The 61,262-nt window shown below is 42.6% G+C and overlaps 3 protein-coding genes across 4 annotated transcripts; all 3 read right to left on the minus strand.

Annotated features, from left to right (window-relative positions):
* Window positions 1-3,318: 3,318 nt before the first annotated feature.
* DDX46 (DEAD-box helicase 46) lies at window positions 3,319-22,157 on the minus strand. The gene is made up of 23 exons (XM_062638078.1): window positions 22,022-22,157; window positions 19,538-19,720; window positions 19,129-19,269; window positions 18,621-18,738; window positions 17,553-17,718; window positions 17,124-17,275; window positions 16,706-16,819; window positions 15,895-16,060; window positions 15,422-15,542; window positions 14,900-15,075; window positions 14,355-14,476; window positions 13,568-13,646; window positions 11,688-11,770; window positions 10,809-10,973; window positions 10,297-10,459; window positions 9,304-9,497; window positions 8,594-8,731; window positions 7,774-7,923; window positions 6,932-7,126; window positions 6,379-6,597; window positions 5,029-5,173; window positions 4,384-4,457; window positions 3,319-3,650 (listed from the first exon to the last, which is right to left on the minus strand). Exons 1-23 carry the CDS (start codon window positions 22,036-22,038, stop codon window positions 3,603-3,605), a joined length of 3,129 nt encoding a protein of 1,042 aa, XP_062494062.1. The 5' UTR covers window positions 22,039-22,157; the 3' UTR covers window positions 3,319-3,602.
* A 2,275-nt stretch (window positions 22,158-24,432) lies between these two features.
* Window positions 24,433-29,010, minus strand: CAMLG (calcium modulating ligand). The gene is made up of 4 exons (XM_062638079.1): window positions 28,784-29,010; window positions 27,085-27,527; window positions 26,309-26,374; window positions 24,433-24,742 (listed from the first exon to the last, which is right to left on the minus strand). The coding sequence occupies exons 1-4, from the start codon at window positions 28,938-28,940 to the stop codon at window positions 24,551-24,553; spliced, it is 858 nt and encodes a 285-aa protein (XP_062494063.1). The 5' UTR covers window positions 28,941-29,010; the 3' UTR covers window positions 24,433-24,550.
* A 2,974-nt stretch (window positions 29,011-31,984) lies between these two features.
* SEC24A (SEC24 homolog A, COPII coat complex component) lies at window positions 31,985-57,618 on the minus strand. Of its 2 annotated transcripts, none has more exons than XM_062638082.1 (23): window positions 57,429-57,618; window positions 51,762-52,283; window positions 49,369-49,536; window positions 47,869-47,946; window positions 47,373-47,539; window positions 46,119-46,291; window positions 45,094-45,196; window positions 44,195-44,321; window positions 43,741-43,850; window positions 43,249-43,361; window positions 42,493-42,611; window positions 41,809-41,864; window positions 41,295-41,501; window positions 40,865-40,985; window positions 40,130-40,288; window positions 39,495-39,668; window positions 38,981-39,091; window positions 38,444-38,619; window positions 36,939-37,076; window positions 36,298-36,402; window positions 36,059-36,151; window positions 35,423-35,526; window positions 31,985-35,017 (listed from the first exon to the last, which is right to left on the minus strand). In XM_062638082.1, exons 1-23 carry the CDS (start codon window positions 57,499-57,501, stop codon window positions 34,903-34,905), a joined length of 3,312 nt encoding a protein of 1,103 aa, XP_062494066.1. In that variant the 5' UTR covers window positions 57,502-57,618; the 3' UTR covers window positions 31,985-34,902. The 2 variants fall into 2 exon arrangements, with proteins under 2 accessions (XP_062494066.1, XP_062494065.1); XM_062638081.1 differs by having other exon boundaries at window positions 51,762-52,298.
* Window positions 57,619-61,262: the final 3,644 nt, after the last annotated feature.

A 61,262-nucleotide genomic window follows, 5' to 3' on the forward strand; every position in this document is an offset into this window, starting at 1 on the left:
TACGAGTGACTCGCTGCGAGGAGGCTCATGGCAAGGGCAGGCTTTACACCAACACTACCTCACTCACCTATCTGGGCAGACTGGGGAAAGGTTCTAATAGAGGTGTTCAGCAGCACATCATTGATAATGGGTGTCCATGGCAGAAAATGGAAAACTAATCCTGCAAGCTCCACAGTATCCTTCCTCAGACATACACTTACCTGTCTCTAACCCTGCCACTAGCTTCACAAAGTAACACTGCTTCTTATGAACATAAACACATCTGAAGGACTGAAATACCAACATGCACTCACTCTCCCTGAGACTCTCTCATTCTTTTTCTTACTTTACAAAGATCCCAAATCCAGCCTTTGGTGTTCTATATTCAGCTATTACAATTCAGAATTTTAGCAAAGCTTTGCTTAAGAATCATTATTTTTTTGTCTTCCACTTGGAAGCCTTGAGAAGAATTCCTACAGATGGCATGCTGAGCCTCAGAATCTTTTATTCAATCAGCAGCCAAATGCACAGTAAATAGTCTGGACTGCTTTAATTGTACAAGTAAAATCGCAAGCAGCCAAGGCAGGGAACAGCTACAGAACATGCCAGGCTGTGACCTACTCATTACATTGTGGTTACAACTTTCACAGCATAAAAGACTAACAGGTTGTGTAGGCCTTAAGCTATTTAACAGAATGAAGGGTGGTGGTGATGTGCAGTGTGGTTGGGGTAGTATAAAATTCTGAACTGTGACTGCACACAGTTTTCATCTTGCTGTGATTCCCCCCCCCCCGCCGCCCTCAGAACGCTGGCTGTGGTCCTCCTTTTGTGTTTTCTTGGCTAGGGCACAGAGCAAACCTCTGCCTGTTCACCCACTCATTTGTGTAGAGAGGAGCCTCATGTGCTGTATCAGATCGAATACACAAACCAATGCAGCAGAGGGGCTGTCCTTAACCTTCACAGTGTGGTGAGGAATATTGCTGTATGAGTCTCTGGAGGGTTGCTTGCAAGGAGAACGATGGAGCCAGCACAGCTGCGAGCAAGAACCTTGATCTATCCTTCTCCTGACACAGACTAACTTCCTTCCTAACTGATGTGGACCTGCTGAGGCTGGATCTCAGGCTATGGTGGAGGCTGCCATAGAAAATGCTAGCCCAAGGCTCCCCTTTGCTGCTTCGAGTGATCACCACTGCCTCCAGATTCACACACTTTCACCTACCTACACCTGAAAGTGCCAGCATCCTGTTCCCTGAGAACAGCAATCACCCTGCCATCACTGCTGCATGATGACAACATCACATTACTGTGACAGGCACAAGCAAAAACTTATTCATGATCTAGTACCAAATACCTGTATCACCTACCCACCCAAACCACCACTGTTGACTCAAACACTGAAAACATAAGGCAACCTAGAAAGCTGGTAGCACATCACCTTGGGCAAATAACAGAACAAGCTGTGCTTTTATGTATTAAAAATAATAATAAAGAAGAAATACAACATTCCTGTGCTCTTCCAACAACTGGCAACAGGAATCTGCCTTGGGCAGATTCCCTGGAAAGCAGCCAAACTGTGATGTTTATAAAGATCTCGCCTATATCCATGGATACCTCTGGAAAGAGCTAAATATAACATTTTTCATGACTATAACATCTCTTCAATGTAAGTGCAGCAAACAGATGAGCTATTCAGAAAGACAGTTTCTGAAAAACATACATTGAAAGTATTTTTATTTTCGCTGGAATTTTAAAAAAACATAGGAATATTGACATTGCATTTAAAAACCCCAGGAAGTGAAAGATTATACATGGTTGCGTCTCTGAAATCCAACAGTGCAAAGCTGGAAGTCACAAAAACGTCTCCATCATGCCTTTTTTAGGATACCAGCATATATATATGAACATCTTGAAACAAGGTTTTTAAGGAAGTCTCCTCTGTCCAAACTTGAGAGTGCTCTTCATTAAACACACCCAAATCTGTCACTCTTCTGGGGACACACTGTCAAGAAGTCAGACAGTTCAACAAACAGGTTGCATGAAACATACCAAACCCCAGTTGTTAAGGGAAGGAATCCCGATGTATTTAAAGGGAACCACAGGGCTTTAGTTTGAGATTTTGACAGGATTTAGTTTGAGAAGTCTTCCCGTGTGTGCTGCTTCTCTTTGTTTTACTCACTGTATTAACATGGGCAAGTGCTACATTATGGGTGTTCTTATCCTAAATGCATCCTGTTAAGCTGATATAATCATTCCTTTCCTATGTTGCAGATAAGAGACACTGACGTTCAAGTAACAGACAGTTGTATGCAAACAGAAAGAGTCATTTAAATTACCTGAAGCTTCGAAAGAGAAGTTGTGAATTTATACATGATGCAGACTGTATGATTTGTCTTCCCCACGGTTAAAGCAGTATATACACAGCTGGTTTAAAATGACACATCCCTTCTCAACATGTCAGGTAAGAAAAGCTTTCTATAAAAGCCCTTTTGAAACTCATCATCTTGAAAGTCTTTCAGCTGCTACAATGATACAATTCAAATTGTGACCATTTAGGCTCCAGGTAAATAGACAGGAAAGTTAATTGCTTAAGAGTAGTAAGTGTCCATCATGAATACTAATGGTTATGGGGATGAGACCTCAAGAAGAAAGGTCCTGCCTGTCCCTGACTGCAGTGATAGTCAATATTTGTGGAATTCACTCATAAACATCATTATTAATTTTTACTTAGAGCCATGTCCTAACAGTAATAAAGATGACAACCCTGGGGGGAAAATCACATTGAATGTCTATATAAGAACACTATAAAAAAGTGACAAAGTCATATATCATTACAAAAGAGGTTCCTCCTTTTTTTCCTGACAAATTATTTTTAAACCAAGCAGGCTTTCATTCCTATGTCAGAGAATGAGGGAAAAAAATCAAATCCTGTAATTCTGATGTTTAGAAAAAAACAGGAAAAGTCTTTTCATACTACAAAACATTCCACTTTACAAAAACCCCACAGAGGTGTATATTCTGTTACCTGGATGATAAAGACAAAATGGGACGTTTCAAGGATAAGAAGATCTTAAAACTAGACCTCAAGTATTTCTGGGTAAAATTCACTTCTCTGATCACTGCAAGACTCTCTGACCTTGGGGGACGTTTGTACAGGGAGCAAATGTGTGTGAAGCAGCCAGAGAGATGCTATGGATCAGGAGAAAATCCTGCCTTTATTCTGGTGGTATATTATATTCCCAGTGTAAACTGATGTGATGTGACCCATCCCCACAATATGAAGCAGGTACAATTTCCAACATGAATCCTAACACTGTTTCATTCACTGAACAGTACAGTCTGTCAGAAAAATCAAAATCTGGTTTATTTTATATTCTTTATGATGAAAAGTATATAAACTGCACCTTTAAATTAAATCATGCTCCGCCCAGACTGCTCTGCATTAAGACTGATAACTTTAGTGGAGAGAATTCAGATGGTTCAGCAAATATCCATTTTCTGTTAAAAAACGTCCGCAAGACAAAATAAAAAAGTCCTTAATTTACAATAAGCAGTGTAAACAGCAAAAACAACAGAAGCCACAAGTGTCACGCACCAGCCACTGGCACACAGGTAACTCCAAATGCTCATAGAACTTTGTATCTTCCTTTGTTGGTTGGTTGGTACGAATTTTGCTGCAAATAAAGGAGAGCAAAATCACAGTTAAAAGTGAAAACAGAGAAAGGAATTGCAATGAACCCCCCACTAATAAATCCATATTATATATGCATAAGCAGTTCCTTAGCTTTGGAAAATACTTTCATGGGGAGGTTTATGATTTTGCAAAAGAAACAAAACTCAGTAATGGCTCAGCAGGACCAGTGGAACTGAGTGCTGATCTCAATAGCTACCTGAAGTGAAAAAGCCAAAGGCACTGTGTTGTGTAGTAGCATTGAATGTTATTCTAGAGAAAGCCAAGAATGTGATTTCTTAAGACGTATCTCATTTCAAAAAAGGAGGATGTTGAACACAGCCATTATTTGTTGGGTATGCTGTAAAGCTAAGGCAAAACAAATCCTTCAATGAATATAAAGGATCAAAATCAGGGGAGTAGTCCTCTCCTCTCCTTTCCTCTGCCTGATGGTGCTGAAATAAGGAAATGTATTGGGACTTAACTCTTTGAGGGGTTTTTCACTCAAAAAGCTCTGTTAATGTGTTATCTCCATCTGCTGGCTGGATAACAGCTGTGTGTTTGCCTGACTAAGCACAGTAATGTATTTTCTAAGCTGTTCAGCAAAACAGTCTTTGAGATCTATAGGTCCCTGATATTAATAAAAATGTAAGCCTGAGTGCCACCATTTGTGGAAATGGATCTCATAAAGCATAAATTAAGGCACTTTCCCTCTGCATTCTGGATATTTCACTCACCAATCTGATGAGCTCCTCTTTTATAAGTCGCGTGATTTCTGCCTTTGCTTTCTGTACAGCCAGTTCGTTGGCACCTGAAGACAAAAACATACCTTAAGCATTTTCTGTGTGTGAAGCCTACAGAATACCCACTGCTGGCTATTTTCAGAAACATCGTAAAGCTTGCTGAGTATCCTCAACTATTTGCTGAAGGACACTCTAGTACTGAACAGACTGCCACAGCTAGGCTGTGTTCTAAGGAAGATACTGAAACCAGACAATCATAAATTGCACTATTCAAAAATATCTTGGACAAGAGGTTTCTACTCTACTCAACCACTGTAAGATTTGCAAGATTTTTGTTGCCACTGATGTAATTCTTTATACCTTTAACAGCCAAAACCCACACAATTCTATTTTCTTCCTTACTTCACAATGGCACAGATTATCTTTGTGCTTATTCTGAGGAGAAGCATCTCTGTCATCCCCACAGATTATTTGACAAAGCATATTAAGATAAGCAAGTGTTTCTTCAGTAACTGCAAAGTAACTACAGTGGGTCTCTTAAATGAGCAACCACAGACATTATGACTAGAGTGACTCCATGTCCAATCACAAAACTAAACTCCTATCTTTAATGATAATATTTATAAAAAGAATACATACTCTCTATAGCCAAATAAATCTTTCGCTCTCCTTCCTTGGGTTCTTTGCCCGGAGGGAAGTAAGTTCCTCTGATTGTAATAGCAGCTTCAGAATATTCACTGATTCTCTGTAGCGCTTCTTTGGAGGTAACTTTCCACCTGGCAGTCTGCAAGGTAAAGGATATGGGAGGATCAACATGGAGAAAGGCACCACACAGTTGACATTACAGACAAAGAGGAGCACTGTGTTGTAGCAATCAGTCACAGCACTCTATTGCAAAAACACACACTGAAATTTCATCCACTTGTTTTCATGCAGGTATAGGTAGAAAGACCTTCATCTTGTGTCAGCAAGATAAAATTATAGAAGGAGGAGAAAAGAAAAGGGATGCGTAGTACTATTGAAGCAGGAACTCTAAGGACCTTCCACTTGGCTACACTGGAAGTTTAAAACTTGTATTTTTTTTCTTGTGATTTTCTGAAACAGCACTCGAGTATTTTATTTAGCACTTTTTGTACAGGATTAGACTTCAAGGGCAAACATATACTCTTAACGGCGGCAAGTACTTCCCTTTATCAAAATAAATGCCATTTATTCCTACCCAGTTCACCAGTTAAAGACAAAAATAAGTAAACCTTCAAATCTCCATAAATAAAGCCTAAGGAATAAACAGTGCCAGTTACATATTCTCTAAGAGGTACCTTATAAAATGACTCGCCCATCATCAAGAGGCTGCCCTATGTGTAACTTACACGTGATGGTACTGAATGGTTGCGTAGTACTTCTATAAAAACCAGCTTACACAGTCAGCTGACTTTTTGCTTTAGGCACCAATTTTATCTTACTTTATCATCTTGGATCTGCACTGTGTTCAGTGTTAACACATGTATGCAGTACAAGATGAGTCCCTCTCCCTTTAGAGGTTTCCCAGGGAAAGTGATGATTCTCAGTGATGAATTTGTGCTTGATAATGCGGAATACAAATGGTCAAAATAACAAATGAGGTAGATCAAGGCAGCAATACTCTGACTGGCAAAAATACACAGGTCATTAAAAAAGCAAAGAGCAGCATCAGCAGTAGTATGGCCTTTGAAATAAGAAGCTAAATAGTGACAAAGATTTAGATGTAAGAGAAGTCATTGGAAAGATTTCTGTACGATAAGAAACACTTGGGTTTTTTTGTGATATTCTCTGGAATATGTCCAAAGCATTGTGCTAGGAAGTGACAACAGATAGTGCAGTAATTCCAATTAGGCATAATAGGAAATAGAGACAAGATATTGTATTGGCATAATCATAGTCTAAGCTATGAGGATAGCCTTTGTTAAATAATTGTCCCTTACACTTGATTATAGCAAAGTGGTTACTTACCTGTGGGAAGTCATTGATCTCTAATTCTTCTTCGTATCTCTTAAAGGATTCGTTTTGTCCTCCATCCTGTTTCTCTTCCTCCTGCTTCTCTATGGGCACGTAATTGAGCTTAGCATTGATTTTTTCAGCCAGTTGCTCTGCAATGGTCTTGGCAGATACAGTAGGAGCTTGAATTGTGCCTCCTCTCAGGATAGCGTTTGTAGCCTGCTGCATCACATCCTGTAAAAAAACAGGTCCACGTTGGGAACGAGATAGCTTAAAGAAGTCCTTTATAACCCAATTGCGTAATCTTATTAGTAATGAACTAACCCTTTTCCAGGGCAGACACAGTATTTCCAGTTCTGTATTAAATGTTATTATCATATTAGCTCAATTACAAGTCCTGCAACTTGTAACTGGAGTAAGCGCAGCATAGAGGAGCTAAATAATGTAGTACTGTTAGCGGTGTGCAGAAGCACTAAATGAAATGGCAGCCACAGGACAAAGAACTGAACAGCAGTGACAACAACAATAACAACAACAGTAATAGGAAATGTTCTGTAAAGAGCCTGACCTTGAAGTGGAAGGGGACCAATACTTGTGCCTCTGCTCCAAGATTCTTCTGGGCATTGATTCTCAAAGCCAGTCTTTTAGCAATTTCCAACTTCTCTGCATTCCCAGCGGATGGTGTAGGAGCTGACGTTCCTGGGGCTGCCATGTCCTTTACTCTCTTCTTTGAATTGAACATGCTTTCAATTTGTTCATCGATCTAAAGAAAGTAACAGTTGTTATATCACTGCATTTACCATTAGGTAATCTCACCAGCCTGAAGAAAACACAAAGGTGCATTTAGTTTATATGCTTTTAAAGAAATTAATCTCATAATAAATGGTAGAAGCTGGTCCAGAACCACAACTCAGCAAAAGGAACAAACGATCTACTAATCAGGAAAAGGCTTGAACACAGTGTTTACTCCCGAGGTCATAAACCAGGAGTCTAATATAAGGATTAAGACATAGAAAAGGCTACAATGAATTTCTTTAAAACACTGCAAGTAAAAAGAAAATTACTGTAATTGACAGCAATCGTTCTCATTTCATTCTTATTTCATTTATACAAGATTCTTATAATAAAAAATGTATGTGACATTTACATAAGCACACATATTAAGTATAAAGTACAAGTAAGTCAGAAAGAGACTTTGTAGATCTTCAGAGATCTTGATCTTCAAAGCTATTTACACCTTATACCAAAGAGTACATCCAGACCTACTAATGGAATTTAACTAAGTCAGTAGCAAAGGACACAGAGTAACAAAAATCCATGTGTTCTGCAAAGTGTCATGTAACCTACTGGGAGGCAAACAAGTACACTGAAAATCTTTAAGCAATGTAAATCTTATTTTCAGGTGCTTACATCCACAGCTGTATCTTCATCATCTGAGTCTTGCAAGCCAAGAGCTGCTTTTTGTAGCTTCTTCCTTTCGTTAGCCAAAGCCTGTTCAGTTTCATCAAACTTAAAACCTTTCCCAGAGAATCCACTGCTTTTTTTAATCAGCTTTCCTTCCTGAAAGCAAAAACAGCACTTTTGTACTTGGAAGTTTAAAATCCCAATTGAGAGTCACAAAATAACTACAGAAATGTATAAATACTTATTCTAAATTTTACTTTAAATTATTTATTTAAAAAAGCAAATCCAAGAAAATTCAGAAAGCTCTTCAAATTTAACAATGGTATTTTACAATGAAGTGTAATAAAAGAGCAGTGTTCGTTCAGCTGACAGAAACAATACACTACTGGGATTTTCTGGAAGTACACATTTAAATGCTTTTCAAGTGCAGTCAAAAAGAACCCTTCAGTTTTTCTATTGGAAAAACTCTGAAGTCACTCTTCTCAGCATAAGATCCTCTGATGGCGAGAGCTCTAGAAATAACAATACAAATTCTGTGAAAAGAACTTCATTATCTTTTACGTGGACTTTGATAAAAGCCAAAGCACCCCATACACAGTGTTTCCCTATCACATACCAGATGACAGTATTTAACTTCTCAAGAACAGTCCTGTAAATGACGTTCAAGATCCCAATCCCAAAACCATTTCCACACCTACCTAAGCATACACATGTGGGCTCAGTGATGTCAGTGAGATGACTTACGTATATAAACTGCACAACTACACCCACGTTCACACACATTAAACTCAGCCCAAAGCCCACTACAGAAGAAAGAATTACTTACGGCTTTCTGCTGGTCTTTGAAGTCAGCCCAGAGCTTCTCCAAATCAGTAGGAATTGGATTCCCGGACAATTCCAAAGCCTTAATGATATCACCAGCATACCGTGCCTGATCCTCAGTAATGAATGTGTATGCATACCCCTAGTCAAAGTGAATATAAAAGATAATAAAGAAAAGCCTCTAAAGGCACTTTATCTCTAAATTTATGGAAGCACCCTGCACAGATGCTGTTGTTCTGGTCAATAAAAGCAGACGTGATATTCCTGCTTGAACTCTTTTATCAGGAACACAGAATGAATAATGTGATTCCCCAGAAAGCTGACCCAGAGGTAATCAACCACAGAGGATAGAAACGGAAGTTTTTCCTTTCAATCTTGTCAAGGTTAAAAGTTTGGAAAATAAAATCTTACAAATTTAGTAGGGCACATTTCCAACAGTGAAAACCACCCAAACTCTCAGGCAACAGATAGGATTTAAAAGAACATTCAAGACATCAGAAGAACAAATACGTTCCAACTTTTGTAGTACTGAAATTCAGAACATACCTTACGCATGATCACTCAAAACCCTTATATGCACTCTAAAGGAAAACCCTCTTCCCACCAGTAACATAAACTACTCCCTCTGTAGCTATCCCTTAGGAACAGCTTGATCAAGCAATCAGTAAGGAAAAATGTTCAGTAAAACCAAACCAGGCAAGTGATGATACATACTTTATTGCCAGCTCGTCCAGTTCTTCCTGCTCGGTGCACATAATCTTCATAATGGTTGGGACAGCTGTAATTGACCACCAGCATCAGCTGTTTCACATCCAAACCCCTTGCTGCTACAGATGTGGCCACCAGAAGTTTGCAGGTTCCATTCTTGAAATCATTAATGATGCTGTCCCTGTCATACTGATCAATGCCTGCCAGAAACCAGACACACAGTTCATTATCAAGCGCTGCTTTGTACCAAAGATCCAAACACCAACTTCAATCAAAAGCAAAGCAAAATTCACAGTACATTCACACTTTCACAGGCAAAATATATTAGCCAGAATGATAAATCTTAGTCTATTATCCAGAATAACAGAACTTTCATTTTTCCTGCTATCAAAAGCTGTTTACCACACCAGGATCTTCAAATGCTTTTTTAATATTATTTTCTATTTAAGTTCTTATATTCAGTTGAGACCTCATCTGGAGGCTTTGCCTGTTCTCTAAAGGCAACAGAAGTCTCAGAAGAACAGGAGTATTTTTCCTTCTTCCACTAAATGAAGAGTGGTTTTGTACTTACTCACTACTGCATTTTTAAGAGCATTATATATAGACAGTTTTCAAATGTTCTGGGATGGACAGTGTTCCAAAGAGATTTCCTCTTCTTGCTACTAAACTACTTCCGTTCTGTTACTACTTGATGGCAGAAAAGCGAAACAACAGCTGCTATTATTGTGCAATCTCAAGTAAAAATATCATGTAATATCCCCCCCAATGGCATTCACTGCTCTACAATAGCAAGCAGTAATATTCCCTGAGGTGTTAACACTCAGTAACAACTCTGTTGCACATTCCAAGTCAAGAGACATCTCTTTCCCACTTCTAAAGCAAAACCTGCTTAGGAAGAAATAACAACTGGTACTATACAGGAACTAAGTAGCTTCTCTTTGTAACTACCAAATATCAGTCTTCTTGTTTTGAGTTGCTAATATAAACCCTTAATGTTACCTCCATGAAGAGACAAGCAAGGGTAAGAGGCTCTCATTAAATCTTTCAACAATCCATCAGCATGTTCTTGTTTATCTACAAATATGATCACAGATCCTTTCTCTTGATAGTGTCCCAGGAGCTCCAGTAACTTCAAAAACTTGTTCTCCTCTTCTATGACAATCTAGAAAAAGACATACCAAAGTAGGAAGAGTATAACTTGTATGTTCAGTCATTAAACACATTCAGGGTGTATAAAAGTAACCAGGAACAGGAAATGACCTTTTCAGGCTGTTTCTACAGCCAAGAGCAAAAGTGCTGTTCAGCTCAGTGGGATAAAACAAAGTTAAAACCAAAGTGATCACTGTGCATTTGCAGACTGGGGTGTTAGTTTATTCTGAGTTCACATTTAATAAGGTCTAAACTTCTGAAACGAAAAGCTTTGTGGCTACATTGGCCTATATTCAATATTGCCAGGAGTAATTTCGTGCGAGCAAATAAGAAGGTAAGTGAGGCAGATGTGTGATACTCACAACGTGCTGCTCCACGTCAGAACAGACAACACTTCTGCCTCCAACCTGCACTTCTATGGGTTTACTGAGGATTCTCCGAGCTAGTGCCTCCATAGCTCTGGGAAAAGTAGCAGAGAACATGACAGTCTGACGGTCAGGCCTGACGTTGTCTACAATGCGCATAACCTGGTTTAAGAGGAGATTCCCTGTTAGTGCTGTAATTGAACTTCATACACAGATAAAGCTGTCATCTTTTGAAGTCAGGGGCTATCTGCACTACACAGACTACAAAACTTTTCTTCACAGATTTCCTCTTGGGATGTAGATGCTGGCACTGGAAGACAGGGAAAACTTGCTGGATGAGAAAGAATATGAAATGGCAATAAGCAACCTGACAACAGCCCAGCAGAAAGCTTAAGACATGCAGCAGAAACACTACAGCTCAAGAGATGAAATACAGGAATTTCTCTAGTTTTGGAGGACAATATAACCTGATGGCAACTGAAAGAGTCCTGGATGGCCAAAGCTGCCAGCAAGTAATCTGTCACTAATGCTTCCACCATTTTGTTCCTGTGTCCTGCACGACTTTGCCAGGAGACATCAGGCTGTATAAGCAGGCTACAACTACTAATATGACACTTGCATCAAGGGATTACATTGGACTACAAGATGGCCAAAAGTATCCAAAACAAGTGTGTAAAAAAATAGCAAGTTTACATAAGAAATTATTGAAAACAAAGCATTAGGGAGAATAGAGAAAATAAAGTCAGTTCAAACTGTTGCCCGTATGCAGTACATCTCCTTGAACACTCACTGACAGTGTAATAATAACACAGCTCTGCAAAATCCTGTAAGTGGCAAAGAACATCTTATGGCAGCATCACTCATATCCTTACTTACCTGAGGCTCAAAGCCCATGTCAAACATTCTGTCTGCTTCATCAAGTACAACATATGTGACTCGACGGAGATTTGTCACCCGACCTGTGAAAGGAGAGGAAAAAACACATGGGAAACAAAATCAAATGGACATCAAGTTTCCCCTCAGGAATAACTTTTTAAATATTTTATAGTCTCACTATCTTCTAACAAAGACATTAATTTATTGTTATAAAAAAATTCACTAAATGTGAATTTTCGTGTTCTCATTTTAATCAGGAATACATTGTGGGAAACGTGTAAGTATGCACAAGGCCCTTTTAGTTTGTCAAACTCTTCTCTTGCATACCATCATAGGGCCAGAAGAACCTGTAAAATTCAGAAAAGTGCCCTCGCCAAAACACATCATAAAACTAAGACTGAGATGAAGCAAGGAGCCACATCAGCCATTATCTGACAGCGACACCTGGAAAAAAACATATTAGAGATTACAGCGCATGTGTGGAAGGCAAAGCCCAGTGCTAACTGCTGCAGCCTCAGACAAACTCCTCTCATACATATCATCTGTAATGCTTCTTTGGAGCTAGAAATCACTAGTTGAGGATAATCATACTAAGTTAACTGCTAGTAATAGGCATAAAACAGAGTAAGCAGTCTTTTCAAAGTGAATATATAAAGATTGAAACCTACCCAGTAACACTACTAAGTTTAAGGACCACCCCAAACTCTGGGACAGCTGGAGACAAACTAAGTTGTGTATCTGTGAACATTTAGAGATTCTGATGGACAGGATAATTAGCACCCTTCCCAAACAAATGGCCAAGAGATTCCCTTTCACGAGAAGGATTTAACTGAAGGATTTAAGAATCATATTCTCAAATGATATAAACATGTGAACACATTCAGCTCCAAACAGCTGTGGAGCGCCACTGTCAAATGCTCTCAGAATGGAACAGATTGCTCACACTTCCTGCAACTACCACGCAGACTTGTGCCTATCAAACTACAGCAGAATTTGGTCCTTTCAGCTTCAGCAAATTGGAGCTGAATCCTCAAATTACTTGGTAGAGATTTAGCGCTGCATTTTTTTAAGATAAGGAATTCAGACTTAAGGAACAAAATAGGTATTTCTTTATATCTACATATCTAGTTAACATCTTAACACTTTCATCCCCAAATAATAACTTTGTAAAATTACTTGGGAACAGCATTAATGTACCTACCTTTGACGATTTAAGTCTTGGAAGCCCAGTTCTATATGTCTTGAAGGTACTTTTTCCACAGAAGTTAAATAATGTCAACAGTTTAGTAGAGGTTTTGATGTGGAATAATTTAATAATAAAACTTTATCTAATAAGCATGCAATGGTTACACTAGGACAAAACCTCTTAAAGCTGCAGTGGCTCAGTTGAATCAATCTGAATATTTGATATAAGGTCAATTCTTTTACTTTTGAACAGTTATTTAGGGAGGGCTTCTTTGGTTTTAAAACCCAACAGATAAGGGCAGAGTCAGAGGCTCTTATGTGCAAGTGGGTAACTGCTGAGCTACGCTAATGATAATAAAGGATCAATGGGCAGACAAAATAAGCAACTCTTACATAACCTTTATCTACATGACTTGAAGGTAAAGAATTTGGACCAGCACATCTTAAGTTTAACAATGATAAACATTCTCAGAAACTCAAGAATGTATTTATTTCCTGTCCTCCCCAAAAAAGTCAAACCAGTATTTGATTTAACCTATTACTACTGCTATATATTCTCAATAGCAAGATAGTGCAGCCTGAAGAGATATAAGAAAATTCCATAAGACCATTTATCAAAATACATGATCTTTGAATTTGTTAGAATTACACAACAAATATACAAAACTCTCCGTAGGAAAAGGTTTTCTACTCACCATTGTTAGCTGCTAACATGTCAATCATACGCCCAGGTGTGCAAACAATTATTTCAGCACCTCTTTTGAGCTCAGCAATCTGATTTTAAAACAAAGTGAACAAACTGTTAGAGTGGGGTTTTGCTTTATGATTTTTTAAAAACATGTGTCGTAGAATCCCAGACTGGTTTGGGTTGGAAGGAACCTTAAAGCTCATCCAGTTCTAGCTCCCTGCAATGGGCAAGGACCCCTTCCACTAGAGCAGCTTACTCCAAGCCCCTGTGTCCAACCTGGCCTTGAACACTGCCAGGGATGGGGCAGCCACAGCTTCTCTGGGCAACCTGTGCCAGCGCCTCAGCACCCTCACAGGGAAGAGCTTCTGCCTAAGAGCTCATCTCAGTCTCCCCTCTGGCAGGTTAAAGTCTTGTCCTGTCCCTACAGGCCCTTGTCCAAAGCCCCTCTCCAGGATTTTTGTAGCCCCTTTAGGCAACGGAGCTGCTCTAAGATCTCCCAGGAGCCTTCCCTTTTCCAGGCTAACAACATACACTGCTATACAAGTGTTCTGCTATTGTGAATTGTAGCCTCTAGCAACCAAAGCTGAAGGACAACTAATACTTCTTAGAATTTTCAAGATCAGTATGTTTAAGGCTATGTTATGTGCAAACGCTTAAGCTCGTGTCTTACTACCATTCATACAGAGAAAATCTATAATGAAGGCTGCAAATGTACTGGATTTATGGGAGAGAGAAAGTAAATTCACTGCAAGCGTAACATTAAGGTTCAGGAGTTATGTGTGTTTTTTACATACCTGTTCGCTGATTCCTGTCCCTCCATAAACACAGACAACTCGAAGCCCAAGTGTCTTGGAGAATTTCTTGCACTCCTTGGTGATCTGCAAAGCCAGCTCACGAGTAGGTGTCATGATGACAGCTGAAATGCACAGCATTTCCATCAGCCATTGTAATACAAGAGGTGTTCTTTATACAACAGAAGTTAATCTTTCGTAATGATGTTTACAGGAATTTACTTATGTTTTTCTTGAAATTACATTTTAAACTAGACATACAAATTCAGACAATATGAGGGGGTAGAAATCTGGTCTAAGTTTCAAAATCAAAGGAGTAAGATCTCCCAGATACAGGGACACATGAGTGCTCTTGAAACAGCATTAGACAGCCCAGTGATCACAAACAACATCATGGTCATCATTAATTACATTTTAAAAAGCCAGTCATTAATAGACAGTAGTAAGTAAATATTCCTTCCTATAGCCAAGAGAAGAACTGAAGACCCTTCTAAAGAATATGCTTTTCAGTTACTTAAATAGTAACGATGAAAGTAAGAACTGTGTACCTATGGGACCTTCTCCTTCTTCTAACGCTCTCTGATCCATAATGTGTCTGAACATGGGCAACAGAAATGCGATAGTTTTTCCACTTCCTGTTTTAGCAATGCCAATCAAATCACGGCCATTCATAATTGCAGGGATAGCCTGGGTCTGAATGGGAGTGGGCTTTTCATAGCCATGCCTTGAAGAAAGGAAAAACAAAAGATACTTTAAAGAACAAAGTAGGATTTGATAGATGTGAATTGTGAAGTCATGCTAAAAAATCTGTATATTCATATTTACTGATACACATAGCAATGCCATTCAAAAATACAGCTTAAAATGAGCAGCAAAAGCATGATACAAACGGCAGAAGAATAGTTCATTACAACAGTCCAATACAGACCAATAAGCACTCTGATGACTATAAATGTAACATCTACAGACATGGATGTGTTTCACTGTGACAAAGAAAAAGGTTTTTCTCATAAACATACAACAGAACACAGTGAGCAAAGCATGATACAGTTCATAAAGTGCTTGCTTACTTTTTGAGGGCAGTGAGAATCTTCATGGAAATACCACACTGCACCCAGGTTTTTATTGGTTTCGGGCAGCCTTTTCCCTTGACTGTAATCCCCTCCAACTCCAGCCTGTACACATTCACCTCTGAAACAGAGTTTGCATTACAACAGAGCCAAACTTGACATTTCTCTACTACCTTGATCAAGATACTCTTGAAGAACTGATTTTATCACCACCACAAAAACAGCTCTTAGCTTGTTATACATACATACAGGAGGTGGGTGAAAAAATCAGATGCAGATTTTACAGTCAAAGCCTCACATATGATTATATGAAGTTATCCATAATAGTGATCTGACTCAGTGTTTTTCTAGACAAAGTTGCTCCAAACGCTCTTTTTTACAGTCCAAAAGAATTTGCTGTTTCTTTGCACATCAAAACCTGTCATTCTTTTCTTTAACAGGACCCAAGGCATTCTGATTGTATCTGTCCTTACCTTCTTGAGTCATTTTAGCTAGCTCTGGTACTTCAACATAGAAGTTTTTCCTGAAAGGTTCATATTCAATCTTTCCATGATCCACTGGTTCTAGCAGCTTCCTCTGCTTGGTCTGATAGCCAGTCAGGGCAGTCTGGAGATCAACTTCCTCCTCTTCTGAGGAATACTGCACAGGTTATAATTTGTGTGAAAATTAGTATGAATGGTATTCCAATAGGCATTGGCTTTCCATTTGTGGAGGAACTTCACTCAGCAGCAAGTTACTCCTTACCATATAAAACCAGATGCTAAAATCCCACTCTCAGTGTGAATCCCAACTGTTCTGTCACCCATTTCTTTCGTGTTCCTCCCAAACCTCAACTTTCACCACTTTCTGTATCACCTTCATGACTTCATGAATACTAACTAGCAGCCAACTCATTGAACCCACCTCCAGAGAGGGCAGCACACATCTACTTACTTGCACCACCTCTTCCTACTAAAACACATTTGTTATTTACAGCCAGTGTAACAGAAAATGCTTATATATTTGGCTTAAGTGTGCTGCTGCCTACTTGAACACATGATTTGACACCACATTTTGTAGTCCTAGAAACAATCAAATTCCTTCCTACTGTTTCCTAAACTGTAACAACAGTACAAGTAACAAGAAACTGCAAGATCAAAAATCCTGTGACTGTGGTTCTGCAAATTAAATAACTAAATATTTCTCTCCTAAGAAATGGATAAATCCCAGGACTATCCCCATTCTCATGTCTCTTAAAAGCAGCACATTGCCTTTCATAGTAGAAGTACAAGACACTTCCATTACCTCCATTGCATCTTGGTCATTCTCCATGAGCTCCCCTTTCTTCTTTTCTGACTCTGCCGCTGCCTTTTTGGTTGTCACCACAGTTACTACTTTGGTAACAGTTGGTCCAGATTTCTATAAAGACAGTAAGAATTACTGTGCTATCATATACAGCAAAACCCACACTGCATAAAACATACAGAGCATCTGTACTGCTGAGTGCATTATGGTGGTTTGGGATTTTTTAATTCACTTCGTTCAGGGAAATTTCATCAGAATAATCCCTGATACAAAGAGCTTGATAAAAACACCAAGAAATTAAAGCTAAGGCAAAAAGGCGTTAAGTGCATCTAAATGACTTCTTGCTTTTTTGCATTTCCCCCCTTTTCTTCCAAAGCCATTGTGGTATTAAAACACGAAGCTTAATAAGAGGTTTTACCTTTTCACTCCCACCTCCACCTTTCACGCTTCTCATGTTGAACTTCTTCACCTCTTCTTTTACTTCTTCCATATAAGCATCTAAAGGATCTAACTCTTCATCTTCAACCTCATTGCCTTCTTTTTCTCCTTCTGCAGTTTCCTCCTCATCATCTAATATGAACAAGAAAGATGGGAATAAAACAGACAGGGTAAGAGGAGAGTGCTCACATGTGTTAAGCTATAGTCTACACAAAAACTACAGTCCAGTTTTATCACTGTACCATTTTGCCTCATATAAATCTCTCCAGTTTGTTAATTTCAATTGTATCTTAAACCATTTGAAGCCGCGACCACATTTAGGCTTTGTTATTTTACAGTTCTGAAAAGTAATGAAATGATTTACAATGTAATTCTAGCAACAATAGTATTTTAACTGTAATATAAATACCATCATCATCTTCTAAACTCCATTTTTTCCCCTGTTTCATCTCTTCAATTTCCTTTTTCAGCTCTCCTATGTTTTCCATCGCCTTCTTGCGTTGCTCTTCCCGCCACTTCTCCACTCTCTCTTTTCGTTTTCTCATTTCTTCTTCTAGTTTGTTCTGATCAAAGTTCTATGGTAAAACCCAATCAAAGAGTGAAAATTAATGGCCACTGGCTTTGGTCTATGCTTCTTCAAACAAATATAACTAGTATGTGAGTGTGAACTTGACACCCACCAACTAGTCCACCAACTTATCACAACAGAAGTCAATGAGAAGTACTAACATCAACTATAACGTTTTCAAGTAAGGAATGCTGTCAACTGTTTTATTTTCATGAGAGTAGCTTGTGTCTCATTTGTAACATAATAAAAAATTAAACTTTCAGTTATTTACTAGGAAAAAGTATTTACTAGGAAAAAGCACTGTGACTCAGACCAGTCATTTTCAACTCACTGTAGCCACTGACTGATGAAAGGCTAAAGAATTAGCCTGTTACCCTCTACTTCCAAAGGTCCTCTGGGACTGGTTTATGCATGGGGAGCCCTCACTGACTATGCAGCAGCTTCTAACGAAGGAGCGTTAGTAACAACCTTCTGGTTTAGAAGGGTCAGCTAGAACTGCTGGTTTGGGCATTCTTCATCTAGGCACAACTTTTTGTATCATAGAATCTAGTGAGCTTCCCTCTCCCCCTGTTCTTTGATTCCTGCTTGGGTCCAGACAACAGAATGTTCAGCTCCTCTGCTGTCACCTCATCTGTGACATATGAGAGATCAGGCTTGTCTGGGGTTTGTGGTCTATGAGGTCTAAGAGGTTTGAAATCTTGAATTGAGAAGAAGGTTTCTCATGCCAAGAGGCAGAAGCATACCCCATGACAGGAGTGTGTGTTACTGAAGAGAATGCTCTCTCATTCAGTGGGGATTTTGTCCAGCTCTAAGAACAGGTTTTCCTTCATTAATGCACTAATCTATGGCTAACTTAATTCCTAGTTTAAATTCTTATGTTTTAAATTTGTAAGTATTAGGAGTTTCTACCTCAGTGGCCACGGTATTTGGGGCTCCATCTTTATCCTTCTCATCTTCTTTGTCATCTTTGTCTTTTTTCTTTTCTTTGGAAACATCCACACCGTCTGTCTTTTCTTTAGATCTTGACCTGAAAGGGAAGATAAAAGAGTTCTGAGAACATCAGAGCTTTTCTCAGGGGGAAGATACACATGTGCTGGATAGAAACAGAACTCTGAACACCCTGTACTGGTTCATGCTTTTAAATACATTAAAAAGCACACTGCCTTCCTGGGAATCTTTCCATGTCATGGAAATATTCCTTTTAACTACCAGAAATGCAGAACCTACTGGAACCCAATTCACACTGGTTCTCCCAACCAGCTGCATCAGACATGTTAAGCAGTGGGAACAGCTCATAACAGTACAGTCACATAATATTCTCCTTGTTCTACAAACCAAAGCTGTGTCTGATGATTCCCTCCATGCTACCAACAGTTCTATGATGGCTTGTCACAATAATACCAGAGGACATAAATACCTGTTTTCTGTTTTCCTGTTCTTGCTTGGACTGGAGGATCGAGACCGTCTGCCTCTGCTCCTGCTTCTAGAGCGCCTCCTCTCTCGGCTCCGGGATCTTCTCCTCTCTCGGCTCCGTTCCCTTTCTCTGCTTCTTGAACGTCTGCCATTGAACATAATTGCATTTATTTAGCCCGTGATCACAGTGTAATTTTAGCTGCTGTTGAGGAACAGGTTGTGAATGGAATCCAACAATCATCAAGACCGCTAAGAACTTACAAACTCCAGCATCAAGAAACCATTTAATTGCCAAAATCATTAAACATAGTAAAACCTATCTTGGACAACAGCACACTAATCACAGTGGAAGGACATCAGTGTTCAGGTGACAAGCATTCCTATCCCATTTGGTTGGGACTGGGAAGCCATACCTTTGGCGCTTCCTGTCCCGCGATCGAGACCTCCTCTTGTCCCTGCTGCGGGACCTCTCACGTCTCCGGTCGCGATCCCGACTTCTGGAACGTCTGTCTTCACGTTTCCTCTTGTCAGATGGAGAACGGCTCCTGGAGCGGCTGCCAGAGCGTCCCCGTGACGCGGAACGCTTCCGATAGTGCCTGACCATGAATACACAGAGAAAGGAACAGTTACAGTGAGAGCAATCTGCAGTTAAAGGGTCACATATAAGTTAAAAGGTCACATATAAGTGGACAGGCCAAAAATGATTACTTACCTTACTTGGGCTTCCTGAATCTCTCAGCATTTGTAATCACCTTGCCAAACAGATTAATATTTATGTATATTAATCGGTACATATATGTCTACTCCTAATGATGATGGAATTAGAGGTGTTGGTCATGTTTTTGCTTTGATTTAGAGTACTACTATAAGCACATGAGAACACTAGGACATGAAGAACAATTGCCTTTCCAGAAATCCACTACTTTCCCTTACACAGAGCAAAAGACAAAGACTCTTTGAAGCCATCTCAAAATGTCACAAGCAAACACAACTGTTCTTTGTCGCTTTTTGTACAGTATAGCATTTTTATCCAGGTTAGCTACGCACATTGCACCTCTGCTCAACAGAAATGCTGCCCAGCTGCAATTCAAGAAGCATAAACCCCTGAGCGTATGTGACACAGCAACATCACAACAGAAGTCTGAAGAAGTCAGCAAGGCCCAAGCGGTGTGTGAAGGAGATGGGAATCTTTTTCTCCCCTCATTTAACACTCTTATCCCAACCACACTGTGGGAAAGAGAAGGGCTAGGAACCCCATAGGAAACTCTTGGAAGTCACAGAGGGGACCTCGATGGTGACCATCTCCTCTTCCTCCAGTTCCTGATTTTCAGTCACCAAGCCAGAATAATGCCCTTGCTCACCCTCCTATAGCCCAGGGCCCGCAGACCCTTTCTTCCAACAAGCCTGGGAAGCAAGAAGAGAGAAGACAAGACCTCAAGCCCTCATCTCTTTCTTTTCCTTCTGTCCCTGCCACACAGAGTTGTGTTACAACCATACTGGCACTAAAAATAAAGCTTATTTCAGCACCTTGATATATTTAGGTGCCACGTACACTTGGCATCAGTACGGTAGTGCATGATATCCATACCCTGCCAATCCACAGCATAACTGAACGCAAAGAACATTTGTCAGTGTAAGGTACCACTGATTTCCTTGGCATCTAAGCCACACAATGCCCTAGGATCTGCTCCCCATGCCTCCCCCTTTCTAATGTTTTAGACAACCAAAAGTACTACCTTTTCCCCTAGGGTATGCAATAAAGCTGAGATGCTTTCAGGGTTCAAAAGCCCCAGTCACTGCCCACCATCAGCTGCAGCACATGCAGCCCACCCCATCCATCTCCACCCACCACTCACTCAATGCCTTCGCTTTTAGAACTCTTTGTAAGCACTAGAATAGAAAATGAATACACGTTTAAACCCACTTCTTACATTCGTTTTAGCCCAAACAAAAGACATTGTCACTGTCACAAGAGAAGCTGTCCTGTGATGAGAGAGGGGCTCCTTCTTCAGTGGGAGCAGTTTGGTGCTCAGCTCCCAGGAGATTTTGCAGCCTGAGTCTCTAACCATGCCCTGCTGCAACAACCCCTGCCCCAGCCAGTCTGAAACTGATTCAGAGCCATCTATGGGAGCAGAATCACTGATCTGAACCCAATCTGGTCGTTAAAATTTCACCTCCTCTGCCTCTCTCTGTATAAATCTCAGCTGTGGCTCTCGGAAGCTGTTACCCTGCAGAAACAACCACACGTAGGGCCTACTGAGGCACCGCTTTGGTGTTAAAACCTGATGGTTTGGTTAAACCAGGAAACAGAGACGTGCCCCAGCAGCACGTGTAACTTATGGAGCTGGCTTAAAGCCTGGTAGGTGCGAGCAGCTGCAAATCGGGCCCGACCAGAGACACCCGAGTAGGCGGTCACATCACCGCTGTGCGGGCTGCACCTCCTCAGGTGTTCATAGCCGCTGCGAGAGGACAGGAGGTGCGCGGCCCTGCATAAACTTCGGGAGAACGAGCAAAACCGTCTAATCCGGGTATAAAAACCCAACCCGGGTAACGACGCCACGGCTATTGACTCAAAGCGAGCCGGCAAAGGCCAAGCGGGGTCAGCCGGGTTCGTGCCCGGGAGCGCCGGCTCTTCGGGCCCAACGCGCCCGGGCAGGTCCGCGACCCGCGGGCTCCTGCGCCCGGCTGCTCCCGGGGCCCCGAGGCCCGGCCCCGAGCCTCCACAGCGCCTTCACAGCGAGCTCCGCGCCGGGCCGGGCCCGGCCCAGCCCCGGGGCCTGCCCCAGCGGCCCTCGGCGTGCTCGCCGCCCTTTGTTCCTTACACATCCACCCGCACCGCGCTGCCGGACCCGCTCCCCTCGCTGCTGTCCGTGCCGGCCGTGCCCCCGCTGCCTCACCTGGACTCCCGGCCCATGGCGGCGGTGGCGGCGCGCTCCCTCCGCTACTCGGCAGCGGCCATTCCGCGCCCCAGCGCCCGGGACGAGGAGAGGCACGGCGGGAAGGGCCCCCCTACTTCCTGCCGCCTCGCACCTGCAGCGCCTCCTGCTGGCTGGAGGGCGCAGTGCCCCTGCAACGGACAGTGCCCGGCACATCCCAACGGCCCGGTCCCCGTCTCCCTCCTCCCGAGCCAGGCCAAGCTGCCAAGGAAGCGGGTAACAAATATCCTTTTAATAGAAAACACTCAGTTTGGCACTGAACATGGAACAGAACCAGGTACAGCAACAGAGAGAGGATAAAAACGGAACAAAAGGGATTCAGGTGTTGCCCACAGGTCACCCGGAGCGATGCCCATGCAGCCGAGGGCAAGCCGAAACCATCGGATGAAAACAAGCTGCAACGTTCCAGGTTGGGCCTCACAACAGATTCATTCCATTGCTTGAAGAGAAATCCCACTTCATCTTTCCTTGGATATCGGATGGTGCAAGGGACGGAGCAAACACACCGCAGGTGGGGCAGCTCTGTGCTGTTTAGCTGATGAGTATCAACATTTCACACTGAGGATTAAGAATTCATTGCTTTTGGGAGATGTTAGTACAGGGTATTTCGGCAGTTTATTTGTATTACATTGGGGCACATAAATAGAGTCAGAACAAGTGCAACTTCAGAGCAAACTCATTATGTACATACCTCAACCTGAACTGAACTGACAGCCATTTCAACCTGCTGAAATTCCTGTCTAAAAGAAACAAATGTAAAGCTTCTGAATAAATATCTGTGCTAATAGAACCAGATCAGAATGTTCTGCAGCCCAGCTGTGGGCACCTGTAAAAGAATCAGTAAAAACCAGCCTGGAAATAGCCAAATCGAAACATAAGCTTCTTGTTTTCATGCCACAAACAAACCTGAATCTAATGAAGTCATCAGAAATCCTGTGCTACAGGAACAGCAGGAAGCCTGAACAAAAAGGCAGCAGAACACAGAGCCCTTTGCTTTACAGAGCCATGGTCAAACTTTTCTGCTCCCTGAAAGTATTTCTGCAGACAAATACTGAGATAAATGAGTGTTTCCCTGTGCTAAAAAAGGGCATGGCTGAGATTGCCTTAAAGTCCAGATTCTAAGCAGAAAGCTATAAGCCGACAACACTGCCAAATTTAGCTTCAATAGAAAGTTTGGAGATCATCAGTGTTTAAGTTGACACCTCCTTCCTTTCCCTGTGCAAAATTCATGCAAGATTGAGAACAAACACATTCAAGAGCTTCTCACGTTAACCAGAGACAGGATTCAGTTGTATTTGTCAACCTCTCATCTATGTGGCTGGACATCAAATGCTGTTCTCCTTTCCTCCATGTTCACGTGGGAGGCAGCTCAAAGCCCTGGGTTTGATTTCACTGTCACCTGTGGTACAGGGTTTAAACAGGAACAGTCCATGCAATTTCAAGGGGGCAAGGTCGGAAACACCCCAAACTGAGTTGAGATGAAGAGCTCTGCTGCATCAAAGGCTGAGCACTCCTGGGTATGATGCTGCAGGAGCAGAACTCCTCTGTTAGGAACCTATTTACAGGATAAACAGAGACAAACTGCAGAGATGAATGTCATATTAAAAGGTGTCTTCTGCAGTCCTGCAAAGAGCTGGACAACAAATAATTCCCTTTTAAGTTTTACATGTAGCAGAGCAAACAACAGATACTGCGGGTTGGTTGCCAATATATACAGCTTTCCCCTCATGAAATTAACTCTTAAAGTAAAGAAAAGGCATGAGGATGAAAGCACAGGAATGGCTGCACTAGGATTAGGTTGCTGGAAACTCACAAACAGGCGAGATGAAGAGTTATGTTTCTTCCTACTTTTCGATTAATGACAGTTGTAAAGAACAGGACTTTCTTTGTCGGTGTTTTTGCTTAGCTGTTTTGCACTATAACCATCAAAATGGATCACAATCACAATGTATAGCAAGGCAAGGATTAGGACAACAAGGTGGCATGTTTCACCAACCTCCTCCAGAAGCAGCTACTTGGTTCAACATTTGGAATTGGAAAGGGATTTATTTAGAGCTTGCTTAAAGAAAATGGGAACACCACAAAATGAGTTCTTGTTAGCTACAGTCATACTGGAGATAGGTATCTATATGTTCTGCTCTATGGGATTCTCTTTGTCCTCACTGAGAATGACAAAGGCAGCTTTGTAAATGCTTATGAAGGAGGCTGAGAAGGGCATCATCAAACTAAACCAAATAAATCACCCACTGACACTTGCCCCCTATTCTTCACATTTGTAACAGGCAGACACAGCATTAAATAAACTGACCCAATACAACTGGCAGTCTGGGACCCTGCTCTTCCTTTCCCCAAATGACTGGATTTAAGGCTCCTTTCAAGTATTTGACCAGGTTAAGAATTTTAATGGAGGTTGAAACCTGTCTGCACAGTCAGATGCTAAAGGAAAACAGTCCAGAAAGCTTTAGTGTAACTACTGCGGTCAATTCTACGTCATGGTTCTTCAGAACCAAAAGCCAGAGCGAGTTCATGGCAAAAGATGAAAGCAAAGAAATAGACACAGAGGTCTGTGAAAACATCTCCCATTTTGCTGTAGGTGTCCATGGAGCGACTAATGACTTCCGCAGGGATTCCAGACAGGAGGAGAGCAGCAGTTAACACCGTCGTTTTCACCTTCTTCTCATACTAGAAGATAAAAACCCCACAGTGTTATGTTAGCTCTTGTGTTATAATCCAATCCTGCTTTACATGCCACGGGTGTTGTGCCAATTTCACACACAGCCAGGAACATTCCAACTTCCTTGGGAAGAGCAGCAGGTTTGGATTGATTCTCTCCAGACATGCTCCAGGATTCACTTATCCCAGTGACAGATTCACACTGTGCTGGATGTGCTGGAGCTGAGTGAAAGGCTGGTAACAGCAGATCAAATTCATCACACACATTATGTGCTGGCACTGGGGCTGTGCAGCAGCTTCTGTGGGAGTGGGGAGAGTCCCAGACAAGGGCAATCTGGGTGTGGGAAGCCAAGCCAGGCATCTCCACTGGCAGAACAAGATTCATCTCATCACACTACTTGGCAAGAAAAAGACTGTTACTTTTCTAACACAGAAAAATGATTTAGGATTGAAAACCAACTGTTTCCTTCTATTTTAGGATGGCTCCATGTGGCAGTTTTAATCTCTGAACCCAGAAATGCCCCAAGACCTTTTGAAAGCTGATCTTAAGACGAGGAATCCCAAGGAGGCAAAGCCTGACAGGCAGGAAATGATGATATTTGCTGGATATCTTAATTTAATCCAATCTACCTGAAGCTTTCAAGACTCTTTCTGGGTTTCGTAAGAGAAAACTGAAGGCTAACCAACTGGTTGCCCTCGTGGATACAAATGCAGTAAAAACAAGCTGTGGAAAGGAACAGCCTCTTAAAGAGCTGATTTTGAAGACAGCAGAAACAAGATCAAAAAGCTGCAGCAGATGAGCTACTCAAGTCTAAGCTAATTCTACTGTTTTCTGTTGTGACACATCAGATTAGTGTATCTACTATGAAGTTTAGTTTCCAATTATCCTGCTTAACTACAAAATAAATGCTGATTTATTCTGGTTTCTACAGGTAATCTCTTATTCCTTTTAAAATGATAATTTTCCTTTTCAGCTATGTATTGAGCATCATTAAAATCTGCTTTGTGCTGCACACCTGACAAAGTCATCAACCAAATACTTGAGCACAATCAGCCAGTGTAAGCATATAAAGCAAGTGATACAGCAAATCTTGCTAATAAGTAGCAAGTCTCACACAAATACATGTCTCGTTTCAAGCTGCAGTTCAAACTGATCCTAGGAATGGAATGCAGAGCCCTCAAAGCCTAAGGACTGTCTCATTTTATAAGGAACACCCTCCCAGATTTTCTCCAGGTATCACATGCAGACCAGTTTGCTGATAGAGCACACAGTAACCACTGAAAAGCATCGTCTAGGAGAGAAGCTTCCTAAAGACATGCAGGAACTACCTGCCTTTTCCTGGTCAGATGCTTTTAGCATTGTTAGTCCGCATTTTCCCAGCAACTTTAAAAGAGATTTGGACTAAATCTGGGAAGATTAAAAGCACTATAAGATATCAGAATTCAGTAACTCTCAATCCTACAGTTTAAAACAAGGGAAGAAAACCTCACATGCATTGGTCTTAATACATTCTAAGCATAAGATTAAATTTAAAACATTTCAAATTAATTCTGAAATAATAATTAAAAAAATACCTTTGGAAAGTACTTGGCCAGGCCCATATAAGCAAGTTGTAGAGTAAGAAATGGTGCAAATATTGACTGAAAGAAAAGAACATAGAAAAATTAACATGGTCAGAAGTAATAGCTAAGAAAACACAAAAATTTAAAGCTTCTCAAGTCATGAATTAGGTAGAAAGATAATTTGTGGACAATAGCAACAATATTTTTCAATACTACAAGGCTAAGCAGACAATTTACATGTCAAAAATAAGGTTTCTTTGAGCCTAAACCCCTGAGATCACAGCAGCATAGAGCGGTGTGTAAACACGAGCCCAGCGAGCCAGGAGGTGGCAGCCTGGACCAGGCACACACCGCTGTGATGTACAAGCAGCACCTGCAGCACTGAGGAATTCCTTTGCCCAGGAGACTGATACATGAGTAGGATCTGCTTATCATGGGACGATTGCTGCTGTTTTTACTCTATTATTCTTTTCTAGACTCCAATCTAGAAGTTGATTCATGCTCACAGAGATGGGACGTAAGCTGCAATAACTACTGCAGTGGTTGTGCTCCTCAAACACTACTGGCCAAAGGTGTGCTACGTAGAGGCTGTGTAAGGTAACACAGATTTATCTCAAGGAATTTAGAGATCATTTTAGGTTTTATACAGTTGTCAGAAACACAAAGAGTGCCTGAAGTTCCCACTCAGTCACAACTGAAAAACTTCAGCCCTAGATAAAGGGTATTTCATAGTAAGGTAGCAGTACACTAGCAAAGCAGAAAAGGATTGTTTGCTTCCCTGCACTCACCAAGTGCTTGCACACAAACGCTCTGACTGTGATGGCAAGCACAGTGCACCCCACCAATCTAAAAATGCGGAAAGAGTCAAACTCCTCCGCTGCATTCCCATTCTCTTGGCTTGGCTTCTCATTCATCAGCTGGTTCCTCAGCTTCAGAGCTTCTTCAAATCTGGACAGGTACTGGTCTAATCCGTGTCGAGGTGGCCGTGCTGCAGCTTCAGGTGGCAGTTCCCCTCTGCCACGGTGACGGAGCTCGCTTGTGCCCTCATTGACAAGGTCTGATGTTTTAGTGAACAAGTCCTTCTCCCCTTTGAGGTCTGTCATGCCGGCTGCATGGTCAGCTGTGCCTGCCATGCTACAGACAGTGTCACCAAGCACAATTCGCTTGGAAACGGAAGGAATGGATTTATCTTGCTCATGCTGGAGCTTTGATTCTGTGTGACTTTCATCATCTAGAGAAGAGAAACAAAAACCACAAGAGTTATGCACATCAGGTATGTAGAACAACACTTCAGCCATTCTGGACTCGGGTTGCTGTTCCAAAGTGAAAAGATAGATTTATGATTAATAAATGTGCTAATTATTCAACACAAAGCCATTTGATGAATACATTTTAAAAGCAATGGGCTCGGCTGATACACAGCCTCCTTGTGTATCAAAGGAAAGGTTTACAGTCAAGTTACACACAGATGGTAATGAAAATGGAAGAACACAGCATGGACCAGACCGAAACTGCTCTCAGCACAGCCCTGGCTACACCCTCTCCACCAGCCTACAAAGAACCCTTGTGTAGCACATGCTTCGAATTGCAGGGCACTCTTCTGAAGTGGGGCAGGCACAAGACAGAAGCTCTGCAATGAGGTCGGAAGTTGACACTGTCAGTCAGCAGACATTGGACTTCCTTAAGCAACAACACTGCATGAACAAGAGGAAAGATGTTTCAAATACATGGAGCAACATTAAAAACGACAAAGATTCATGGAAAGTGAACCACACAGAAGCCGCAGTAAAGACTGGCAAATAAGCAGGTGATAGAAGCAGCATACTTTGGCTTGCTCCTCTCTATTATCAGAGGCAAAGCTGTGTTAACCTGTTCTTTATCCAACCTGAAGACCCCATCTTACAGCAAAAGGTGATGCCAGAGAACAAAACCAAACCAGGAGGTGTGCAGCACAGGGCTGGTCCTACCAGAGAGGAACACTTAAAGAGAATTACTCAGTATTAAAGCAGATTGCCTCATGGCTCGTGGGCATCTTTGTGAACTCAAATGTGGGAACCCTTTCCTGACGAGACAGTTGGCCTCCTCGATGTACAGAAATGAAACGACCTCCTAGGAAGCTGCAAGGAAATCCTGCGTGCCAAACACAAGCATCCAATGCCTGGTTATTGCCCAAATCAGAGAAAACTCTGCTATAAAAACGTAACTATGAAAGCAAGCAGTAACCGGATGCAAACACGGGGGAGACTTGAGACAAACTACTTGACAGCTTGTGTGCTCACAACGGCAGAGCAGCCACAGGCCCGAGAGCGTTTCTATACCGGGTCTCCTGAGGACCGCAAATGGTTTTGCTTTGCTTAAAGCACCACTAAACCGGATGATCGCGCTGAGGGCTCGAGCAGCAGCCGCCGGAGGAGATGCGGCAGCAGTAACGGCAGGAGGCGGCCGCAGCCCCGGGAGCCCTCACAGCACCGCCGCCCCGCGGCTCACCCTTGCCCGCGGCGGGCCGGTGGAAGCCCATGATGCGGTTGATCCGTTCCTCCGAGTTCATCAGCAGCTTCTTCCGCCGCAGCTCGGCTCTGCGCTGGGAGGCCGAGAGGCCGGCGGGGGCCCCGAGGGCCGCTCCCGCCCCGCCGTCCTCCTCCATCCCCGGTAGAACAAGGCCGCGGCGTTACCTCAGCGCCGCACAATGGGGCCTCCTCGTATCAGCGCGCATGCGCCACCACGGCCCGGCGCTGAAGCAAGCGCCGCCATGTTGAGTGAGGGCAGCGGCACACAGGAGTGTGCGGGGAGGGCCCGTGGCAAGCCACTCTCTCTGCCCATGCGGTGCCCGCATTGAAGATGGCCGCCGCGGCGTCGGAAGCGGTGCCCGCCACGACGAGGCGGTGAATCAGCGCAGTGAGGAGGCGGGAAGGCAGAGCGGGGGCATGGCCGCGCTGAGGGGAGCCTGAGTAACGGCGGCAGCCGGGCAAGGGCTCCGGCGTGCTGCGGGGAAACAGAGCGGCCGAGGCGGGGAGCCACGGTCCGGAGCTACCGGTGGCCCGCTCCTTCCGTGGTGTCAGTACATCAGGTACCTCCGCCTTGCGTTCGGTGAGGAAAACGCGCTTAACAACGCGATGTAAAACCAGTACAGGGTGGTGACATTCTCCTTATCATACAGAGATGAAAGCAGCGTTCGCTATAGAAGCTTAAAGTATGAAAGCGAACATTTATGTTTCTAACCAAAGTAATATTTACCTCACACCCATAACTAGAGGTTAAATCTGTACAGAAGCAGTAGGGCATCAGAGGTGTTCACAGGGCTCAGTGATACCTGGGAATAAAGGGCTAACATTGTGCCTGCTTAACATTTATCACATTGCTTGCTGAAGCAGTCATTGTGCCTGGCAAAGCAGAACCGTAGGAGTTAAAGTTCCTAGAATGGTGAAGCAGGATTGTAGGAGTTACAGCTGCTAGGCAGAATTATAGTATTATTGTGGAGGGCTCTGACCAACAGATTGCTTTACCTGCCTGCTTGGTAATGACCACAACTGCATCAGTGCCTCTCTGTATTCATCCAGCCCTTCCTGCCCGCTGTTGGCACCCTTGGGCCACTGAGAGTAGTGCACGCACACACACAAACCTTCAAATCACAGGCTCTACATGAGCATGGAAGGCCTTAAATTAATACCTGGGAATAAAGGGTTAACATTGTGCCTGCTTGCTGAAGCAGTCATTGTGCCTGGCAAAGCAGAACCGTAGGAGTCAAAGTTGGTAGAATGGTGAAGCAGAATTGTAGGAGTTACAGCTGCCAGGCAAAATTGTAGTAGATGAGATTCCTAACTTGTGTGAGGAACATTGAAGACATTCTTGTTTAAGCAGTATCCATAGAAAGAAAAGGAACAAAAGATAAGCAGAGTAACAACATTTGCAAAGTTGACAAGTTTCTGCTTTAAGATACATAAAACCGGCTTGTACCGAACCTGAGGTTTGGATGGGAGCCGAAACCCTACTGAGTCTGTGTGAAAGCAAGAAGTGACTCATGGTGATGAAGAGGAACTCCAGGCCTTCATCCTCACGACCCCCTAACGACCACCACCAGGAGGCACTGCGCAAGCGCACCAATGGGACAAATGCCAGCAAACTAATTATAATACTAGACAGGAATAGGTTTTGCATATGTATTAGGCGTGAAGTAATCTCATGTTTAGGTAATCATTACATGTAATATAAACAAACTGAGTGGCAAAGAAAAGGTGCACATGCCTTTGGAGGAGCCATCCCCCATGCGCCTCAGTGCTGAATAAAGCATACCTACTTTACAGCTTTAACGAGTTGTGGAGTCTGTCTGTGTATCATCAGCTCATGGAGCTGTTCGATTTCAGGCACACAATATTTAAACCACAAGCAGAAGCTCCCCACCATGTTGCTCCTCAGGCTGGGGCAGGTTTTCTGCTGGAAAATCATTGGGTGTGCTGTGCAGATGGATTTAGGGAGTTGTCATCTCTGGGCACATTCCAAAGGAGTGGAGAGAGTCTGCTGTTTACTGGAGTGCCAAACAGCTGTTTTTATGTGTACATGAAAGCTATATAGTGTAGGGAAATGCCTTCTAGGGAACTGCTAGGCAGCACTTCCCAAGGGTCAGCTTCCCAAATTGTATTCCCAGCATGGTGTCACTGCACTGCCGTTAATAAACAGCTGGAGGGATTGAATGTACATACTGGGAACAAGGACCTCTCAAGGATTCCAGATTTACCATAACATCATAGAACAGGGAGCGTCTCTGGTTCCTGAGCTGCATCCCCACAGCATGAGCAGGACGAGGGAGAGGATTCTTCCCTTTACTGCACTCTGATGAGAAGTACCTGAAAGCCAGACCAGCTGAAGACAGTGACACGAATGCTTCCCATCAATATGTCAAACTAATTACCTTCAACATCCTTGACACCGAATGACTTGCACTCATTAACTCAGACTGCACCACAAGCACTTCACACAGAAGCAGAACTCAGCTTCAAGATCCTGTTTGGAGTTCCACAGACCAGTGCTGGAATGGCTGCTAGTTCATTGCCGAGTGGTGAATTCAGCAGCAACAGGGCAAATCATTACACTGGGGGAAAAGCTCTGTGCTGACAAGTGCAGTTAATATTTCTACAATACAAAGTGATTAAGAAGGAATATGAGAGGATTCTGTATTCAAAACCTGCTCAATACAGAGGTCGAAGGACCAAGCTCATGCATTAACTTCCATACGGTGAACCAGAAGCAGCAGTGATGACAGCTCATGAAAAAATGGGCAAACGTAAGATGGAATGGCTTTTACAAAAAGGTGTTGAAAGGATAGGATGTTAAATGAAGATACAGGATTACCTATGATAAAATTGATCACTTGGGATCACTGCTGAAGGCTAAATTCCAATCATCAGTGGCAACTGGCTCTTAAGACCAACTCCCAGCCAGATAGTAGGGTACCACATAGTGGGGTACGGCCCCACTCACCTTGCTGGAAGAACGCATCCCAGGTCAGGACGGAGTACCAACACTGACTGACAGAGGTGCTCTGCAGGGACAGATTTTCACCAATTAATCAGTTAATCACCTGAATATTATATGTTTTATCTAAAAAAAAAATTTCTCACTTATGGTACATGGAATTTCACTCAGTCGATCGAATACGTTATTTCTAAGAAAGCACTGGTGGACTTGTATGAGTTCTTTCAATTAATTTTATTGAGTAGCCAAATCTGATAAATTAGCACAGATAAAATAAGCATTTGCATGTGTTACAAATGACTTTTTACAGGAATAAAACAGTGAAAATTACAAACTGTAAAAAGGCGGACAAGTAAATCCTGTCTCAGATTCAGAAGGGGGGAAGATTTATCACTTCATACTGAAGATCATATGTTTGAGTTCAGAAAACAAAGATTTAATATTACAATATTATACACTACTTTACAAAATTAAATTTACTATAAGGATTACATCCATAATAGTAAACAGAACCTTAAAATCACATTTAATGGTCCCTTACTTAACAGCCATTCTGTGTCTTTGATTAAATTCTGTTAAGAAGTTAATGCTAAATAAAAGTGAATCATTCTAGTTATTGCAACACAGTCTATGTGGAGTCAGACTCAAAGAGATTAAATTAAAAACGAGAATGAAAGCAAAGTAAAATGGATGGTAACAATGTTGGCTGAACACTAATGTGTCAAATACAGATAGAATTCAACAAAAAGAGTCTTCAACTGGAAAAATAGAGACCATTTTCAGTGGTCGAGTTGTGGTGCTAAGATCTCAGTACCAGAGTCACTCCTGCCCGTTTTGGCAGTTCATCTTCAGTGTCCTTATTTTCCAGTTGTAGGTAAAAGTGACAAATCATAAGTAGTTTCTGTGTTCATCTGTCCTGTACTGCCCCTACAGCAATAGAGGGCAAACCAGCAGGCTTTCCCACTGATAGGGAATATAGTAACAAAGCTCAACACTGAATTCCTTCCAAAGCAAAGAGGACTCCAAGATTTGATTCTTATCATGTTTTGCTCTGTAAAACTTAGGGACTCTAATTCAAAGCTGTTAATTGCCACAAAGATTGACATCTTTAGCCATTAGTCTGGTGTACATAAAGCAATGAGGCCATCTCCAACATTTATGTCTTGAAAGAGTAAGGGATATAGTAACAAAATACAGTCATAGTAAGAGACACTTTGGGGGGGCTGTTAAGGTACAAGGATGATTTTCAACATCTGAGTGGTAGTATACCCAAAACCACAAATTTAAGTCATCACCTATGCAAGTGCATAGCTTCCATTTATGATTTAAATGAAGAGACCCCTTTCCCCCAGGAAAAAGGTTAAATCAGGGTGTGAAAACTTAAAAACCTCTTCACTATGACTTCAAAACTGTGCAATTCTCTGACAAGCTCTTCAAGTAAATATACTCCTATTTGAAGGGGGGGAGCAGACAGGGAAGCTTCAACTGATTCTCTAATAGTCTTTTCATGCTATTTTAGACATTGTTCTGAAATTCAGCTTCCTGTGCTCAAGCGACAAGAACATCTTCCCTCAAGGAACTCCCCTGAAGTAAGGCAACTCCTGACAACCACGTGCAGCTACAGCATGAAAAGGCAGCAAATGATTACCTACGATGCCCTTGGACATCTGTATCACAAATGTAAGTTAACTAACCTCATCACAGTGCATGTCTGAACACTTACAAGCAGTTTACCTGTGCAAGTTACTTGCCCTAGGAAGTAGGTTTTGCAAGTCCTTTATCACAAACAAAAAAGCAAACCAAGGTTTGTCCATATGAAACACTTCCACAGGCATTGGGATACCGTAACTTCAATATTCTTTATGTTGGTAGCTATCAGTGATAGCTTAATCTCCACCACAGGACAATGATCAATGCACTCTTAAAATGATCTAAGTATTTCCGTATATAAACTTTCACTTCAAGGCCAATGTCACCTTCCCTCTGAAGCTCTGGCAGGGATCTGAGAGTATATTTAAAGCTCTTATTTGGTGAACCCTGGCTTTGGACCTGGGCTCATTACAAACAAAAACGAACAGAAAACTTCAAGTGTGTCTCAAACCACCCACGAATCTGCAATGTAAAATATGTTTGTCTTTGGAAAAAGAATGTCTTTTTGAATTTTAACCTCAGGATATTCAATGCGGTCTCAAAGCATTAGGTTTGAAGTGCTGCCACACAAACTTGCTTCAGAAACACACTAGATTTTAGGGGCTAAACATTCAGTTAATGTAAACAAGAGCCGAAAGTCTACTAAACATAAACCAAAAGGTCTGAGAGAACCTTCCTTGCCCTTCCCCTCCCACCCATTCACAAACTGAAATGCCAACTATTCCTTTCACTGAAGAAAAACGTTTGCCATCTAAGTCTACTTTTGCTGCTATGTCAGCCACTGACATTAAGATGTTCTCATACAGAACCCACTCCTCTCTTTTTTAATTCGAATACTGACTTATTAAAAGCTTTATCAAACTCAGCCATCATGTCCAGGTTAAGCTCACCTTTAGTCCTGTTAGCCACAATCCCTGGATTCTACACTTCACAAGTATTTGTTCATTTCACAATGAACAGTTGTTCATTGCTACTTTAAGTTTGAACACTGAGATGCTCTGTCTGTAATCACTGGATGCACTTAAAACAATTTCCCTGCAAATCATGATCAGTATTGTGAGGTTTTGTATCTAGCAGCAAAAAAAAAAAAAAAGGAACAAGAACAAGAAAAAGGCAAAGAGTTACAGAAATATACATTTTGAACAACAAAGAACTCTTTATTTTACAAAATGTATTTCACCTTTTCAGTATTGCCTTTGTAAATATACTTCATGCTGCAACTACTTACAGTAAAAACATGATTTGCAGCAAATTAAAGGTGCTCAACCAGTTCCAACAGTTTGATTTTCCTTTTTTTTAAGGTATAATATTATGTAGTAGCACATTTGATTCTCAGATGTGGTCCTTTATTTGCTTTAGTTCGTTGAAATCACAGTGAGAACTTCTCATCAACTGCCTCAGGCCACAGATTTAATGAAGATATTACAAGCACAATCGTTCTTTACTGCAAAATCTTTCCTTAAAGAAGTGAGCCAAAGGCTAGCGTTTCATTTATTCACTTGCTGCTGTATATGAAGGAGGAATTCATAGTATGATAAGGCTGATTCTGTTCTGTCTTCAATCATATTTTGCAGAAAACTTGATTTCAATGGACTGTCATCCCTTCAAAATGAAAATATAAGTGTTTGAGTGAAATAAACATTTGCCAAGACCACCAGTGCAATGCATTCATAAAGTTACAGCTCAACTGGCAAAGCTATTTCAAGAGCATAAGGACATATGAAATGACGATCTCAAATAACCCTTCTCATTATTCCTAACAAGTGCACTTATCAGCATTCACTTCATTATCCGACATTAACTCAAGATTGTTCTGTGACATTTAGTCTTTTTTAGTCTGTGGCAATTCTAATTGGAGTCAACTTATAACAAGTCATGTCCGTTGTCCAATCTGTTAGGCACAGCATGCACCACTGCAAACTTCCATCAAGAATGTCCAGTATATGATACTGAAATATATATTAACAGATCCCTAAAGAAGCACAAATACTGTTAAAAAATACTTACTTTATTATATATAGTATAGGGAAGAAAGGTCTCTGTTCTCTCAGCCAAGAAATGAAAGCTGTTATTCTGATGGATTCTGCAGTGTCAAGTTCTGGGAGATGTGTCTAAGAGGCAAAGGGAATCATTAATACATAGAGGACAGTTTTCAGAAGAACAGTGAAAGGACTCTGTCCTCACTGAGTATAAAGGAAACCCAGACACACACAGTTTGTCTAGTTACATCTGAAAGGGCTTGAGACAGTCAAGCACACTAAACTAATATAGCAATATAGTAAATAGCAATTAGCTGTCAGAACAGTGATGACTGAGCTGTGATCAATACCTGTTGCAGAAACCAAAGGATTTCCCACTCACCCACTGTGCTTACTATTGGCAAGTATTCTCAGTCTGCTCCCACAAGTCTGAGAAACTTACTCACTGCCAGCCTCTTCTTACTGCGCTTTCCTGGGAATAGCTATAAAGGTTTAGCCTGGAGAAACTCCAAGAGAGGCAACAAAAATGATTTATTTCCCTGAATCTGGATTTATAGTGAATAATAACTAAAGGGCTAATACCTGAATAGAGGTATTGAAGTTCTCATGAAAATAATACTTTGGTAGCACTGTACCACTGATGTACAGCAAAGCAAGCACATACCATGTTCTGTGGTATCGAGCCATAATTGGGAACTCCAAGGACTTGGCTGATAAAGCTCTGCCCACAGTTCTTCCCAATCCACAGAAACATTACCTGAAAGATAGCCAGCAGTAACATTAATAACATTAATCCAACACGGAACCACAGCTCAGCAGTCTCCTCCACATTATGACTTCTCAGAAAGAACATGTCAAGTAAATGTGGGTACTTTTTAAAATCACCACCACCACCCAACTTACAGAGCCAGCATCCATAAGGTAAGCACCATCCCTGCTCAACTTCTCCACTGACAGCTGGAGAAGGGGTGGCTGAGGTATAGTTCTGTCGTTTATGTTAAGAGCCCCCTGAAGGAAAAGGCAAAAAGGAAAACAGTGGTTCACATCTGAGGCATTGAAACAAGCACAAGAACAGAAGGTTAAATAAGAATAGGATGGGTTACACTGAATACTGAAGCTGGACCCTTTTTCTCAGTTCAAGTCATACTTGGAGTGCATAATTTACTAGTAAATCTCTTCATGTTTTATTCAGAGAGGGTGTACTTCAACTTCAGATAATTAAATTCTAGGACATGAATATCAGATTTGTTGTGTACAAAAGATGTGATTTCTATAATTATTCAGGCTCTTACATTCACTGTTCACAGAGCTACTTTGACATTTTACAAGGAAGGAAGCCACAGAGGGACGAAATGCATGTTATGCTGTCTTTATGTACATGTGATTTATAGTGAAAAGATAATGACACAAGGCAAAAAGTGGAATAATTTAGAAGAAACCTTTCCCATCCATCCATAGCCAGAGCACAGCCTCTCTCCAGAATTCATCACTCCAGTCCCAAATAACAAATAACTCTGGGATCAGACAAACAGACCAGTACTCACCTCATCTGTGAGGTTATCGACTCTGTAGAGGCTGGGATGTGTCATGAGCATGAGGTAAACAAGGGGCTGGTTCTTCACTTGACACATGGTAAAAATGCGTTCATCTAAACGTGTGCTCGTCCCGGTTTGAAATGCTTTCTGCAAACAATCAGGCGTTTCATTTGACCGTTAAAGCAAAGTGAGATAAGCAGAATCTAACACACCCTCTATTGATCATATATAACTTATTTAAGTCATAGAGATGAGCCACGAGTATTTTTTCCTGGTTATGGTATTTTAGGACTGCTATTTTACTTCTCTGTTGTCCTTTCAAGGGTTTCACAGATCATACAAGTCTCCCTATTCCCATTGCTGGCTTCTAGAATTAACCATGACCTTGCACCATCAATCTTTTCCAGGGAGCACTACAGCTGAGATAAAAGCATCTTGAAAGGCATCTCTTCTAACACACACCTCAAAAATGCTACTTGATGGAATTTAGAATAATAAATATTGGAGCACTTTACAATTGGATTCTACATATGGCATCTTTGGTAATTCTGGATTTACAATAAAGATGTAGTCCTACATGTTGGGACAAAAAAACCCCAAACAGCTATAACTGAAACAAGGGCTTGTTCCTCCCTCTTCACTGGGTCAAACACAAAGTCTTCTACATGAAGAAGTTCAAATGTCAGTATGAACACACTGCTTAATTCCTTATCAAGGGGCATGAATAGAAAATTCTCTCTAGATCAGGAAGCCAGCTTGTCCAATGCTTAGAATGACCTCAAATATCAGTTCAGGGAAATCCAATCAAAAACTACTTACATTGAGCAAATATTGTGAAAGGCTTTAAACCTTTGGCAAGAACAGCCAGGCAGCTCTCTCGATACCCACACTGAACTGCCGTGTGGATCTACGTTGCCAGAAATGCACAAGAATTATTACTGAAAACACACTCTACCAGTGCCACATTCTATAGCCCAGTCAGAGCCTTTAAGATTCCTATTCCCTTGTTTAAAACATTTATACCATTGATCTTATGCATACTTCTAAACTCCTGCTTCTCAGCTAGATCACTCTCCATAATGGTAATCTTTAAACATCTCTATCCCCTATTGCCCTTCGCAGGTAAGAGAAGGCCTGTCCGTTACCCTGATGTATTTACTCCATGAAAATCTCCAAATCCCTCCATTTTCATAACATAACAGACTTCAAGGTAAAAACACATGTTCAGCACCTGTAAAATCATAAGTTATCTACCCAGGCCTGAGAAACAATTAAATATGCTTTTTTCTATATTGACCTTTCAAGTCATTAAATTCTGGGGTGCAGAGAAATGGAATTGTTATCTTGAGAAAGGCTGGTTCTATTAAATGATCTAAACCAAGCAACTTTCCAATTTTGAGTCCTAAATACACTGAAAGAGAAGATGCTATTTTGCACATCAAAGAAACATCCCTTTACTTCAGGTTGACATGCCAAACAGTCATCCCCTTGCACAGCTTCTTTTTAGCTCTTACCTGTTTTAAGAGTGCCAGTACATAAAGTGGGAAGAGCCGTAGCGAGGAGGGGGCTGTGAGACCAGGCTGTTGAATGCTCAGGACTGCTGAGCGATAAGCAGATAAAGAGTCTATCACTGCATTGACCAGAGCATCCCGAGCATCGCTCAACGTAGCGGAGACTGACCGGTCCACAGCTAAAAATAGAGTACAGAGCTCACGTAAGAGGCTTTCCTCCCTTGGTAGGAATACAGTCACATGTGTTATTTCTTCTCATTAACATGTACTTCCATGCATCTTAATAAGCTTTTAGTAGACTATCAAGGAAGTCAAGACAAGGGATTCAGAAAAAGCCAGGGATGATGTATCAGACTAAGTTAAGGTGACTACATACATCTATACTGACACCTTACCTAAGCCTAGCATTAAAACCCTCTTAGGTTTGCAACTTAGAAAGCACTCTTGGAAAGAGAGAATCTTTTCTTGTAACGTTACTTCCCAGAGGATTACCGCTCAGAGCTGTAGGGATATCATCCCTACATATCCAAACATGCTTACCCATATTGGCTAACAGCCCCGTGATGGCCTGTACATCTGCCCCTAGGTAGACATCGCTCAGTGTTGTCACAACAGGTAAACACATAGTGTGGACACGAATCCGTCTTTCACCTGTAAGAGAAGAAAACTGTAGTCTCCACACATTGCATTTGTTTTATGAAACAACAGAACAAATGCCAGTGATTACTCAATAGCAACAAGCCCCTAAGATTTAATCTAATTTATCATACAAGTGGTGAATCAGGCCATTTCCAGTAGCTTCTAAAACCAGTTATTTCTCAGTTTCTGGGTTAACTCTACCTATTTTCAGACCAGAAGTTTCCCAAGAAACTTCCTGGTCTGGAAGAAGCAATAACATCACCAACATGCTGGAATACATCACAGCTGTGATCTTGATATTAGATAAAATAGTTGATGTGAGTTACTGCCACTGAATTGCAGCTGATAAACAGACACAAAGGACTCATCTGAGTACTGTACTGCTGATGCAGCTAACACTACCTGTGCATCTTACCTTTGCTGGATGTGTACAGGAGAGCTGACTGAAAGGAAACAACCTGCATATCAGTAAGACTCTCTTCTACTGACATTTGCACAGCATATCCTGCATCTGGGTTCACGTTGGGTAATGACAACAAGTCTGTAGATCGTACAAAGAAGTTCCCATGGAAAGTGTGAATGGAGAGACCTACAACACAAGCATTGTACTGAGTCAGTTTTATGTTCATAGTTGTGAAGTACAGACACCATCTACACAGCTGCCATAGATGGCTCTGTATCAGAATATTAAGATCCTTCCCAATGAAATAAAGTGTCTTCAGGAAAGGTAAATATCCCAGACAAGACAACTAATCCACAGAATCCACAAACCCTAGCAGAAAGCAGGCATTTGGAAGTCAAATCAATGCAGGATAGTAGTAAGTCTCTAGACTATAAAAGAACTCCCTTGTTGAAACAGCAGTCCAACAAAACCTCCAGTTTTAATCACTGTAAAATGGAACTTGGATGCCAGTAAAGATGCTGCAAATACAGTCTTTAATAACTGGTCTGATTCCTGGTACTGAAACACTCCTCAAAACATTCCCAAGTAACAGCAAATGCTCCTTCCCCTCTCTCCCCTCTTCAGTCCAAAAAAAACTCTGTTCAAACCTTTGGTGCATCTTATCCTCATGACAGCCTCAAACCCGATCTTTCTAGTTAGGTATCGCTTCAGTTCCTTTTGCAACTTCTCCACCTGAACAGGGTTGTGTTTATGGTGGTAAGACTGGTAGTAGTAGACACTACCTGCAGAATACCTTGATATACAACCTGAAACAAAACCAACATGCGTTGGCAGAGGGCAGACAGTTGCTGCTGTGGTTTTTAAATATACCAGTTGAATGCAATACTCCCTGTTCACACCCACAAACAGCTTTTACAAAGTTACAGATCTGCTTTCAAAGACAGGTCTGTGTAACACAACTCTATGTATTTAAGGAGTTTCAGGTATGAAATAATCGTCCATTGACCTGAAATTACAGGTACATTGTCACTTGAACATTGGGTTAAACGGAGAAAAGAAAATTCAAATGCTAATGGAAGTTACTCTAAAGATGTTTGCACTGACGGTTCAAAGGCATAAAAGGAGGAAAGTATTTCAGCCACTTATACCAGGATCACAAGAATCCTGACTCACTAAGGGAGAATATGAAAACAGCTAGGTTGAATCAGGAAAGATTGAAGGATTACATTCTATTCACTGTCACTGCTCATCAAGGAGTAATTTGCATCTTATCACATTAGATTAATTCAAATCAGGTTCATGTACTAAATATTAATGTAGATGCTATGTATTTTCGAAAAGTACAAGAGTTACACACCCCAGAATGGCTTAATATGACTTACCTAGAGAAGCCAAGTCTGAATATTGTCCACTAAGAAGAAATAAATCCACTGCAACCTGTTGCCCTGAGCAGTCCAAGGCTAACTTCTTGTAAAAATCAGTCGATGGCGTCAGGTGTATATCCTGTTAATACAAGGGGGTATTACAAAATACAAAGGACATGCAAACAAATTAACACATGTACTGCCTCTTTTCAGGGACACTAACAGTTGATTCTCCATCACTGGTTACAGTGATGGCATTAAAAGAAATCTAATCATTAAGCCATGTTTATAGTGCTTGGCTTTGGTTATTTTTGTTCCTTCCACTTCTTTAACAAAGGAAGCTTAGCACAACAAGAGAGCCACAGCATTAACCCAGAACAGGCAATTCCAGAACCACCTACACATACAGAAGAGGGCAATCATTTCTCAACCTTTTTGCTTCCCTCACCTTTGCTGTTGCTCTTTGGTTTGGCTCTTCTCGTGACTTCAGCGCTCCCATTCCCACAGATGGAAGCTGTGTCTGGAAGACAGAGATTCTACCTCCAGTAGGGGACATCAGTTTAAAGGCAGCCTGTAGTGCAGGCCCCAGGGCACTCTGAGTTTCCAGGGACTTGGTAAACATCTGTGGCAAGGCCTTCAGCAGGTCTTGAATTAGCTACAATTGAGAAGACAAAAGCATTAAGACCAGGAGCCTTTGGAGTTTTCTTTCTTCATAGAGCTGATCGCTGAACATGCAACAACATGTGTTAACACATCTAATATTAAGGTAGTGAAGAAAAAGCCCTAGCAGAAGTCAAGTACTGTCTTGTCTCAGGGTAGCAAAAGTTTACAGTCACACAGATAAAAGACCTCTTTCTTCCACCTCAAACTTTGCATTTAAACTGTGGGTGTTTGAGTGCATTAAGTAACACAGAAATTATCGAGCATATCCCAAACTATGTGAAAGTCACTAAAGTTCTTACCTCTTTATTTTCATTTAAATTCACTAATAAGTTTTCTGGCATTGGGATAAATACATCTGGAAGAGGGGGGAAAAAACAGTGTTTTAGTTACTTTTAAAAACACATCAATCTTCTGCCAATTCTATTTGGCAACCATTACACCTCTTGAAAAAAAGAATACAGTATCAGTGTGTAAACCCATTTAAACATCACTATGGATATTTCTTCTTTTCCCATAGGGAAACTCTAACCCTGTTAGATTAGCAGTCGACAGGGGTGAAGGATAATCAAGATTATTAAGTAAAAATGCACAGCAAAGAACTTTCTAGTGTTCATTCTGCCTTACCTATAACATACAGTGCAAGGTGACTTGAAACTAAAGGCAGAAGAACAAGCACTGAGCATCAGTCAGCACAGAATCTATAGCTATTGACCAAGCATCAGTATTTGGGGGATCACAAGAGAAATCCAGGTAACATTAAAGTGAAGGTTAGAAGTCTGTCTTCATGTTTTAAAGTCAAGAACAGCCACAGCATTCGCACACATCAGGGGCTTCATAGACACACACGAATACATGCTACTTGTAAAACCATTACTGGAAAGACTAATGAGCTGGTCTAGAAGCTTCCACGAGGTATATTTTTTAAGGGCTGTCAAACCCAGCAGCATCAGTAGATACAAATCCCAGGATTTATTTCTGCATACCTTCAATATCTGAAACAATAAGCATCTGAGGCTGAGAGAGACCTTCCTGAAGACTGTAGAAATGGATTGTGCTGTCAAACGTTATGAAGCCTATTTTTGTTCTAGTGTTCCCAGGAAGCCTGAAAATGAGACATATGGTGTTCAGCAAGATGGAATTTCATTTCTGCAGGCTTGCTTTTTTTGAACCATCCACTGCACTTCTCCATGGTTGTTACCAAGTAGTTAGCTTTACAGCTACACTGCAACAGCTTGACTCAGTCAGTTTGGAGCAGAAAAGGAGCTCATAGTAGAGCAGCTTAGCAGACACTCATGAATTTTTTAAGAGGGTCATAGGAAATGGAAGAAAAGGAAGAAACAAGCTGCAAAATGCAAAGCAGCATTTAGATGAGTTCAAACAGCATGTATTTTATCAAAAATATATTAGATGTATGCTTTCCTTTAAGCAGATCCTTACCTAAATTTCAGCTTTTAAAAAATACATTCTAAAGACATCATAAATGTTATATTTATTCCTTTTGGGGATTGGTGAAGCAAGTAAGAAAGAGGCAGATTGAGAAACAAGCCTCAAAATTACCTTTTATACCAGTGCAGCTGTGATGGGAAAAAGACTACAGCTTTACACTACATTTTAATACAGCACTCACCATTGTTAGCCAATTCTAGGAAATTTCTCTTCTAGACAGGCAGTACAGGCACATTGATGCCTGCCACAAGCATCATAAGAGGAACAAAAATAGGAGATTCTAAGATACTTACAAGTCAAGATTGTCTAACAACGTCTGGCAGACTGTATTCAAGTATCCTGTCTCTACTGCATTATGAGAGACATCAAACACAAAGAGGTACACGGGTGGCTGAGGTGGACGCAGCTGAGGAAAGAACAGATTACCTTCAATTTTCAAAATTACATTTATTAGATGGGGTTTATTTATGCCACTGCAAATTTCAACTCTATTGTAACAGCGCACAGATGATAGCTACAACTTCTGAATGCATTTGTGTCTTATTGGGTAATCTAGAAGTACAATTTTCTTCCATAATACCCCAAATACATTCTAAATATAGAAGAACTTTGACATCATAACTGTTTAGAGAAGAACTTCCTGAAGTGCTTCCCAAGAGTTCTCAGATACACTCCTTGAGGCAGGAACTGCTCTACTAAGCTGGAAAGCATCGTCTATTACAAGGCTTTTTTCTGACTTCCCTTTGGAAATAAAAGAGGACAACTAGAAGTAAATAAAGCCTTACCATGTATTCAGATGGAGCCATAAACTCAATTGTAGCATTCTGGACTTCAGGTCTTTTATGAGGTTCTCCATAAACTCTTGTCACAGGATTATACATGAATTCTTCAGGAACTATGCAGACAAGGTTAGATATTATTACTTCACACTAGTATTAGCTGGGCTGCATTTTAAAACAAATACATCAACTCTTCTCTGTGCCTGTTGGCCAATGCTTCTTGGAGAACTATGCTAAGCAGGGCAGCTACTTTGTCACCTGCTAGGGTGGGAAACCACATCAGACTCTGTGCTTCATTAGTGACACCCTGTCTTTGCCCACGGGAAGCATTTCTCATGTCTCACAGCCTCAGCTGACAACAACCCCTCATACTCATGGCCAACAATAGTACAGTCTCAAAGGCCAAGGTGGGCAAGGCTCACCTTAAGCATTCAAAGCAACAAGCACATTTAATACCTACCATCATTCACTCTATAGCACAGATTGCATTTCCATCTCCTTTGGTCTAGAAAGCTGACAAAAGGGTTAATGTATGTCCGACAGGAGCGGCATCTCACAATAGTACTTGAAGTGACCACTGGCAATTGCTGGAAAAGAAAAGCTTCCTGTTTTAAGACACTACCACACTGCATCTATTCATCTATGATTACATTATCTATACTGTGCTTCTTGCTTAGCTAGTCAAAGCAGACATGTTGAAGAAAAGGATTTCTGCAACCTCACAGCATCCTCACAACTCCTCAATAAACAGGTTGAAACTGAGCTCTAACCTACTCAAGTGAGCAGGTTCTCTTTTCAAACCTCTCAGGTCTTGAGTTTTGCACTGGTGGCTTAAGACCAAGTCCTATGCCCAATAAAGACCAAAAAATCAGAAAAAATATGCCACATAATTGAAAAACTATTCAAATTGTGAAAAATAACAATGCTTAAAAGAGGCACTGCTAAATTCAGAGTCTCCTGGCTATCTGAGGACATCCAAACCCTTTTCACTCTGTTAACTCTTAATTAGGTTTAGAATTAGGACTAGGTTTGGTATGGGAAATCAATAACTACAACTGCTATGTGACAAGATAAAGCTATTTAAGCAATTAAATGTGCGGCCTTGTGTCACAGTCCCAGTGCTGTGCTGCCTCTAAGCTGCTGGGATTTTTGATTAAGTGAGGCTTCAAAGTTTAAAACTGGTAGGGAGATAAATCCAGGAACATGACAATGATCTGCCTGGTGCAGGGAAATGTCCGTTACCAAGGGAATTTTTCTGGGCCACACTTGCTCTTCTTTTATAATTCACTGTCCAGCTCTGGACTCAAGGGAAGGCACAGTTGAGATTTCAGCATTTAAAGGTTGGAATATTTGTCATACCGATAAGTCTTTGAAAGGATGAAGCAGGAGCCCCAAAGGAAGTTTGGCTTTATTCAGTAAGGCCTGAGTTTGAGGAATGTTAGTCAGGGTACAGCGGAACAACCTACATGGAGGACAAAGGGTTATTTTTAGAGGCTTTCAGATAATAAAAATGATGATTTCAGTAGTACAGAGCATCCTTTATATTTTTCTATATAAATGGTGATGGTGAATTTCCATCTTCTCCAGCTCTGTCAAATTGTTCTGGTTTAGTCTTAGCTTGACCCACAGTACGTACTTTGAGTACTTACTTTATACACAGACTCTAAACAGAACTGTCAGTCACTCAAGTCAAAGGTAAGCCTAAGAATGTTCAAAGTTACACCAAACCCTTATATACGGTGTTATTTTGGGATACCGTTCTAAGGTGGCCTTACACACAAATCTGAACCAGCAAAGTTGAAAAGGTTGCCTTAAAACTTAGCAACTATAAGCAGAGACTTCAGAACTCAGTCATTTCCACAAGTGCAGATGTGCACAGCACCTTTGCAACTCCTGTTCAGCTTGTTTGTATGAGCAACTTCACAAAGATGCTGTTATTTCCTTTATCAATCATAAAAGGCCTTGCAAAGCAGGAATACCAGGTTATACGCAGCTTGGCTGGTCTCCTCAGAGAGATTACTTGAATAAACAACTGGCAGTGGCTTGTTTGACATTCCATTTACTCCATTGTTTAAAAGGCTACTATTAATACAGAGGTTTCTGGATTGTCAATCTGTGGTATGCCTCACTCAAATGAGTTAACTTCTATTACATCTTTTTTGAGTCATGCTTATTGCCAGCCATATTGTAAAGTTTTTTTTTTAATGTACCTATCTATCACTGCCCTGCAAAAAACATATCTTAACTCATACCTTCTACACACAATTTTCTGTCAGTTTAAACCATTTACCACCTTTATCTTAACACAGTGAAGCCCATTTTCAATGTTTTCTACTCAAAGACATGTTTACAAGTAGGAATTTATAGCAAATGGATAATCTTACTCAGGATTACAGTTGAGCTTCTGGATGTCCTCATGCAAGTTTGGGACTGGAGCCTTCAAGAGGGTTGTTGGAAGAATATTTCTTTCTTGAAGAAGATTCACAGGTCTTAATCCTTCTTGCTGTAGACTCAGGGCACCCATAGATGCACTTAGGTGATTAGTGCCCAGGGCAGGCTAGAGCCAAAGAGAATTTCCAAAATTAACACCAATCCTTTAAATAATGGAATGGTTTGTGCTGGGACCTTAAAGCTCCTCCAGCTCTAACCCCTGCCATAGGCAGGGACACCTTCCACTAGAGCAGCTTGCTCCAAGCCTTGTCCAACCTGGCCTTGAACACTGCCAGGGATGGGGCAGCCACAGCTTCTCTGGGCACCCTGTGCCAGAGCCTCAGCACCCTCACAGGGAAGAGCTTCTGCCTAAGAGCTCATCTCCATCTCCCCTCTGGCAGGTTAAAGCCATTCCCCTTGGCTTGTCCCTAAAGGCCTTTCTAAAAAGTCCCTCTCCAGACTTTCTGTCAGCCCCTTTAGGCATTGGAAAACTGTTGTAAGGTCTCTTCTCCAGGCTGAACAATCCCAATGAATAAAGCCCCCAATTAACTTAAATAACAGAGGTATTTCCCATCCTTATTTTTTTCTCTTTTGTTTACATATTAACTGCCATTATATTACAACAATATAGAATCATAGAATAGTTAGGGTTGGAAAGGACCTTAAGATCATCAAGTTCCAGCCCCCCTGCCATGGGCAGGGACACCTCACGCTAAACTGTATCAGCCAAGGCCTCGTCCAACCTGGTCTTGAATAGTTTGTTACATAAACTTGGACTTAAGTATGTAACACTGTAGAGGTAAACGTCAACACACAGTTGCTACAAGCTCTGGAACTTCAGAGGCTCAGCTGGCAGAAGTGCTGGTAAGTTCACCTCGAAAGCTCAGTAAAAACCCAAATCCTTCAGCTAACTCTGGCAACCCAGGGGAAGAAAACCATGCCAAAAGCAGCTGAGTATTTTTAAGAGAAGCACTCTGAACAGATTCAAGGATAGAACACTTCCTAAGGAGCTGGCACACAGCTTTTCCAAACTGGTGCCAAGGCATCAGCAAAAGCATTTCTTTCAGGCTGCGTCTGTCACCTTGAACAACCAGCACCCCACACAGTGAACCATCAAAGCAGCACCCCACAGATGCACAACACACATCAACTGCCACCTTTTCTTTACAGGACAGGTAGTACCAAGATGAAAACCAGACAACCTTTACCTGGTGGAAATGTTTTGATCCATCTGGATATTGCAAAGCAGATGCTTGCATTCCTGGTGCTCCGGGTGCAGAAGTATTTTGGTAGCCTGGAGGTAAGGCAGGGTAAGAATACCCAACACTTCTGTTCATCTTAACATTTGGGGGTGCAGGAGAAGGATGTGGAGTTGCTAGAGGCAGAGGAGACAAATACCTAAAATTAACTGCTGAAGAACCACAGCTTGCTCAGTGCATTAATACAGCAGAAAGGCTTTTTGGTGGTGGTTAGTTTCTAAGCATAAACATTACCACTGCTGTCAGTTCTGCAAAGTGCTCTTCACTGCTTTACCATACTTACAGGAGAAGATGTGGTACTTGTCAAGGCTTGACATTTCATACTTAGTTTCATGACAGACATGGAACCAAGTGTATGGGTTTGTACATGAATGCCTAAACTTCTATCTTTCCCTGCCTCTTCAAAGTTACGTAGTAGTAAATACTTCCACTCCCAAAGCCTTACCTGTGAGGCCACCACCTTCTAGTGCATCGTAGCTGTTCTGCACTGCAGCCCCATCACTGGCAGCAGATGTAGCATCACCTATTAAAGACAATCCCAGTAAAAACTTTCACCAACTACTAATTGTAATGAGGTAACTGCAAAGAAATCCTACTTGCTGGATGAATATTAAGATTAGCATTAGTTTGGATCTACTTTGCTTCTGCCACAGGATGAAACGGAGTTAAATGTACATATTGGCCTCTTCCCCTGGTGACATGACCATGACAGAGGACATTCATAAAACACCACAATCTTTTTTTAAGGAGAGCAAAAGTCCCTACACCTCTGGTTGAATGACCTTTTACGTTAGGTATTCACCACAACCTCCAAGCTGATACACTTGCTTGGGGACAGGGGACACTTCCTCCTCATCAGAGGAAGCATCTGTAGGCTTGCTGCAGTTTTCAAAGTACCCTGGAATTCAGGTGCCAAGCTCCCTTAAGAACTTTTCCCACTGATAACTCTCAGGAACACTAAATTCCCTTTGCTTACACACTTAGTCCAGTATTGCTCACACCAAACACCAACAGTTCTGATACAATCACATACCAGTCAAGATACAAACCCCAGCAGAGATAAGAAAAACCTTGAAATTGAGGGAATGCTCCCAAAGGATCGTTATTTGTAAGGTAACTATGTCTAAATATATAAAACCAACTACCTATTGCTAAGGAGAAGTAGGAACTCAAGTTTATCATCATTAAAATCTTTAAAGATGACCCAATGAAAGGAACTAACATTATACACTGAATCTTGCTGGTATGCACCAGTAAACCTACTACACAGACTAAACATTGCTGTCTCTCCAGGGCCTTGGAAACGTTTCTCTTCATTATGAAGAAAAGCCTTTCTAACCCAAGCAGTTTCTAGCACACTTCGTATGTTGAAAACGAAGCTAAATCTGAATATACTATTCTTGTCTTCACACAGCTATCACATAGATGAAAGTGTCAATCTGAACATGCAAGGAACCAACAGCTTTGACAGAACCAACTATGCATGTAAAAACAAAACTGCCGACTACCACATGGCCCATCCTAGGGCACTAAATGTAATACAATTGCAGGTCTGTTTGATACAGAGTTCTTATGTGATGGTGTATTTGTGAAGGGTCTACAGGAGACAGTCAGATATTCTATGTTTCTATATGGGCCTTCAACAGATGACACTTAAAAGCCTCTAGTAACTACCTTCCAAAAATGAACAAATCCAAGATACATGTTTCAGTGATTTTACACACAAGGGAAGAATCAGGCACAACTACAAGGAATTGCAGGATCCATATTTTATCTCTCCTTGAAGAATAAAACGATACAGGAAGCTATAGACAGCTAAAATTACACTGGATTAGTATCAGTTTTACCATTTGAGTCTCTAACAGAACAGTGTGGTTGACTTTAGAGGTTGCACATTAGAGCAAGTTGAAATGTGCAAATTCAAACAGACCATGTTATTTCTTACCTTCTTGACTTGCAGTTGAGTTTAGCAGGGACTGTGTATTAGGTGGTCCAGCTGTCAAGGTTGAAGGCCTAATTAAAGGTGGACCACCAACTGGTGGAGGCCCTAAGGGTGGCCTTGCAGGAGGGTGGAGCGGAGTTAAAGGCTGAGTCACTGGTGGAGGAGCAGATCCTGTAAAGAGATTCAGTTTTAGGAAGAGTTTAACCCAGATGAGGAAGTCACAGAAGCTTTGTTACCAAAATGCAGACTGAACTCTATGCTTCTTATTCATATGATAAACAGCATGAGATACATAAATCCTGATATGGTTGTAGAAGGTTTCACGACTGCAGGTTGTTTCTGTCGCACTTTTCTCATACTGGGTTCCTGTAGCTATTATCCATGACTCTTTCACATTTTTGTTGCTATTAAGAACTTCAGCAGTAGAAGGAGAATCTCAATTCAATTACTAAGGCTAGACTTTATAAAGTTACCATATAGCCCCATATGAATGAACTAATAAGGGTCTAAACATTCCTTTTGACAGGATGCTCATCTTCCACTTCAATAATCTGATGCAAAACAGCAATGTCCACATTCTACAGCTACTAAAATTACTTGGGGAAACGATTTCTCTTGGGAAAGCATCAGCAATTTCCAGTTTGAATGAACTTGCTGTGTGAGTGTGAGGTATTTTGCTCTGGAATGTTTAACCCTCTGTGTTAAGAGTCACAGGGAAGTTTTTAATTGCTTCTATTTTAAAATCCTAGGACTTTCTCCAGCCAAGACATTTAGAAACCCAATTGCTTTTCTCCCCTTCAAACAATACCAAATCCTAAGAGCACTTCCACCCCTTTGTTCCCTATTATTCCAGAGGCCAGTATAACTGCCCTTTAACTCTAGGAAGGCACCAATGTGTTTTAATATAAAAGGTAGCCTTTCAAAAGATAAGGCCAAATTGTCCAGTGTTACCAGGTCTCAACGTGGTACAGAAGCCTGTAAGTTCAACAGGATCAAAAAGCCACCACACAAAATATGCAGCTTCATGAGCCTGCACAGTACAGGGGATTTAAGGGAGAAGAATGAAAGGAAAAGGGGGAAAAATCATATCCAGTGGAGTTATCTGCTTGTTCAGTTGTATTTGATACTCCAAAGTTAATTAATAATGGCTACATGCAGGCAACACTATCACAGAGCTTGGAAGAGATTCTGTGTGTAAGAGGCTGTCCGTAGTTGGCCATGCAGGCAGGGAGCTGGCAGACCTTTGTTCTGAGAATGGGTGTGATCACTAAACAAGCTAAACTCCTTTCAAAAGTTATCATTGCTCTACAAAACCTACCAGGAGAATTGCTCAGGAGGATTCCCCATCAAAAGGATACAGGAATTCTCTCATTCCAAACACTTGCTCTCATTTCATATGCCGCTTCCCAAAACGTCTCAGCATTTTCCTCGCTAACTGCAAAGTAACTAATTGTTTGTGCCAATAAACTGCCAGCATAAGTTCCATAAACTCTGTGAGCTTAAGACAGTTTGAACATCATAACAAAATGAGTCAGGCATGGAACACAAAGCTAGCATCAAGGAAAAGCTCTGGTGAGGCTAAAATATGAGAGAAAACATTTGCTTGAACATTTACAGTATTTCTGTATCTATCTCCTATTTGCAGGCTCGGTCAGAAATCCTCTAGAACAACAAACAGCAGTTTAGCAAAGAGAAACCTGAGTATCCACTTTGTTTCCATAATCATCACAAATTGCATAATGGAGCTGGCTAGCGTTAGCAAAGCTTCTCACCACTGCACACAGCAGCACATGAGCAGCAGGAAGGGAAGTCTGACGCTTTCAGAGGGCTTTCTAAACACTGACCATTATTAGTTACAAGTTTGGAGGAAGGAAGCTTCCCATTGAACTGGGCTCTACTTCAATGGCACAGAACTGCTCTGCAGTTTGCTTTCCAGGCTGTGCTCAGACTGTTTGCATCAACCCGACTGAGGTTGTTCACTGAACTACCTCAACCAAGTGAGTAACACAAAGGCTAACAAGTTTTAAGGTGCAAAAGATGACACTCACTGAAGAGGACCACAGTTTTCAACCAGGAAGTCCTCAAGTCCCTGCTCAACTGAAGCATGTAACCCAAGGAACAGTGAAGGTCACACAAACAGCATTACCCACACACAGCTTCCCAAAACCATAAGAGCATTCAGGAGTTACCTGCTGCAGCCAACTGAAATGCCTGACCAGTACACAGAACTTCCATTTCTAATCCAAAGAAACCACCCCTGTATTTGTGCTGTCCTTTTGCTCAAAATGCTCTGTTTTACAACTTCATTGCACAGGCAAAACACTGCTGTGGAATCAATTCTTTTAAAAGGACACTGAGAAAGGGACATTGGTCAAATATCAGAAGGTTATGGTTACCTGGCTTCATGTAGCTGTTCTGAAGCGGGGGACCTCCTGGAGAAGCAGCATATTGATAACTTCCTGGAGGATTTGTATTTCCTGATAACGATGACAGTGGCTGGGGTGACCCTGTCCCCGTCACATGTGCCAAATGGCTTGTTTGAGACCCAAGGGGCTGGCTTGTGGGAGCCTGGCTGTACTGCCAGTTTGAAAGCACTAGTGGGGTAGCTCCAGGAGGAAAGCTACCAGCAGATGATATAGCAGCTGAGTTTTGCAATGGAGGCAGCAGCACTTGTGGAGCAGGACCTGTCTGTTGTACTGGGGACCCAGAAAAAGGTGCCAGTGGGGGTCTGTTGAGAGTCTGCCCAGGTCCTTGGTAACTGTTTAATTGAGAAACATTCTGAGAGCCACTATAGTTATACTGTCCCAAAGATGGATGTGGAGGAACCTTGGCCGGAGTCTGATGGGAATACGATCCTGGAACTGAAGGGCTGTATCCTTGGCCATCCGGTGAATGCATCAGCTGATTCTGAACAGGACCTGGAAGAGAAAAAACTACAAACCCTTTAGAAAGTCAGTGTTGGGTATTGCTTCTGAAAAGAAGACTTGTTCCTGGGAATCTCTTTCCTGGGGATTTTAGTCTCCAAGCCATTTTTATGTTGGATTCTTAACAACCAGGTGTGACACTGCTTCAGGGGACATGAATGTGGTAGTATTTTGCTATCAACACTTACATCAGTGTTTTGCTTTACAGTAGCCTCACAACCACTCAGCATTCCAGTGCCTGAGCACAATCCATCCTCCTGGACTAAAAATCACACATGGCACTATTTCTATCCTCAGGAACACCCAAACCAAGCCTACCAAAGAGGAGAGCTCTCCCACACAGCTGGCAGCAGAACAGGCGAGCAGACTGAAAGCAGAAGCATCCATTGCCTCATGACTCTGTTTCACTTGACGACTGACACTAACTTCAACTTCAGCTTACCACAAAGACACAAAGAGGCACTTTCAGCATAGGTCACCTCGGTGCATCTCAAGTGACAGTTAATCTATGGAAGTCTCTGCAGTTAATTTTAGTAAGAGAACTATTCATACACATACCACTCGTGAGCAGCCAGCTAGTCATGAAGATGGAATGAAGGGTAGTTTCATCATAAAATAATTCACCAATAAGGAAGATAAAACCAGATGGGTTAATGGTGCTTTATGTATTTGTGGGTTGGTAGAGTTGTACTAAGTTTTACTCACTGAAGCAAACAAAACATTGAAAAAAAGTTAGTAACTGTCCAAAGAGGAAACAAGAGCATTATCAGATTCCTGCTTCACACAGAAACAGAATATTGTGAGATTTCCAGCATGACAAGAGCTCCATCAAGAAAATCACTACTACAGTTGTTTCTAACATTGCCACAAACTATACAGTTTCAAGTGAAATCCTTCTAAGCAGAATACACCAGATAACACATGCCGGAGCCAGCCATGACTCGTCAAAAAGTACTAAACCACTTTCCAGTGTGGCAGTCGTATCATGGTCCTGCTCACCCCCGAAACACACAGCTGAATACCAGAGACATCACACATACACAGCTAAACATCTGACAGCAGAGATCCTCTTCCTGGTTTAGAGATACAATTCTTTTCTTTGCAACTCTGTACTATTTTCCATGTTGCCAAGAGAATCTGTGGCTGCCCCATCCCTGGCATTGTTCAAGACCAGGTTGGACACAGGGGCTTGGAGCAACCTGCTCTAGTGGAAGGTGTCCCTGACTGTGGCAGGGGGTTGGAACTGAAGAAGCTTTAAGGTCCCTTCCAACTCAAACCACTCTATGATCCCATGATATATATTTATCTTAGATACATATTTACTATACAAGTACTGGGAACAGCTGCCACCAGAGTGAACTCACAGAATTTCATTTAACATTAAAACAAAGACAACTGGTTTCTCATTCAACATTCTAGTTACATTTCAGCAGGTGTGGAAGCTCCCATTTCCAAAGTAAAATAACTTTGAACTTCAGCATTTCTGACAATAACTAAAACGAAACACAACATACATCAGAATACTTCACTAGGACAAACAGTGCACCGGCCATTCAGCTCCTCATTTCCTAGAAAGCCTTAGGCTGTGGGTCACAAACAGCTGTTACTGCACTGAATATCACCAGCATCCACACTCACTACATTGCCAAAGCAGTAGTACAGTGATCTCACCCTCACTGCCTCTGTTATTTATGTGTAAGAAGTCCACACCATATTATTCTCCACCCATTAATCTCAATATGCCACTTACCGTTCACAGTTAGGTGACCCAGTTATACCCAATTGTCCTTACAATGTTGCTCATAAATCTTAGTAATTAATAATTCCCTAAGATCAATGGTGTCTAAACAAAAAGCCTGCAGTCAAAAACACTAACAATTGATCCACCTTCCAAAACTACCCTGCATTGTACCAGATGGGTTTGCAACGATCGATTTACAATGCCCATTGTAAATGAAACTTGCTAACTCTAAGAATGAAGAATTCCTACGCGATGCCATGCCTCCTGTCTGCAGCAGCATGTACGTTGATATAATATTATTATAAGCTGTAAGAAAAATACAAAACAAATGCAAATTAACTTCATAACTTGATTGTCCACCTTCAAGCATGACTCTCTAGACCAGGCAGGAATCAGTGCACTTGCACTGATGTCTTACACACTGTTTTCCCTGCTTAAGAAATAAGCTTGAGAATAAAGCAAGTGAGGTGAAATCCAAAACTGACTTGGTATTTTCTATGTTTTCAATAAAATATCAAATCCACCACAGCACAATGTTCCAAATTTCAATTTTTAATGTCAGAAGCTCAACAAAAAAGCCTTGATAGCCTGCATGTGGTTCATGTTTCCAAAACAATCCTGCATAAAGCTGCCAACAAAACTAAAGCAGCAGCACTGAGAGGCACAAACCCTCTCCAAGGGGCTTCACAGTGTACCTAATCCCAGGATTTGCTATTTTGCTGCTGGCAGGTACCCATCTTGCCCTGACCTCTTCAGCCAGAGAACATCCAGGCCCTTCAGCTTTCCCCAGGTGCTGATGCTGGTTTTCTGTGCTGTTCTGTGAAGCCAAAACCCAACCAGGAATTCAGTGTTCACTGAAGAGCTGGATACCTGCATGGCAGCAAAACAACTGACACTTGGAGACCACAGATGATTTAGTAATAGAAGAAAGGCCACCTACATAACAGCAGAAGATGCCTCCACAGGAACACAAGGCCATTTCATGTTTCTAAAAGATCAGGAATGGCACCAGAATGCGTTTGAAGGTTGCCTGGTGGGTTTATAAAATGAGGAGTCAAACTATTAGCACAGGAGGCTGGGATTCAAGTCGTTTCCTGCCACACAATTTCACTGTCACCTCCTCCAAGCCAGTTCTTTAGTATCTCACTTTCACCAGCCACAACCTCTCCAGCCTCCAGGGAGATGCAAGGATAAACAGATGGAAAAGCTCCATCCCAACTGAACAGCCATGGGATGTGCCAGTGCCAGCACCCACTTTATCTGACCCTGACCCACTGCTTTCCAACCCAACAGCTGACCTTGAAGTGCCATCAAGTAAGGAGAGGAAAAGAGTCCTAAAAGAACTGCTTCTCCTTCTTGTTTGCACTTCAGGTCTATTAACTGGAGAGCAAATTAGTAACCTTCAGTTAAACAAATACGGAATGCTGGTCCTATTAAAAGAAAACCACGGATGAAATAGAGGAAGGCTGCTGCTAAGCAACCCAATGCTCCATGCTAAACAATTTCCCAGTCAGCACACAGTGCTGCTGTGACAATTTACTGCCTGCACAGACACGCGAGCTCGGGGAGGCACCTGCAAGCAGTAAAGCGAGCAGCAAGTGGAGAGGAAGAGCTGACAGCTGTAAACCAATTCATCATCCTGCTGACAGCTCGCTGTGAGTACCCCCACAGCACTCTCGGTACCCTCCAGACTGTTACAAAAAGCCTTGTTTTTACTGTAAAGGTCAAGGATGGCAGCACCTCCTCAACGTGTATTTTAAACGCTGCCAAGAACAGTCCATGCTTGAATACTCTTATTTATTCAAACGCCAGCAACCCAAATCTTCTAACGCACCATAACAACAGTTTAAATTTATTACCTTGCATTTGCCTAACTCTGAATTTCAGTTCTTTATTTTTCATACACCTGACAGCCGGGCAGCCTGAAATTCCTCCTCCTCCAACTGCCTCTCCAGAACTTCCATTACGTGCTTAATCAGACTACAGGGGAATCAGCAAACATAAAGCAATGCCAGTCAGTAAATCATCCCACTTCGCTACTCCATTAGCTAACGTCCTCTTTGTACACTCTCCACGTAGACCAGAAGCTGTCCAGAAAAGAGGCTCTCTCCAGCCTGTGCTCATACACTTCCCACTTTCCCGACCCTATATACAACAACACAACTCTTTGTGGAATGTCATTCTGCAGATGACTTTGATGAAAATAAGCTGCAAAGGAGGAGGGGGAAGACAAGTCAAACCATTTAATTACTCATGCACATAGCAGAAAAATCAGAAGATCTCATTAGAACTGAACTGCTTATGATGCAGCCCAGCTACTCAAATGCAGACGTGTGTAATTAAGGAGCCAAGGACGGAGGATGCTGGCTGGGTATGGGAAATCAGGAAACACTTCCAACAGCACTGATTTCCACACAGGCAAAGAAAACAAATACAGAGACAAGGCTTGTCTTGTGCTTCTTTCCTCCTGGCTGAAAAGGCTGGTGTCACCTTCAAAAGACGTATTTTGATGGGAAGAAACTTCAATATCTCACTTTAAAAATCATCATAGAACTCCAGGTTGGAAGGGACCTCAGGGAGCATCTGGTCCAACCAAAATCCGACCTAGACTGGATGTCCCAGCACCCTGTCCAGCCGAATCTCAACAGTGTCCAACAGTGGAGAATCCACTGCTTTCTTGGTTAGATTATTCCAATGGCTGGGTATTCCCATTGGGAAAATTTTTCCTGTAGTGTCCAACTGGAATCCCCCCAGAAGTAACTTGTGCCCATCGCCCCTCATCTTTCCGTTGCAGAGACACATTTGGAGGGTAAGAAAGCGGTCAGGATTTCCCTGGATCGCAGCTCACTCAGGGCACAGGGCGGTATCAGTTTTACACCCCTGACAAGGCAAATCTCGGCTGCGCCGCAGCCGGAGCCCCCCCGCCGGTGATAACCACAGTGCCACATGTACAGCTCCGTTCCAAAGGGCCCGAGGCTGCGGCCCCGGCTGTGTCACGGCCTCCAGGAGCGCCCGGTGCGGCCCGCGAACGTCTCGCCTCGCCTCGGCTCTCCACAAGGAGCCTCTGCCGGGTCACACGCGGAAACAGACCCGGGGTGGGGGGGTGCCTCCGTCCCGACAACCGACCGGGACGGGGTTCGCTCTGCCCGGCAGAGGCTTTACCTTATCCTTAGTGCCCGCTTGGGCAGGACGCGCTCCAGCCACCACTGCACCGCAGCCCCTCGCACCCCCACCGGGCCGGGCGAGCTCCCGCGGTGGAGCGGGGCGGGGGGGGGAGAACCGAGGAGCCGGACCCGACCCACCCCGCTCCCGTCCCCCGCGGGGCAGGAACCACCCCCCGACCAGGCCTCCTCTCCCCACCGCCGGGCCCTGCGGCCCTGCACCGGCTCCGCGCTCACCGTTGCTGTAGGGCTGCTGGCCAGCGCCGTTGTGGCTGGGGTAGCCAGCGGGGGGCCTGGCGGGCTGGGCCATGGCGGCGGGCTCGGCTCGGCTCGGCTGTGCCCGTGTGGCGGCGCCCGGCCCGGCTCAAAGGAGGAGGAACGGGACGGGCCGGCCCCGCACCGGAACTACCGGGCGGCGCGCGCAGGCGCACCGCGTACACGTGGCACTTCCGGGAACGGCGCGCTGCGGCAGTGGGCGGGGCCTGGCGCCTTAAAGGGGCAGGGACAGCGGTAGGGAGAGGCCACGGGTGGGCCTGGGGGAGGGAGAGAGGAGGCACCGGGCCCGGCGGAGCTGGGGCGCTGCACCGGGACCGAGCCCGGCCGCCGCGGTGTGTGTGAGTGCGGCCCGGCCCGGAAGGAGCTGCCGGGGAAGGGGGCGGAGCGGGGCGCAGCCGCGGGGTTGTGCGTCGGTGCCGGCGGAGCGGAGCGCCCGCAGCTCAGGCTCGGTGGCGGCGGTGAGCCGGGGGGGGGGGAGCGGCATCCTGTCAGGGCGGCCCGCGGTGGTTGAGCCCGGAGAAGGGGCCTTGGGCTGGGTTCCCCCTTTTTGCTCGCCCCAGGAGAGCTGGGGCTGGGGGCACCGGGCCATGAACCCGCCGCGGGGGGCGGGCAGCTCCGCGTAGCGCTGGTTCTATCTCCCTTGGGGCCTGCGGTGCTGGGGGTGCGATGTCCTGTGGCCTCCAGGTGCTCTTAGCCCGCTTGTGCAGCCGCCTGGAGCATCGTAGCGATGTGCTGAGTAGCGTTATTTATTTGGCAGTTAGGGCTTTTAAGGTTTATTGTTTTCGGAAGTAAGTTGCTGTAGTAGGCCCTCCACTGCTCTGACAGCTGGTGCTGGTGGGCCGGGCTGCCGCTGAGCCACTGCATTCACTGCCTTTGACACCAGTGTGTATGTGTCTGCGCTGTCCTTGCAGATAAGATGCTCTTTCGGGTGTGCTTGAGATCTTTGTCGTCTGCAAATAGGTTGCTCAGAGCAGAAGATGTGATAGAACTGAATTTAAAGTCGTTTCCCATGCAGTATCTGATCTTTCTGCTTGCCAAATGGATTAGTAACTGATCAGTGTGATGATTTCTTTCTGAGATCTCAAAGATGACTTGCTATCAAAAACATGATTAAAATACCCAAAGAAAATCCTTGCTGTTCCCTCCCTTTCCAGCTCTGTCCCTTTTCTCAACTTTTAAGATACCACATCCAAGTGCGGTTTCATATCCTAGAATAAACTGTGCTGTGCAGGGCAGATAGCAGCTTATTCGCTGATCTTGATTTTTATTGTCTGCGGTAATGTTTTATGATGCTAAAAGGATTATATGTGGAATTACAGCTTCAAGTGATCGAGTTTAGATCCGGCTTGTAAAACTGCAAGTCCACCCCTAAGAGCAGACTTCAGGCTCTTGCCTGTGTTGTGTTTTCAGCTGTAACCATGGCTGGGGCAGGCAGAGCTTTCTGGCTGTCGGCACCCACCGGGCGCAGCACAGCGTGTTTCCAGTTACCACAAGAGCTGTTCAGTCTGGGTGTTGCTTCTGCTTCCTGTTGTTCCATGAAGGGATTTAAACCTGTCTTTAAAAGCCTGATACCCTCTCTTATCTAAGGCTTCACAGGCTTTGGAAGCAAGTGTTGTTCTAAGTGCTTCAGAAGTGACATGATGAATCTATAGCTAGAAAAATGCAGGTTGAGAGTACAAGGGGGAAATCTTCTTTTTCATACCATAAAAGAAATGTGTGAGTTTTCTTACTAGTCTTCTCTGTCAGTGATGTGCCATTCAGGAGGCTGCCTCAAAATGTTGCCAAAGGGTGGGAATTCCACATCCCTGTGGTCAGAAGTGGTCTGCCATAAGCAAACCCCTCTTTGATCTAGGGAGTGGCTTATAGGGCTCCATGTGAGCTACCAGATGATGCTTTGCTGATGATAACAATGGTAGCCAAGATCAGTGGATACCTTTTGAAGTGATAGCCTTCTGTTACTGATGTCATGCTAGAAAATCAGCTTTCCTGTTTTGATGGAAGCATAGGGAAGTTGGCAATAGCTGTAAAAAGTTGGTATCAAGCTTGTGCCCAGCACCACATTGCATTAAAAGCTTCTGCCTGCTTGGAACTGATCATTTAAAAGGCAACCCTTGAAATCATAGCATCATAGAAATAACCATCGAGCAGTGGTTTTGTCTGCACTGTGGCCCGTGGACAGTGATTCATAGAATCGTAGAATAGTTAGGGTTGGAAAGGACGTTAAGATCATCAAGTTCCAACCCCCTGCCATGGGCAGGGACACCTCACACTAAACCATAGTTCATTGTTCTGCTTTTATGGTATTTTTAGCGTGAGCCTGCGAGTTTGAGTGTGTGTGTCCTGAAGAGCCTCAGCTCTCCCCTTAGTTTGGTGTATCTGTGATTTGGATGTGTTAGCAGCAACTCTGTCAAAGAGCGCAGCACCGCTATGGCTTTATTTAATGGTTTGATTTGTTGCTGCTGTGAATGATGTGGTTACTTTTCCTGTGTGATAAGGGCAGATTTAATATCTCTGTTCAAATACTACCCGTGTGCCTTTACCATTAACTGCCCATTTTTGCCTCGTTTTAAAAGCCTTTTCCTTCAATCACTGCCAACTGATACAGAGGCTGCTCCGGGTGTATTTGGATAGCTCTGTTTCCAACACCCTTTCCTCGTGGTGATGGAAACTTAAGCTATGTTAATGCCACTTCAGCTGTGTTTGCAAAGTAATCCTGTTCAGCTTAATCGTTTGAATCTTACCCTTTAAAGTCTTGTAACGCACAAAGATCTTGTTTTCTCCATAACTTGACTTGATGGGAGAGGTTAATACGACCAAAGGCTCTGAAGTTATTGGCACCTCAGTAACCTGAGCACTTCTCTTCCATCACGCTGTTTGCCCTGATTTGCAGGTTATTTGAGTCGATGTTTTTTTTCAGAGCCCCACAGAGGCTTTTCCCGCTCGCTGTTTTGCTCAGGCAATAAATAAATCTGCTGACGTGTGTGTTCTGTGTTTGCTTGTTCTTGACCTTTGCTTTTTAGCCGTGCAAGGGACAGTTTCAGTGGTGACGTTGTGTAGCTGGGTGTTTAAGCACGGCCAAGTGTATTTCAGTTGTATTCCTGAAGCCTATGCCTGTTGCAGCTGATGTGTTGTTCAGGATAATGTAGGATGTGGGCAGTGGTTTCAGGGTTACTTATGAAGAAACCAGGACTCCCAGGGCTTTGTCATCGGAACAGATTTTGTCACTAAGCTGTTCTTTCCTCCTCTTTCCATATTATCGTCCCATGACAGACTTGTTGTATAGTGGGGAAATTCTGTTCTTTGTCATGAGTGTAATTGCTCAGACAACTGGATTTTGGTCTGGTTCTGACTTATGTTTTGACTACCACGTGCTGTGCTCCATGTTCAGAGCTGCCCTCAAGTCGTTTTCTGATGCTCCAGGGTGCTGCTGCAGCATCAAAAGGAGCGTGGCCATACAGCCTGCAGCTGTGTGGATACCTCTACCAGCTGCATTTAGCAGTTTCTCTAGGACAGTTGGACTCCAGCATCCCCTGATGTTAGCAGGTTATGCACTCCAGTAGGAATTAGCTGGCTAAATGCTTCTAAGGATGTTGCCTTTAGTCTTCTGAGAGGTTTTAATGCTAGACACTAATTCACTGTGTCAAACTGGTGCTTTCAGTGTGATTATCCTTACTTCAGATAATGGGGAAATTCAGATGAAAGCTAAGAAAGGAATTGCTCATGGCTGTGCAGTGAACCCAGCGATGGCTTTATTCTTGTGCCCCAAAGCATCGCCTTGGTAGTAGTGACCTGTTC

The sequence above is a fragment of the Pezoporus occidentalis genome, unplaced genomic scaffold (genome assembly GCF_034315485.1).
Source record: "Pezoporus occidentalis ecotype Australia unplaced genomic scaffold, CSIRO_AGI_Poc_V1 ctg55, whole genome shotgun sequence".
Classification (NCBI taxonomy): domain Eukaryota; kingdom Metazoa; phylum Chordata; class Aves; order Psittaciformes; family Psittacidae; genus Pezoporus; species Pezoporus occidentalis.

Bases quoted from the DNA above. Each gene is read 5' to 3' on its own strand.
- DDX46 (XM_062638078.1), bottom strand. The intron at 15,076-15,421 runs GTAAGCAAGCAC...CCTTTCTTCAAG, and splicing joins ATTCTCACTGCCCTCAAAAA to GCATGGCTATGAAAAGCCCA. The intron at 4,458-5,028 runs GTATGTATTCTT...TTTTGTCTTCAG, and splicing joins GATTTATTTGGCTATAGAGA to GTGCCAACGAACTGGCTGTA.
- CAMLG (XM_062638079.1), bottom strand. From the start codon at position 28,940: ATGGAGGAGGACGGCGGGGCGGGAGCGGCCCTCGGGGCCCCCGCCGGC. The intron at 27,528-28,783 runs GTGAGCCGCGGG...TCTCTTCTCTAG, and splicing joins CCGGCCCGCCGCGGGCAAGG to ATGATGAAAGTCACACAGAA. The intron at 24,743-26,308 runs GTATTTTTTTAA...TTTATCTTCTAG, and splicing joins TGGCCAAGTACTTTCCAAAG to TATGAGAAGAAGGTGAAAAC.
- SEC24A (XM_062638081.1), bottom strand. From the start codon at position 57,501: ATGGCCCAGCCCGCCAGGCCCCCCGCTGGCTACCCCAGCCACAACGGC. The intron at 49,537-51,761 runs GTAACCATAACC...ATCTCTTTACAG, and splicing joins GAACAGCTACATGAAGCCAG to GATCTGCTCCTCCACCAGTG. The intron at 35,527-36,058 runs GTATGTGCTTGC...TTTGCCTCTTAG, and splicing joins GCTCGATACCACAGAACATG to ACACATCTCCCAGAACTTGA.